A 71,511-nucleotide genomic window follows, 5' to 3' on the forward strand; every position below is an offset into this window, starting at 1 on the left:
AGAAGGATACAGCCAGGGCCGGCCCGGTGGCGCACTGGAGAGTGTGCCGCTTGGGAGTGCGGCGGCGCTCCCGCCGAGGGTTCGGAACCCATGTGGAGACCAGTTCCCACTCACTGGCTGAGCGCGGTGCGGGCGCAACACCGAGGGTTGCGATCCCGTTACCGGTCAGTAAAAAAGACAAAAAAGGAAAAAAAAAAAAAGGATACAGCCAGGCAAGTGGGGGCAGGGGACAGTGCTCCAGGCAGAGGGAACAGCACATGCAAAGGCTCTGAGCACCAGGGACATGCTCTTTATAGCTCTTGGAGTCCAAAACTTTATTGTCTACTGTTTGCCAGGCTCCTGGCATAGGCTGGCACAGGGTCGGATGGCTCCACTCTGATAACGTATGGCCTTGGTGTGAATCTCGCTTTGCCACTTATTAGCTATCAGATAATGTATAAGTTACTTGGCCCCCTTCCCTCAGTTTCCTCACTGTAAAATGGGAATATTCCTGGTGACCACTCATCTTGTGGTTAGGAAGGTTAAATGGGGCATTCATACAAAGTGCTCAGCACAAAACGAGCACGCTGCGAATGTTAGCAGCTCTCACTAATCCTGAATCCCACAGACTGAGCACCTACTGTGTGCCAGGCGCCCTGCTGCACACTCTGCGGTTAATCTTCACAAGGATCTGCCAGCTTGTGCTCACTGCCCCATTTCACAGATGAGAAGACTGAGGTCAGAGGACCAGCTCACTAAGGTAGCGATTGACTGAGGTCCTGGAGGAATCAGGGGTGGCTTCTTGGAGGAGGTGGTGGCTGAGATGAGTTTTGAGGACAGGCCTCCTCCCAGCCAGGCAGCCACAACCCCCAGCAGAACATTTCACCCCATGGGGCACGGTTGGCCCCGGGCTCCCCGGGTCTGGTGATGGCACAAAGGGATGGCTCCGGGCACTCCCAAGGCCTTCCAGGAGTGGCAGAGAGGGAAGGCCCCAATGGGCTAGGTTCTCAGGCCACAGAGCCTCAATTGAGCGTCAAACAACAAAAGGCTTTTCTCACTCTGGATGAGTCACCAGACTCGAGAGCGAGCAGACGCCCGGTCCCTGTGCTGAAGACGAAGAAACCACACATCTGAAGAAGTTTCCCACGGCCACCACTTGCTTTAAATAGCTGCAGAGAGAAGTACAGGAGGGAGGGAAGGAGAGAGGGGCAGGGAGACAGGGCTCTCCCCACCACGTCTCCACCCCTAGCCCCAGGACCCTGATGTGGAAGCCCCCTGTTTGTCAATGAACTCAGGCCTCATGGGCACCAGGGGAACCCAGTGGAGGTCCAGAGCCCATGGTGGGCTGGGGGACAGTGGACGGACAGACGGTTGGAAAGACATCAGCTGGGCAGCTGGGTGTAGGGTGCAGGCCCGGGAAGGGGGAAGTTGACCTCCTGGTGCACCCTCCAGGTCCCCAGCCAAGCTGCCTCACAGGTCACCTGACCCCCCTCAGCGCTCTGGCTGGCCCCCCTGCCCGCCTGGGTTCGTGACAGAGCCCTGGGCGGCATTTCCGGAGGCAGGCGGGAGCCTGGGCTCTGACGCACTTGCCGCCCCCCCAGCAGGGCCGGGTGAGAAGAGAGCCCCCCATCCCCTTTCCCGTAAATGAGCTCATCCTCCCCCCACCACGCCCTGGGCCTCTCAGGGATTCTAAGAAGCGGGAGGCTGAGCACCTGCTCCTCGCCCACAGCAGGCACGGGACGGGGAGGACTGGGGTCCTCACTTTCCTCCTGCTCAGCCCTCAGGCCCAGGTGACTCAGGGATTCTAAGAAGCGGGAGGCTGAGCACCTGCTCCTCGCCCACAGCAGGCACGGGACAGGGAGGACTGGGGTCCTCACTTTCCTCCTGCTCAGCCCTCAGGCCCAGGTGAGGTCCAGGGGCTGCCTCAGGATCTGGCAAATGTCCTTCCCCTTAGGTACGGATGAACACCCTCTATGTCGAAGCTGTGACCAGTGCAGGTCAGGGTGCCTTGATGGCCTGGGCCCATTTTTCAGAGGGCAAATTGAGGGAATGCCAGGAGTGCCCAGGGGACTAGTCTAGCTCCCTCCATGGCTGGGAGTAAGATCACCTCCTGGGTATTTGTGCAGCTCTTGGGGACTATCAGTGGCTCAGTATGTACCAGAGGTCAGGGTGCCTTGATGGCCTGGGCCCATTTTTCAGAGGGCAAATTGAGGGAATGCCAGGGGTGCCCAGGGGACTAGTCTAGCTCCCTCCATGGCTGGGAGTAAGATCACCTCCTGGGTATTTGTGCAGCCCTTGGGGACTATCAGTGGCTCAGTATGTACCAACCTTTAGAGACCATCTGAGCCAAGGCCCAGAGAGGGCATTGACTTGCCCAAGGTCACACAGCATGCCAGTTGAGATCCAGATGTACCTCTCCATGGGCCCGCACCTTGGCCAACCCACCAGCATCACCATCAAACACTCATTCAGCACCTACCGGATTCTTTAGGGGGACACAGGATGAAATAAGACAGCATCCCACGGGGGGAATCAGGAAAAGAGTAATTAGCAGTAACCAGGGCCCTAGGCCAGGGGCTGTCAGTGCTGCCTTCTCACCTAGGTCTCTAGGCTTTAAACGAATCAGATTCTAGGGCTCCAGCCCCAAGATTATGATTCAGCAGATTGGGAAGGGGCCCAGGAATCTGTGCTTTATAAGGCTCCTGAAGTTGATCTGATGGATCCAGAAGCTCCGGAACAGATTGTCAGCAACTTGAGGGCAGGGGCTGCCCCGCAGGAGGGAGGGAGGTTTCCAGCAGCTTCTAGTGGGAGGCTCACACCACAGCCTTCCCCTCAGCACCAACCTCTGCCTGCACGCAGGGCCCAGCCTGAAGAAGCCTCCAGAACGATGCTACTGAGGGAGGGGCTGAATGATGCCCCCCATATCTCTCTGATGTCCCTGTCCCAAAGTTCACATGCAGGACAGGAGAGCAGGTGTGACCACCCTCCAAGCAGCTGGTGAGGTGCCCAGCCCTGCTGTGGACAGCTCGCTCTGGTGTTCAGGTCACTGTGCCCATTGCCCACTGTCTTTGCACCACAACCCTCTGGCCCAGGCTGGCTGGCTTGGGGACTCTGCAGGTTGCAGGTTAGGAGGTGGGGGCAGGGGTGGGGGGTCTCTTGTCTGCCCAGACACTATGAGGCTGGGAAAAGCGGGTGCCAGTACCTGCAGCCCCAGATGCTTGCCAGCTCTTATCCTGGCACTTGAGGATTTGATTCTCATGGGCCTGGTGGCCATGGTGGCATCCCTCTAGGCAATTTAGAGAGCAACATGGAGCCCACAGGCTGTGCTGGCCCTGTGTGTCCAGTGCAGTGTTCAGCAGGGTCAGGGTCAGCGAAGATCCACTGACTGATTGACATGGGGGTGTGGGAGTCTGGAGCCCTGGGTGAGAGGACCAGCTCCCCTCCCCATCTCTGACACCTGAGCTGAAACGGCCTTGGTCCTGCCACAGTGCCCAGTTCTGCTGCCTCATGAGGCCACTGTCCTCTCAAAGGCTCCGTGTCATCCTCTATACTATGGGCAGCAGGCGCAGAGGCAGTGGAAAGAGAGTGGCTGGTCCAAGGTCACAGCTGGGCTTGTGGGAGCAGCTGGGCCCCTCTGCAGGCCCCAGTCCCCTCCCCAGGGGGCACAACCCAGAGCCTCTCCTGCCTGTGGAGGGTGGGGCAGACAGAGGTCACTGCAAGTAAGGCTGCCACTCACCAGCAGTGGGACCTCGGTAGAGCATGCACCTCTTTGACCCCTAATTTCTTCATCTCTATGGCAGAGATAGTCCTGACTCCAGAGGGATGTTGCAAGATCACGTGACTGTGTGAGGAGCAATCGTTATTTCAACGAGCATTATTGATATTTTTCTTACTAGAATGTGAGTCCCAGGGGTGGGGACTGGGCTTGACACGTGGTGGGTGCTCAATTTGTGTTTGTGGGATGAATAAATGGTGTGGAGACAGCTGTCCTCTTGGAGCCTGTGCTGTAGAAAGGCCTCCACAGCCCCTGTTCAGCACACCCGTGTGCATGCACGGGTGTGCATGTGTGTGTGCATGCGTGTGTGTATGCGTGTGTACATTCATGTGCATGCATGTGCATGTGTGTGCATGCGTGAGCACTGCCATGCCTGCACACTCCTGCCTGAGGGTCTGGCCCTGGTGTGGAAATGTGTTTCTATGTGAGGTCCTGTCTGGGTCTGTGTTTTGCATATGGGTCTGGCGTGTGTACATTTGCATGTACGTCTCAGTCTGTGTGCCCGGATGTGTGGACTTATGGCTACAAGGGTGCCCACCCCACAGGTGTCCAGACTTCATGTAGATGTAAGCCTGGGATGGGGGGCGTTTAATTCTTTCTGCATGGGGGGCATGGGAGGTTGCCCCCTGTTCTCCTGACCCCCTCCTCCCCAGGTGCTCCAAGTTGTGGACCCATCTTGGAGAGCAAGGCTATGCAAAAGAGAGGCCAGGCCTGGAGAGGCCCCCCGGAGAGCAGTCCCTGGGGACTTCCAGCACGCCCCCTCCCACCCACCACTCGGGTGCCCCTTCCACTCCAGGGCCTTCACACACGGTGGGTTAGGAGCTACACACTGTGCCCAGATTTCCCTGCCTGCCCTCTTGTCCCCCTTGTGCTCTCAGCCTCCTCTGTCTGCACTGTGCCTGGGCACCCCCCTTCCTCTTCAGGCCCCCTTCACTCCTGCACTGTCTGCACCAGCCCCGCCGTGCACCAGGTGCTTGGTGCTCCGCCTACTTTGCACAGGCCGTTCAGCTGCATCATTCTTACCACAGCCCCCGGAGAGGTTCTGGCAAGAGCCTCATTTTACTGATGAGGAAACTGAAGCTCAGAGAAGTTAACAAACTTGTTCAAATTCACACAGCAAGTGAGTGAGAATCAGACACAAGTAAGACTCCAAATCCGGGTCTCTTATTCACCAGCACCCTGCTGCCATGCTTCAAGTCATCTACATGGCCAAGCTTCGATGGGCTGTGTGAACCCCCTTCCCAGATGGGCCTCAGGGCCTGGGCACCTCCCATATCCCTGCAGCTTATAGGATAGACTCAGGCTTAGGAAAGGGGCTCTTGCCCTCCTAATGGAGGCACTTGGGCTCACCCCTTGCTCCCAGTCTGAGCTACATTTGGGCCTAGAAACCTCCAAGCCTACCCAGGTTGAGCCACCTCGAAGACTCTCAAGCATTTGTCTGACGGATCCCATGGAGGGATCAGAATCCCCTTCAACAGGGTCATTATTGTTTCCCCAGAACACGCTTCCATTTGGCAAGGGTGTGTATGTTGGGGGAACCATGTGGCTTTAATTTAAATCTCACCCTGGAAAAACAATGGTTTGGATTAAGGGAAGAAACAGTTGGTGAAATGTCATGAAAAGAAAGAAGGGAAGAAGGGGGGCCCTTGTAGCAAAAGCAGCCCAAAAACTTTCAAACCCACATTCCAGAAACCACACTGGAAACTGCATTCCAGAGGTTTCTCAAGGCCTGCCATCCACCGTAACCTCCTACCCCAGCACGCTCCTGTCCTCTTCAGTAGCAGTGAGGCTTCCTACAAGGGACGTCCCTCTAGGCCTGCTCCTTACTCTTACAGAAGGGGAAACTGAGGCTCAGAGAGGGGCAGTGACCTACCAGGTTTATGATGGATTCTGGTGGCATCTGTGCTGCTCAAAAGTGGGTGGGGGGAGGGGATGGGATTAAGAAGGGGGGGCAGGAGAACATGGAGCTCTGCTGCTCCCACTCTGTTGGCAAGGAGCTTGACCTCTCTAGGCCTCAGCTTCCCCACTGAAAATGGGAAAAAAGGGGTATTACAATATTTTAAATGATCATTGGAGCTGAGTAAAGCCCAGGAGTCCCATGGAAAGCTGATATTTGGCTCTGACTTCCTGAGCCTCCATTCATGCTGGGCTCTGCACCAAATGTCTGCCTGGAGTCCTCCAACACCCACAATCCCCATTTCACAGGTGAGCAGACTGAGGCTCTGAGAGGCTAAGAAACTCGCTGAGGTTCCCAGCCAGGTCCATGTGGTCCAGGGGCTGCTCCTAACCACTGGGCTGTGAGGCTGAGACCAGGAGAGCAGAGTGGAGGGGATTTAGACTAGGGCAGCAGGAGCTGGGAACATTCCGGAATCCCTACCCACAAGAGCACCTCATGCCTCCTGAACTACCAGCTCTCATAGCCAGGGAGGCCCTCAAGGTCATCCATCCATCCAGTGTGGGGCAGAAGAAGGCACTGAGGCTGAGGAGGGTGGGACGTCCTGGGGTCACACCATGGGGTGGTGCCCAGCCCATCTGCAGCCACATCTGCCAAGGGCCAGTCCAGGCTGTCCAGGAACCACACAGATGACTTTCACACCTGGGGATGACATAAGGCCCACCAGGCCAGCCTCAGGGAGTGCGTGGCCCTAGCTCTTCCATGACCCAGTAAGGGACCCACGTCTACCTCTCTGACATGGCTGCTTGGGGTCAGGACTGTGGCTGTGGTCATGGGTCCATCTGAGACCAGGATCAGGGATCAGCGTGTAGCTGGGGCTGTGTGTCAGGAATCAAGGCTTGGTCTGTGGCCAAGGTCAAGGCAGAGGAGTTGAATGCAATGATTTGGCTGTAGAAGACCAACTAGACTTCAAACCCCAAAGATCAAGGTTGTTAATGGCGGGGTTGCCGGCACTGTGATGGGCCAGGGCAGGGGTGGAAGCCGGGGCTCTGACGTCTACAGAGGCAGGAGGTGGGGCATCTCAACCCCGTGGACTTCCTCTGCCCACCAATCACTGCCTGGCTCCAGATGTGTGCAGATGCCCCCAGCACCTGACACAGCTCTCCCCCAACCCACCCCCAGCCCCGAGGACAACCCCACCTCTCTCCTCTGGGAAGAAGCTGCTGGCAGCCAGGCCCCTCCCCTGTCCCGACTTGGCTCCTAGGGGACCAGAAGACCACCTGCCCCCCAGTTCAGGATCCCACCTATGGTCAGAACCCAACCTCGCCCCATGTGAGAGGGAGGGGAACCATGTGGAGGCCAAGAGAAGGGCAGTTCTGTGGAGGTGGAGATGCTATGACAGACTGTCCAGGGCCAGGACTTGAACCCAGGCAGTTTGATTCTTCAGTCCATACTTTTAACCAACTGCCATGAACCTCAGGAGCATAGTGAGGCATGAAAGGCAGCTTTAGCATTATTTTAGCAAAGTTGGGCAGCGTGAGGCAAAGTGCAGAGACTCAGGAACCACACTGAGAGTCCTGCCACTGGGACTCTGAGCAATTCACACCACACCATGGGCCCTGGCACATAGTAGGTGGTCGACAAAGGGGAGCCACAGAAGGTCTGGACATATGGCAGACTTTCAGGCACCAGCACCCCCGGTCAGGGAGCTACCACAGCTGGGGGAAGAGAAGCCAGCCTCTGTGCCCCAAGGGAAGGTGCCCCCTCCACGCCCATCCTGAAAGGGAGGACCGGGGGCACTGCCTGGCTTGGCTGCACCAATGACATCAGCGTCAGACAACCAGGTGTTGCTCTTGACCCTGTCTGCCCCAACCTTGTGACCACCCCACTCTCCAAAGACAGAGACCCCTGGAATCACCCTCCCCTCATTTTGCAGAGGAGAAAACTGAGTGATAAGGATAGGAGGGGAGTTGGCCAGGGTCATACAGTGCCATGGGAAGAGTCTAGAACAGGGCCTTGAAAGAGCTATAGAAGCACATGCCAGCCTGAGGGCAGCACCTCATGATAATAGCAAGTATTTGCCATGCCTGTGGGAAGCCCCCACATGCCTCTTGCCTTCTAATCCTGCCATCTTGTCTGCTGAGGTGGGAGTTTAAGGCTGCATTCACCCAACGGGCAATGCAAGAGGTGAGATCTGAGCCCAGCTGCTGCTGGACACCAAGCCATGTGCCCACACTGTGCCATCGGCCTCACTCACACCAGCCCAGGCTAGGGGTCCCCAGGATGTGGCAGCCTCCACGCCCAGCCCCCTTCACCTCAGCATCTTTGCAGAAGTATGGCCCTTCCTCGTTCTACAGGGAACGCTGCTCTCTTTATCCTCCAGGCGATCTCATGAGAGGTAAGAGGAAGAAAAACCCACAGACACAGGCAAAGCAACCCCACACCTGCTACCATTTCCCCTGGTGGGTTTTCCCTCTGCCACTCAATGCAGAGGGGCCAGCCAATCTAGAGAAGCAATCAGGCTGAGGGGCAGGGGGCTGGCAGCTGTGGCCTGGGACGACTAGGGGCCAGGGGAGAGTGGGCAGCATGTGGACCAACCAAATACAATAGTTCATTCAGCATCAACCTTCGAAAGTGTCAGAGGGATCCCAAGATCCACGTCTAGTGCCATTGACTTGCCGCGTGACCTTGGACAAGTTGCTTGCCTTCTCTGGGCCTTTCTCACCCCATCTATAAATTGAGAGGCTTGGTTCCATCAGTGCTTCTCCATCCTGGCTACACTGGGGATCTTTTAAAACATATACTTAAATGGTTCTGGGATGGGCACCATTTAAGCCCAGCCCAGATGATTTGACTGAGCAGCCAGGGGTGAGAGTCCTTGGGCCAGACCCTGTGTCAGGGCCCCTCTGGCTCTGACACTTCACCAGAGTATGGTGTCCCACACATGGGAGGGAATGTCAGACAGACCAATACTGGTGTCCAGATCTGCCTCTTACTGCTGTGTGTGCTTGGGCACACCCTTCACTGCTCTGTGCCTCAGTTTCCCCATCAGGGGCAAGTCATAGCCTTCCCTGCCCAGGGTTGTTGGGAGAATTAGATGGCCTGGCTGTGTAAAGTTCTGGGACGTGCAGAGGAAGGACTTGATAAGCTGGTATGGAAACAGCAGGGGTGGGGGCTCTGGGGAGTGGGTCTCAGCTGATGGCAGGTCCCTGTGTAAAGGGGAGGCTGCTGTGGGCTTTTCCCCGGGGCTTTCCTGGAATGGATGCTTTTCCACCAGCCTGCCTGAGCCCCTGCTGCCTTGTCCTTGTGTGATCCTGTGAGCTAGTGCTGGCTGTGGTGGGAGGGGCTGAAGCTGAGTGTCTGTGGGGATCCCTGGGGTGAGGGGAGGGTGGGAGCTGGAGGTGGGGGCTGGGCCTGTCTCAGGGAGCTGAGGAGGCTGCTTGCTCCTTGCTCCAGTGGGGCTGGGGGTGGCCACCTCAGAAACAGCAGACCTGGGCTCCCGCCTGAGTTCATCAATGCCAGAAATATGACTTCGGACAGGTCACTGCCTTTGGTAAGACTCAGTTTCCTCACCTATGAACTGTGGCTAAGTCTTAACTTGTGAAGCCATGGCCAGGTGAAAACGAGATGGTGCTCACAGTTGATGTCTCATAGACACGTACTGCCAGGTGGGCACAGGGCCGAGCATCACGCCAGCCTTATCTCAGTCCTCTCCATTCCACGAGGCTAAGAAGCACCAGAGTTCATGCCATCCCCGTTTCACAGGTGAGAAACTGAGGCCTGTTTTGTTCACTGCGTGCCTGCTCTACCCTCAACCCTGAGGCCCAAGGTGCCACAGCAGCAAGCGCCAGAGTGCAGATTTGAACTCAGGACCGTCAGACATCGGGCTAAACCACGAGACCCCAGGTCAACCGTGATGAGCAGAAGGGCCCTGGTGGAGCTCCTGGCACAGGGAGGCTCGGTGCAAGCGCAGCTGCTGTGGTGCTGAGAGGTAACGTCTGTCAGAGTGCAGAGAGCCTGGGCTCAGCCCTGGGCCATCAGGAGAGAGAAGGAGGTGAGGCGTCGCTCCCGGCGCTGGACCGAGGCATGCTGCAGGACAGAGGGAAGTGCGGGTCCTCACGTCTAGAGAACACCTCAGGCCCAGTGGGGGTAGCAGCTGTGACTGTGACACTCCCGAGCACTTGCTGCCTGCCAGGCTCTGTCCCAAGCACTCTCCATCCACTAACTCACATCACCCCCAAAGCAGAACTACTGTGGAGGCCGAGGTACGGGGGGGTCTAGTAGGTTGCCAGAGGTCATAGAACTAGGAAGGAGCAGTGTCAAGGTTCAGACTTCACACTGAACAGCTGTGCCATCGACCTCCAGTGTAGACATCTGTGTAAAACCAAGAGGATCAAGCATCAGGACTCTCGAGCCTGCTGCCAGGGTTCGGGTCCCAGTTCTGCCACTTGCTGGCTGTGTGACTGTGAGCAACTTACTCAACCTCTCTGTGTGTTTCAGTTTTCTCACTCATGAAATGGGTATAAAAATTAAGTGCTACCTTATGGGGCTATTGTGATGCTTAATACGTAAAGTAGCTTGGCCCTGAATAAGCCCCATAAATGCTGGCTGTGATAATTATGATCTCACGCATGTAGATGGTGTGCACGGAATTGTACACAGAATTGTCAGCAGTGGTTGCTTCCGGGAGTGGGACAGCAGGAGGACTTCCACCCTGAGCTCACCGCACTTCAGTGGTGTTTTCCATTTCGTACCTCTATTGTGATATACATTTTGTTAACTGAGGAAAACCCTCTGACTGAGCTGGGGTGTGAGTGGGCGTCAAGAGGTCTCTTGTGGCTAGGAAGTTGCTCTCTAGAGAAAAAAAGAGGGAGCAATTGACTGGGCTTCACATAACCTGAGTCACAGTTCATGGGTATGCAGAGAGGCCAAGGCACCTCCATGCAGGGTAACAAGAAACAGCTCGGCCCCCGCCACACACTCGTGCACAGGGCTGCGTGGGGGGCACCGGACCTCGAGCCCAGAGACTTAGGTGTCAGCCTCCCATTCTGTCCCCACTTGCCATGAGACCCTCATTGATTTGCTCAGCAAACTCCTCCTGATGCTTCCTCAGGGCCAGGCCCCGGTCCCCATGGTCTCTAAGTGTCTACTCCTCACTATGCCCAGTGTGGGTCCCAGGGGACAAAATGTAGGACAAGGCAAAGTGGTCCCTGTCCTTGTGACCAGCAGTCCAGCACTATCAAATCATTCCACAAGCAAAGGGCAAACTGCCTAATGAGTGTGGTTGTGGGGTGCGGGAGGGGCAGAGCACGGGTGCTCTGAGAGCCTCTTTTGGGGGCAGAGAATGTTCCAGGCAAGGAGGAAGTGCTCTTAGAGATGGAGGATGCATCGCAGGGAGTAAGAATAGCGCGAGCAGAGGCCAGGTGGTGCAGAGGAGCAGAGTGAGCCTAAGGGAGTGACAGTGTACTTGGAATGAAAGGGCCACGGGGGAGCTTGGTGTGAGGCAAGGGGGACGGGGGGCAGGGCCCAGCCATAAAGGGGATTGTGGTTGGGATTTGGCCTTCATCCCAAGAGCCAGAAGGCCATGAAAAGAAACCAGGGGAGGGAGATGAAGGTTTTACCCAGTGAGATCCCTCTGGAGCCCAGGGAGAAGGGATCGAGTAGAGGGTCAGAGTAGACCCCTGTTAATCTCCAGTTCCTCTAGCTACACAAGCCCGGGAGAGAGCAGCATCAAAAAATGCATCTTTCCCAAATACATTCTTCAACTTGCAGAAGTAAAACGTAGATCACAATCTTTTTTTATTATTATTTAATAACTTATTTTCTGAGTATAAAATCTGCAGTGCAGAGTAATGGGAAATTACCAAATTTGAAGGGCTGCTATGGGAATTAAAGGTTTGGCTTACTTCCTGAGGCTCTCCTCAGATGGAGACCCAGGGTTAGAGGGTGCCAGCGACAAGGACAAGGAAGAAATCCTAAGCCTGTTCTAGGAGCTGTCCTAAGATTCCTGAGTTCCTTGATAGGTAGTGAGTTCCCCATCCCTGGCGGGTATGTAAACTGTCAAAGTGAGATGACGAAGTTGATTCAAAAGAGAACTAAAGGAACAGAGTTACAGAATATTGGAGAAAGAATGTTGGAATGAAATAACTTGACGAGATATAAAACTGGTTAATGTCCTAAAGGGTCCCAAATCTATAACTGTTGGGGGTTTTCTACCGGACAGAAATCTATACATTAACATATAAATTCTAAAGTCTTGTCTTTTAATAGCACATGCTAAGTCACAGGTACATTCCTTTAGATAATTAAATACTGTCTTAGTCCATTTGGGCTGTTATAACAAAATCCCTTAAACTGAGTAGCTTATATAAAAGCTGAGTAGCTGTTATAACAAAATCCCATAAACTGAGTAGCTTATTTCTCAAGGTTATGGTGGCTGGGAAGTTCAAGATCAAGGCTCCAATAGATTCGATGTCTGATGAGGGCCTGCTTGGCACTGTGTCCTTGCATGGCAGAAGGGGAGAGGTGGCTCTCTCAGGGCACTGCTATAAGGGCACTAATCGCCTCCCAAAGGCCCCTCCTCCCAACATCATCACTTGGAGATTAGGTTTCAAAAAATGAAGGCGGGGGGGGGACACAAACACTCAGACCATCACAATTACTCTTAGTGGACCTGTTAAACAATGCCCCAATGTGACATTGAAAAGACCTCTTTATCTATTTCCAAGTTTTGGGTAATTTTTAACAAAGCTGGGACAAATGGCTGCAGAAAGAAGCTACAGGAGGGGTCTATTGTAGAGGGGTGGCCTGGTATATTATTTTTTGCTGTGTAAAAGATTACCCCAAAATTCAGTGTCTTAAAACAGTAAACATTTATGATGTTGCAATTTCTGTGGGCCAGGAGCAGCTCAGCGGGACACTTCTGGCTCAGGGTCTCTCATGGGGTCCGCTCACACATCAGCTTAGACTCCACTCATCTGAAGGCTTGATTGAGGCTGGAGGACCCACTCCCAAGGCAGTGTACTCACATGCCTGGCAAGTTGGTGCAGGCTGTTGGCAAGCCTTGCCATGTGGGCCTCTCCATGGGTTGCTTGAGTCCTTACAACATGGTGACCAGCTTCTCTTGCAGCAAGCAATTGATCCCAGAAAGAATATGTCTTTAATGACCTAACCCCAGAAGTAATACCTCATCATTTCTACAGTAGCCTGTTGACTACATGTCATCCCTGCCCTGTGTGGGTGGGGACTTCACAAGAGGGTGAATAACAGAATGCAAGGGTCCCTGGGGCCATCTTGGAGACTGGCTCCCACAGCTGGGCACTTCTAAGGTCGCTGGAGCCAGAGGCTGGGGTTGGTGCAGATAGCAAGGGGATGATTTCAGCAGCCCCACCACCCAGGGTCTTTCCTATTCATCTGCTTGAAGCTGCTCCACAGGAAAGGGCCTTGGGCAGAGGACTTTGCTGCAAAATCTCTCGGCGTAGCACTTGGTTATGACTTCACAGTAGCTTTATGACCCCAGACTCTCAGCCCAGAACCAAGTCTCTCTCTGGGAGAGCCACACTGGTTAGTCAGTCACACCTTGGTATGAATTAGTTCATCAGCTGTCACCTCCTGGCAGTGGAAAAAGAATGGGATTGGGGATGGGAGCTGGTGGAGAGCAGGGTCAAGATTGCAGGGAGGATATAGGTTGTGCAGAGCACCTGGTGGAAGTCTCCAGCAGGGAGCAGCTGGGAGAAGCCTTTCTGGGGAATAGCAGAGAAGACTGTCTGGAGGGAGCTTTGAAGGGGGGACACCTCGGGCAGTCTGTAGTGGGAGTCCCTGAAGGTGAGAGTAAGGGGAGGACTTGGGAGGCTGCCTGCTGCTGAGGGCCCCAGGGATCACTAAGTGCCCAGGTAAGGGCATCAGGAGAGGGCCGACAGCATGAAAGAGGAAGGCAGGAAGCTTCTGGCCTGGTGGTTTGACCCTGGCTGTCAGTTAGGACGTGTCTGGCTGTCAGACCGAGGGATGGTCTGCAAGCCGACCGGTGACCAGCAGAGCCAGACACAGCAGCTGGGCCACCCCAGGCCCCTGGGGAACTGAGGAAGGAAGGAGGATCCTCCATTCCCCATGGAATGGAGGGTGACCAGCAGAGAGGCCATATTCCCAGAGGCCTCCTGAGGCTTTAGGCCTGAGGCTGACCCTAAGCTTCCAGGTGAGGGAGCTGGAATGAAGAATCTGGGGTCCAGGGTTCAATCCTGGCTCTGCCCTCCACTGCGTAGTGCTGGGACCTCAGACAGACTCCTTCCCCTCTCTGCTCCTCAGCTCCCATCTGTGGGAGCAGCTGGGCACCATGATGGCAGAGCACAGAGTCAGCTCAAGGACCTTTGCTGGGGGTTTGGCCCCTGCCTCAGCTGGGCCTGGGGAACAGCCAGGACCGTCTGCCCTCCTCTCCTCCTGGCTAGTCCTCACAGAAAGAGGAGATGGGCAACCAGGAGGAAGGATGAAGACTCCCATGGGCCCCATGCCCAGGGGATGCCTGGGATCTGGTCTGGGGTGGGCAGCCTCAGACGGAGGCCAGGGGCACATACAGCTGGGATTTAAAGTCTGTGAAAATATCCCAGAGACATTCATTTGAGGAAAAAGGGGGAGGGAGTCTGCCAGTTTGGGGGTAATTATTTTGCAAAATTTTATGAAGTTTCGGAAAATCTTGTTTCCCCCTTCATTGAAACCATTGTTTTTCAAGGGAAATTGAATTAGAAGGTGGTGGCGGCTGGAGGGGGCAGGAGAGGGAAGAGTAAGCCACATGTTTTTCTAACTAACTGGGCATCTATCCTGTGCCAACACTTTCAGGAGCTCCTTGCGCTCTGTGTCTGGGACCACCAGGGCTGTGGCTAGGGCAGGGACAGAGCCCCTAGCAGCCCTGGGGACAGTGGCAAGGCTGGAAGTGTCCCCCCCCCCACATCCCCCACCATCAGCCTCCTTCATCTGGGCTGGGAGGACAGTTGGGATTTAGCTGAGAAGCAGGATCAGGCCCTTGGTGCTGGGACGTAAGCCTGGAGAGGCTTTTGCAGAAAGCTGGGTGGCCTCGGGTAAGCCTCTCAATCTCTCTGTGCCTCGGTTTTCCTCCTTGGAAGCCTGCAGCCAGTAATGGGAGTGCTGAGTGGGGAGTTGATCAGAAGGCAGGGTGCACAAAAGCTCTTCTGTAAGGCGAGAGGTGCTGCTGTCCTCACTGCCATCATCATCTGGTTGACAGTCAGCCAATAGGTACCATCCTTCAGGCCAGTCCCACGTGATTGGTAGAGACTGGCTGGGACACTGCGGAGCTGAAACTGAGCTCGAGGAGAGGAAGTGCAAGGATCGACTTGTGATGCCTGTTATGGACGCAGGTCGGGAAGTAATGGCACGTGTGTCGGGTGTTTGCCATCTCTAGTCCAGTTCCCTCGATCTACTGATAAGAAAACTGAACCCTAAAGAAGTAAAGGGGCAGGAAATTTTCCAAAGGTGACTTTTGCTTCATCTGCTTATTGACATGTCTTCATTCAGAAACCTTCAATGGCTCCTCCTGCCTGCAGAATAAAGTCCAAAATCTTTAGCTGGTCATTCAAGACCCCCTCTGATTGGGAACCAAGCACTTTGCAAAGGTTTCCCTCCCAGCCTGTGTTGCAGCTGGGTAGGACCATGCACCTACCCCGTGTTCCCTGCCTCCAGGCTTTGCTCCTCCTGTGCCCATGCGTGGAATGCCCTTCCCACCTCTCGCCTGATAGCTTCCTCTCCCCAGCCCACCCCCACCCCAGCTCCTCACAGCCCTCCCTCCCTAGTTTCCCTCGTGGTCCTGATCAAACTTTCTATCTTAACAATATTCCCAAGTGATCTCCCCACTGCCGAAAGTGAGCTCCCGTGAGCGACCAGGTCAGCTTTGTTTTTTCCCTCTCCTCTTTTCCTGGCGCAGGGCCAGGCATGTAGATCCTTAGCCAATATTCCCTGAGTAAATGTAATGAATGTCTAAGCTCACAGAGAAAGGCTGTGGCCTCCTCCCCTGGACTCTGGGCCTCTGACTCCCTGTCCTGTTCTCCTCCCAGAGCCCCAGATGTCCCTCTGAAAGTCTGACCCTCATCCGTGTCAGCTCTCTCATGGCTTCCCAGGGCCAGCTAAGCCTCCCTTTTCTCTCCCCTGTCCCCTCTCCCCTGCCCCTCAGAGGCACCGGGAGGATCTGTTTCATGGCGGGCCTGAACTGGGTGCTGCCTAGCTGTGACCCACGAATGGAGAAAGCCTTCAAGGAAGGCCATGACTGAAACCCCACTGCTATGATCTCCTCGACCCTTTGGCTCAGGACATTTATCTCTGCTCACATGTCAGTCCTTCCAGTGGGGTGGAGGGTGGACATGGGGACACTCTGGAACTCTGATTAACCTTTTAGCTGTCGATGTGAATGAGCCCAGTGCAGGGGGAAGAGCCCTGGATTGGGGTCTAAGTCGCACTCTCTGACTGCATGACCTTGGACAAGTCCCTTGCCTGCCTGGGCCTCGCCTGCACAGGAAATCAAAGGACCCCTCCAGCACTAACAGAGAAGGCTCATTCCTGCCTCCTGGGAGAGCAGCAGGCCTGGGACTGTCTGTTGGGTGAAGAGGCCCTACCATGTCCTGCTCTGAGGGCCTGGCCTCTCAGCTTCAGTGCTCCAGGCCCTTCCTCCCAGGTCATGTGTCTTGGGCTGCCACGGAGGCTGCTTCTCATGAAACCCAACCATTACAAAGGCCGTCCTGGGCCAAAGCAACTCCTGAGCTGAACAGCAGAAGACAGCTCTGGTTTCTCCATACATTTTGCAAACTGAAATACCTTTGAGGAGGACACACTCTCACTGAAGATATCTACCTTGTTAAAATATATGTATATGTACACAACACACACACACAAACCAGGGGTCTTCAAAAAGTTCATGGAAAGATTAGTCTTATCTTTTAATTCCATTTTTCCACGAACTTTATGAAGCACACCCTCATATTTTGTACATATATACACACTCACATGTATATGATATAGTTCAAATATGTTGTCCCCCCAAAGCTCATGCTGAAATCTGATCCCCAATGTGGCAGTGTTAGTAGTGTTTGGGTCATGGGGGTGCAGCTCTCATGAATAGATTAATGCCCTGGGGCTGGGGTAGGGGCAGGTAGTGAGTGAGTTCTTGCTCTATTATTTCCTGCGAGAGCAAGTTGTTAAAAGGAGCCTGGCACTGCCTTCCACTTTTGCTTCCTCTCACCATGCGAGCTCCTTGTACCTGCCGACTGTCTGCCATGAGCAGAAGCAGCCTGAGGCCCACACCAGATGCAGCTGCCCAGAACCATGAGACAAACAAACCTCTTTTCCTTGTGAATTACCCAGTCTCAAGTATTCTGTTATAGCAGCACAAAATTGCATACAGTATAAAAAATACATTAAAAATATAAAAGAAATACAGTATACACACACACACATATTTCAGCTCAGTTATATTGTAAAAAGATAAAACTGTCCTGCAAAGAAAAGGAGGCAGGGAAACAGAGAGAAAGAGAGAGGTAGGAGAACTGGACTTTGATGATTTGGGCATCTCCATAAACATCACACTAACACCCTGACAAGGCATCAACCCTGCTCTACCTTCCGTTCCTCCTCCTCACCTTCCCATGCTCTGGGAAGCAGATTCCAGCGTCTGAGCCATTGCTTCCACAGCTTCCCTCCCTTGGGGTGTTCTTTCTGCCAGCTCAGTGCTGCTGTTCCTTGGGGAAGCAGGAGAAGCCTGGGTTCCAGCTCCCCCCTGCCACCTTCCTGCAACTTACTTCACCTCTTTGAGCCTCAATTCCCTGCTGAAAAGAGACAGCAGGACTATCACCCATCGGCTTTGAAAAGATATAAATGCTCAAAAATGCTTTGAAGGGTGGTATATATTAAGTGCATAATTTTAAGATGTTAGCTATTAAATAATCATAAGGTCCATAAATACTCCACTGACGGCATGCCTTGGCTGACTGCTCAGCCCACAAGGCTCCTGCGTCCTCCTTGCCTCACTCAGCATTTCATACAACACAGGAATGCAGGTGCCACTGGGGCAGGAACCATCTCTCCTACTCCCAGGACACACTGTGCCCACCAGTGCTCCATTGGTGTTTGTGAATCAACTCAGCATGTCTGCCTTGGGGTCCAGTTCATTGCAAGGAACGTTGATTGAGCAGCTGCAGTGTCCCCTGGCTGGGATTCATGAGCTTCATGTATGTGTCCTCCCTCTCATTAGGCTGTGAGCTGCCCCCCTCCCCCACCTCCATGATGCCTCTTTTAGGTACACCTACCCACAAGACATGGTATACAGTAGGTGCTCAGCTAATGTTTGTTGCTGGTGAGGCTATGGGTGGAGAGGAGGGGTGGGGAGGCTGCAGCATCTCATCAAAGCCCCACCCCTGGGCAGGCCTCATCTGCAGCTGACCCCAGACAGTCTCACACTTCTTGACTTTTGAACCACATGAATGTGTCACTAATGATTCCAGTTGCTGTTGCTGCATAACAAATTTCCCTAAAACATAACAGCTTAAAATAACCATTTTATTTGCTCGTTATGTTGTGATCAGGAATTCAAGAAAGATGAGGCAGGGCACTTCATGCTTGGGTCTCTTGTGCAGGTAGAGTCGGATGCTGGCTGGGGCTGCATTCATCTGAAGGCTTGGCTGGGCTGGATGTCAACTTGGCTCCCCCCACAGCGGGCAGTGGATGCTGGCTGTGGGCTCAGAGCTCCGCTGGCTGGTGGCCTAGCACCTGCACATTCCCCCTCCATGTGGTCTCAGACCTAATCAGACATCTTACGTGGAAGCTGGCTTCGCAAGCAAGAGTGTCCCAAGAAGGGCAGGTGGAAGCTGCATGGCCTTTTATGACCTGACCATGGAAGTCACTTCCCATTGTCTTCATTGTATTCTTGGTGGAAGCAGACCCAAGCCCACCCGGATTCATGGGGAGGGGACATAAAGCCCACCTCTTGATGAGATGAGTGTCAAAGAATTTGGGCCATTTTTAACCCTTTTACACTGATTTTAAAAATTGAATTAATTTAATTTTTAAAAATTTTAAGGAAATCTTTTATCTCCACTCTAAATAGAAAACTATTATCAAGTAACTGCAAAAATTAATATAAGGAAAACAAATTTCTTATTGTTGTGTAAATAACTTAATAAACACAGATAACTATTATCAAGTAACTGCAAAAATTAATATAAGGAAAACAAATTTCTTATTGTTGTGTAACAAATTTATCCACTTAAATAAACACAGAGGTATTACCTCACAGTTTGCCTAGGTCAAGAGTCCAGGCACGGGTTAGCAGGGTCCTCTGCTCAGGGTCTCACCAGGCTGAAATCAAGGTGTTGGCAAAGCTGGAATCTCATCTGTGCTCAAGGTCCTCTTCCAGGCTCACTGGCTGGTGACGGAATTCACTTGGTTGTAGCTGTGTAACTGTCTGTCTTTTCTAGCTTGTTGTCATCCAGGGACCACCCCAGGCTCCTGAAAGCCTCCCACAGTTCCCTGCCAAATGGCCCTCCATAGGCTGCTCACTACAGGGCTGCTTGCCATCTTCCAGGCCAGCAGGATGATGTTTTTTGATACTTTGCCTTTTTTTTAAAGGTTCCTCTGATGAGTTCAGGCCAGCCCAGCAGGAGAAACTCCTTCTTGATTAACTCAAAGTCATGTTCACAGGTTCCGCCCATACTCAAGAGGTTGGGATTGTATGTGGCATGTACATGGGGGTGGATCTTGGGAGCTACCTTGGAATCCTGACTGCCACAGACATTATGAAACTCCACTGGGACACTGTCATCTGCTGAGGGCTCTGATGCCAAGCCTCTGATTAGGTGGGAGGTGCTGAAGACCCCCAGGCCCTAACTGGAACTTCTGCTCTGATGAGAATCAGAGGCATGAGCAAGAATGGAAAGTAGCACTGTTTTCCATTCTTGCCCTGTGAGTGCCTTACCAACGGCTGCCCCAAATCATCTCACAGACCAGCCTCTGGGAAGCACAAGACCCGACAACCTCTAGCCTTTGCAGCGATAATGTTCTGAGGCTTCGACTACCAGTCTCAGCTCCATTCTTTTGGTCACATGGCCTTAGGTGAGAATGAGCTCTGCAAACTGTAAAATGCTGTGCTAAAAGGTGGGGTTATTATTGTTAATCCTGCCTCCTGAGCTAAGCCAGGCTGGACTGGGTATCCCCTCTGGGTACTCACTATAGCTGGGCAGAGTGGAGTCTGGATCCCCATTGACTTTCATGACGTTAAGTGGCTTTCGGTGTTTCTGGAGCACGTGTGGCTCAGATGGTGCCTGGCAGTACCATCTCAGAGGGCAGAGACGGCATCTCAGAAGGGCTCAGGGGTCCTCCATATGGATAACCCTCTGAATTGCTCTCCCAAAACAGCATTGTACGAGGTTACTTCAAAAAGTTCATGAAAAGATTTACACTATCATTAATTCTACTTTTCCACGAATTTTTTGAAGTACCCCTGTAGATGGTGCACTGACCAGCATTTGCTATTTTCATGGTTATCTAACATGCTTTAAGAGAAAAATTCTCTGGTGAATCAAGTTTGTGATTTTATGAATAAGATTTCTTAGGATGGAGGTTACTTCAAAAAGTTCATGAAAAGATTTACACTATCATTAATTCTACTTTTCCACGAACTTTTTGAAGTACCCCTGTAGATGGTGCACTGACCAGCATTTGCTGTTTTCATGGTTATCTAACATGCTTTAAGAGAAAAATTCTCTGGTGAATCAAGTTTGTGATTTTATGAATAAGATTTCTTAGGATAAGGCTACATTTATTTAAGTAAAAAGAATCCACTTAAAAAATATATATTAAGTGAGGAAAATTATGTGTAGTGCAAATTTAGGGTAAGAAAAGTTGTGCCGTTGTTACTGGAATGACTGAAATTTGGAAAAAAAACATCTTTGGGAGGACAGTTCACCACAGAGTGGCCCCAGTGCCCAAGATTGTGGGGTGTGGCTCTGTTTCTTCCTGAGTCATCAAGCCAAAGGGCAGGGAGTTTAAGATGGGTCACTGCCTCCTGACTAAGTCCAGGATGCTCATCTCTACAATGGGCAGAGATAACTCAAGCAGAAAGCTTCTCTTTGTAGATCTAGCTGCTGCAGGATAGTGGCTCTGCCATGTCCTGGGAGGGCTGACCAGTCTGCGGCCTTCCCAATTGGGCTAAAAAACGATCTGGCCTCAGCCAGCTGCCCATGGGTGCCAACTTCCTGCTAAGGAAGAACCTAAGGGGCCCTGGAGGCTTCTGAGTCTGATTTCCAGTAGCCAGGAAGGGTATGTGGAGGGAGAGCTTGTGGCAAGGGTGGAGGGGCCTTGGGTGGGGCACCTGGAGACCTGGCAACCCAGTACCAGGCAGGCAAAACCCAGGCAGGAAACATGGGCAACCAGCAGGCCTTCACCTCAGCAGCAGAAAACCAGCCTCGACAAACAGTAAATAAATCCAACCGGGCCCAGCCCTAGCCTGTCTCCTGGGGGGCGTGGCAACCAGTGGCCAGAGTAGGGGCGTGTGGGAAGGGCGACTTGGGGGAAGCAGAGCAGATGCTGTGGAGATCATGGTGTGGCCTCTCCAAGGTACCTGAGGACGAGCCCATGGCCCCGTCCTGTTCCAGGAACCACGAGTGTTTGGAGCCTCTCTGTTGTGACGAGGGTGCTAGAGGGAGGGATGAGCGGCATGATGGAAAGAAGAGGGAGAGGAATCCACGTGGCCTGAGCACCTACTCGGACTTTCAATAATCAGAGTGGCTGACACACTGTGAGCCCTGAACAGGCGCAAGGCCCATTGCAGTTTATTTCACTGGACCCTCCCAATGGCCCTGGGAGGGAGGTACCAGTGCAATCCCCAGTTTACATATACGGAAACTGAGGCCCAGAGAAGTTGAAAAACTTGCCCAACATTAGTTACACAGCAGGGAGGTGGTGAAGGACAATATCCAGCTGTCACCTCTGCCCTCGGGAACCAAAGTGCCTTTCAAGTCAAGAATACCCATTCGTATGAATATAATTTACCAAGATGTGCTCACACTCACATGCTGTTTGGTAATCAGCTTTTTCACTCCATGTATGCAAACCTCTTGCTGCATTATCGATCTCAATTCTGATGTGAACTCAGCTCCCGGAGCTCCGTCAGGCCTCAGCAGTATACCAGCCTCATGCCAGGCATGAAGGGGCAGAGTGGTGACAGGCAGGGAAGACAATGTCTGCAGGACTTGCAAAGAGTAGAAGATGGCACCTATTGAGGACTCAGGATGTTTGCCCAGTGGACATTTGCTCTTGTCTCCTCTATACCAGGCTCTAGGCTGGGCATCTGGGCATGGATGTGCACCTGCCACAGCCCCTGTCCTCAGGCAGCTCTCACTCCAGCTGGGGTATGAGTGGAGAATCAGATAATTCCAAGAGAGTGGGTTGCACTACCCAGGAAGAAGACCCTTACCCCTCAGAACACCCGACAGCCACCTGATAGAACACCTGACAGGCCAGTGCTCCTCTGTCCTGGAGGAGCTCAGTCTCGGAGCCTTAGGAAGGTGGGCCGGCCACGGAGGAGGGAAAAGCAGTGTCCACTGGGAAAAAGCTGGAGCAAAGACCTGCAGGAGGAAGAAGTCTGCTTGGCAGCAGCATCACAAGAATGACACCCACTCAGCTGAGTACTGACCCGGGCCCGGCACTGTGCTAAGCCCTTACGTGAGCTCATGACAGTGCTGAAGGGGAGGGAATGATGGTCATATTTTACAGAGGAAGAAGCTATCGTGACCGACCATCCTGGTTGCCCTGCACTGTCCCAGTTTTAGCAGTGAAAGTCCCATGTCCCAGGCAACTTCTCAGTCCCAGGCAGACTGGGACAACTGGTCACTATAGAACAGTTTCTCAGTCTCAGCACTATTGACATTTGGGGCCAGATAATTCTTTGTGGTGGGGGCTGTCCTGTGCACTACGGGATGTTTAACAGCTCCCCTGGCTGCTACCCACTAGATGCTATTGCACTCCCCCTCTGCCCAGTTGTGACGATCAAAAATGTCTCTACATAGTGCCAAGTGTTTCCCCAGGGGCAAAATCACCCAGGGTTGAGAACCATTGCCCTAGAGGAGACTGAGGCTGAAAGACGAAGACGCTTACCCAAGGCGGCACAGATGTAAATAAGAGACCTGGGAGTGTTTGGATCACAGACCCTTGGACCTTTCACTGAAGTATGTGGCTGCTCCTGGCTGGGCAATCAGGACATCTGGACTGGAGCCTGAGCTCTGTCTCCAATGCACCATGTGTCCCAGGCAAGCCACGCCCCAACTCTGGGCCCCCATTTCCTCATCTCTATAGTATGGGTTTAGATTTGACAACCTCGGAAGCCTCGTGGGTTTCAATGCTCTGCCTTCCCAGGGACCAGGGGAAGGTCAGCCCAGCTGGTATGGGAGGTGAGGTGGAGTGTGGACAGGCCAGAAGGCAGGGAAGTTGGAGGGGGGTGTGGTACAGAGGGGGCACTGGCCACGAGTTCCTGGCTCTGCTGTCTGGGCTTGGCCACTGTCGCGCCTCTGCCCACAAGGCACACCTCATCTGGACATAGCTCTGAGCTGCCCACAGTGGGTCCCTTCAAAGGAGTGACAGAAGGAGTGAGAAAACAGGGGGTGGCGTGGTCATACCGCCCTTCAGGAAGCCTAGGCCTGTCTCTGTGGCCATCACCATCTCTCCTTCCTTTGACCCCTGTCTGCCACGTCTTTGCACTTAGTGAGTGCTCAAGAGATAGTTTTTTGAATGAACGAATGAACGAATGAATGTCCAGCCCAGCTTCCACCTCAGCTGTGCAGTAACCAAACTCCGAGACGCCCTTGAACACTCCCAGGCCTGCAGTTTAACCATCACCCCCACCTCTGCTCCTCCTCCCCACAGTCCTTCCTGGTCTTCCCCACCCCCCACCAGGCCTGGCACATCGGCCATGGCAGGGCTGCTGCAGGAAAGGAGATGCTCCCCCCACCGAAGGTCAACCTCTCTCTCCTTGGCAGAAAGTACCTGGTGCCTAAGCTGGGGGATGCTTGGCAAGGCCTGCCTGCTCCTGTAGAGGAGAGACTCGGAGCCCCCATGCTCCCCACCTCTCCCGCCCCCCACCTTGTGGTTTGCTCACAGAGGAAGCAGCAGCTGGGCCCAAACACAAGGCCTACACAAGGCCTAGCGACGTGCTCGTTGGGGCCGTGTGGAAAGTTACAGCCGCCACCACTGAGGTCTTTGAAGACCAGACTGTTTGTGTTCCCCACAGCTATTTGTGGCCAAGGAACCCACCACCCACCACCCGCCCTGGCTCAGAACTGGAGACTGAGCAGCACTCAGAGTACTTGACTATCCCTGAGCCAGCCTGGAACCGAGGCCAGGCAGCCCATAATCCAGCCCACCAAGCCAGTCTGTCCCAAGCCTGACAAGCCAACCCAATGCGACCTGTCTAAGCTAGCCCAGTTCTAGAAGCCCAAGTGACCTATTCCATCCTACAGCTCTACCCAACTAACTCTGCCTAAGCCAACCCAAATCAATCATCAAACCAACTAACCCAACCCAAGTAATGAACTCAACCCATCTAACCAAACCTAACTCAGCCAACCAGCCCAACCCAAATAGCCCAGCCTCACAACCTAATCCAGCCTACTCAACTAATATTAGCCCAGCTCAACTGACCCAGCCTAAGTCAGCCAACCCTTCTCAACAGTGTAACAAAACTATGCTAGCTGAATGAACTAACCAGCCAATTCCAACTAAGTCAGCCCAAAGCAAGCCAACTCACCCAACCCAACTGGACTAACCCAAACAAAGTCAACCCAATAACCTAGGTCAACTAGCCCAAACCAACTCAATTTACCCAGCCGCTGAATGAACTAACCAGCCAATTCCAACTAAGTCAGCCCAAAGCAAGCCAACTCACCCAACTCAACTGGACTAACCCAAACAAAGTCAACCCAATAACCTAGGTCAACTAGCCCAAACCAACTCAATTTACCCAGCTCAAACCAACCCAGTTCTCCCAATGCAAATAATCCAACCCAATTCAACTATACAGACCATTTCACCCAACCAGGATAACACAACTAATCCAACTCTCCTCTACTAACAAGCCCAATCCAACTAACTCTAACCCAATTAAGTCCAGATAACCCCACTTAACCCAATCTGCGTGTCTGGGCACATCTAACTCAAGTGAAATCCACCTGGCTTAGGATAAATCCTCCCAATCCAGCTCGTTTCTTCTTATCCCAACTCAGTTCCAAACAAACCACCATGCTCTGCCTTCAAAGCATATCCAGCCTTGTTCCATTCAGCACATTATTATTTAGCAGCGACTCCTTTTTTGGTATTTCACTGAGGAAAGAGACAAGGAAGACCTATCTCCTGTCCTTTGGGACCTCACGATCTCCCAGAGTTTGGGAGATGACACCACCTTCCATAGAGCAATCCTCCTATTGTGGGGTCTGGGGGTACCTTGAATCTGACCCAGGCCAGCAGAGTGGGAGAGCCTGCAGCTAGTGCTGTTGGGGGGCCTGAAGGGGACACATCCACTACCAGGGCTGACATGACATACAAGTGGATCTTGAAGAATGGGTAGGGTTTGACAGGGAAAAGTGTGGGAAAGCATTATCGGCAGACGGAAGGGAAAGAGCAAAGGCCTAGAGGCGGGGAAGCCCTAGGCCCTTGTCCTGTGGGAACGGCGCGCTATGGCTGGAGGGCTGGAGGCACGGTGTGGCAGGAGGGGTGGCAGGAATGAGAAGGAAGGGCTGGCTGGGAGGAAAATGAAGAGGGCCTTGAATATTACCTGGAGGACTAGATCTCTGTGTCTTGGGCACCAGAGAGCCAGGGAGGCTGAGCAGGGTAGGGTCTATCAGACACGTACTTCTGATGGCTAATCTTAAAGGACAGACTGGAAGAGGGGAGAGAAGGGCTAGTCTGGGTCACGAGTAGAGCCAGGGAGGCTGAGCAGGGTAGGGTCTATCAGACACGTACTTCTGATGGCTAATCTTACAGGACAGACTGGAAGAGGGGAGAGAAGGGCTAGTCTGGGTCACGAGTCCGTGAGGATGCAGCAGGTGGGACGTAGGAGGAGATGCCAAGAGGAGAGCAGCAGTGAGGAGGGGAGGAAGCCAGGGGCGGGGACAGTCGAGAAAATGTGGAGAGCAGAAGAGAGACAGAGCACGTGAGAACACCAGCCTGGAAGGGCCCTCAAAGCTCTTCCAGCTCAGGGCACCCCTTTTGCTGATGGGGCACAGAGGGCCAGAGATCAGGGTGTGTCCAGGGCTCAGGACCCATCCCAGCCCATCATTCCAGTGTTTCTTGCACGAGCAGATATTGGAGCCAGCTCTGGGGGCCATTAGGAGGCTATTGTCTGCTGGCCCAGCTCCAAGAGAACTTGCCAGCAGGGAGTAGGAGTGTGTGGGAAGGGGGAGTAATTAACACTCTGGGATGGCAGGAGCCAGAGTGTGACATGTGCCCCCACAAGAGCCATGCCTACCCAATGAGCCATGCCTGGGGAGTGCAACATGCCCAGACAAGAGGAAATATTGTCACCACCATTCCTCAGGGCAGAGCTGGACTGTCCCTAATGAGCATTGGTCTGGCCTCCCCCTTTGACCACGAGGGAAACTGAGGCCCAGAGAAGGAAAAAGATTTGCCTAAGTCTATACAGCAGGTCGATGTCAGAGCAGGGGCTAGAATCATATTCAAGACCCAGCCCAAGCCTGTCTGACTTGCACTACCAGGCCACTCATCAGCTAAGGGTCCAGGGCTGGAGGGAGATGGCAATGAGTTGAAGCACATTTCCAAAGTGTCTGGGTTGGCCCTGAGCTGGAAGGTGACCCCTGGCCCAGGTCTCTTCCTAGCATGCTCTGCAGCTCTGCCTGGCCCAGTCTGATCTGCCCTGGCCTGGGTTTCTGAAACTCAAGAGGAACTGTTTCCTGGCTCCAAACCCTCAGGCCCCATCTGCCAGGCCAGGTACCATCGATTTTGGATTGGGAGGAAAACAGCTGCTTTCTCCATGCTGAGAGCACAGATCAATAGAAACAGTCCTGCCCCTTGCCAGGCCAGACAGACTTGTGTGGTTTACGGATGGTGGATCTATACCAATCCAGGACCTTTGGATCCCACCTGCCCTGGCTGTCTGCCATCCCCCATTAGAGGAGGGAGGCAAGAGCTATACAGCCCACAGGTTCTAAAAGCAAGTCATCAGAAGAGGGGTCAAGCTTTGGGGAGGGGAGAAATGGATATCATGGGGGCAGGGGTGGTGTGTGGAGGGGTGCTAAGAGCCCAGGTGCTCCCAGAAGGTGGCATGAGCTGCAAGCATCAGAACCCATCCATTCATAAGCAGGAAAACTGAGGTTCAGAGAAGAGCCACGACCTGCCCAGGGTCACACGTGCATGAGGTCAGAGCTGGGATTCCCAGCTCTGGAACACAGCCCATTAGGCCTCCAGAACTGACCAGGAAACCAGAGAGCGGGGCCAGGAGCCACCACCTTTACCACCCTTGCTCTGAGGACAGGGATGCAGTCCCTTGCTTATCAGAGGTGGTACCATTAGTAGTTCAAGGGCATGGATGATAAATCAGACACCTGGGTTCAGATTGCAGCACTTAGCAGTGTGAACTTTTGGTGCCTCAGTTTTCCTACCTGTAAGGTGGGAATAACAGCATCACTCTCAGATGTAATTAGAGCAGCAACGAGCGCCTAGTGAGGCTGAAATGTTAGCAGTTTTAATGATTCCCCCGAACTTGGCACTTAATTGCATGTAGAATGAATGAGAGGGCTTCCCCAAGATCACAGAGCAAGTCAGTGGCAGAACCAGGACCGTAATTAGAGCAGCAACGAGCGCCTAGTGAGGCTGAAATGTTAGCAGTTTTAATGATTCCCCCCAACTTGGCACTTAATTGCATGTAGAATGAATGAGAGGGCTTCCCCAAGATCACAGAGCGAGTCAGTGGCAGAACCAGGACCTAAATCAGGCTTCTTGACTCCTGTTTCCTCATTTGTAGAATGGGGAGAATGATGTCGTGGAGGGTCAATGAAACCATGCACAAGCTTGCTTGGAGCAGTCCAAGGCATGCGGCTCAACTAACGCCATGGGCAAAGGTCAGGCTCTCATTGGCCCAGCTTGGGTCACGTGCCCAGCCGACAACCAATCACCATGGCCAGGGGTGGGCAGCCCTAAGTGGCCAGGCCTGGGTCAGGTGTCTCCTGGAGATGGGTGTGTGGCCTGGACATGGGGGTGTGGCCAGGTCCACCTGAGCCCTGGGGACTGGACCTCAGGGCAGGTGATTTCCACAGAGAGGCAAAGCCTGCGCATCCCCAGCTCGTGGACCCTGAGCCATCACCAGGAAGAGAAAGTAAATACTCACCACCATCCTTGCTAAGCACTGTCCAGGGATGCTCACACCCACCCTATCAAGGGGGGACCATTCTAGCCCCAAGTCGCACATGAGGATTCCAGGGCAGAGCAGGGAGGTTAAAACCTCTTAGTGATGATGTCTCAGAAGGAAATGTATGGCAGTTGTCCCCATCAGAGGCCTCTTTAATTTTAACTGAGAAATATCACGCCTTCTCCTGTTAAATGGCTGTTGGGGCCATTCGAACTAATGATAAAAATAGCTGACATTGATTAAGCATTTATTATATGCTAGGCATTGTTCTAAGCACTTTGCATGTATTAACTCATCTAATCGATGCAGTACTCCTATATGGGAGGTCCTATAATAAACTCTAATTTACCAGTTAGGAAACTGAGGCACAAATATATTAAGTAACTTGCCTAAGGCCCCACAGCTAACTATTGGACATTTTCATCAAGAGAGGTTTAATTAATCATGATTTTGCCATATAACGGGGGAGACTTCAGTAAGCATTTATATGGAACACATACCTTCCCCTGCCTCTCCATCCCCTCCCCGCTGGACAGATAACTGATGTTATCTCAGCACCACCTACTTGCCAGGCATTCTGCTAGGTGTGTTACCCACATATGATACCACTGGCAAGGCCCCAAAGTCCGCCTCGTCATCCCCATTTCCCAGATGAGGAAACTGAGGCTCACAGAAACAGAATGACTTGCCCCAGGTCACACCCACAGCCAGAAGTGGAGCAGGTCTTGGACCGGTGGGGGAGGGAGGGTGGCTCTTGTCCTATGGCGAGGGCCTGAATAAATGGGGCACGACTGCGGTGTGTGGTGGAACGTTCCGTGCCTGTCCCAGCTGTCTCTGCAGCACAAGTCCAGAAAACCTGTCCTGGGAAGGGCAGGAGTGGCCTGGGCATCCCATGGGCTGCACTGCCTGAGACTTGATTCCAGCTGACCGTGGCACTGGCTCCTTCAGGACCACAGCCTGACCCTTGTTTTGTTCAGAAAGCCCACACATCATTTCACACAGGAAATTCAACCTGGCCTTCTCACGTCCTGTTCTCAAGAAGAGGGGAAAAAAACTTGTAAAGTCAGTCGCTGTGTTGTTTTTAAAACAGACTTTGAAATGTTTCCTGAGAGGGAGGGACAGTTCAAGAAAAGGAGAGATAGAGAAACCTGCAGAGAGAAATGGGAGGGAAAACGTGTCACAAAAACAAAGAATCAGAAGGAAAGAAACAGACCGAGCAGAAAGGACATCGGGCAGGAAGACCCAGTGTGGTGGACAGTGTGGGGGAGGCAGAGTGGGTGAGGGTGCGGGCAAGACAGAGAGAAGCACAGGAAGGTTTGAGGCTGGTGGAGTCTCCACCCCACCTCTGCCCCCAGGGCTTCCCTGGCCTGACATCGGCCTGTCCTCCTCATCTCCACCTAGTCCAGGGCAGTGGGAAGAGGCCTCACTTTGGGTCAGACAGACTTTCAGGGGTGTGTTGAGCCAGCTGGTGCTGGCTGCTACTAATTTGCAAGAGGCAATTATGTACTGTTTGGGAATTTTGCAAAGTTGTTTTTGATTTCTTGAAAATGGCCTTGGTGGGAGTATTTACACCATAGGAATGGGCAAACACTACAAATCAGGGCTTTCTTTTCTTCTTCTTTCTTTCTTTCTTTTTTTTTTTTTCTGAGAGCCAGTTTACCAGCAGCATACCGATGGTGGTCCAATTCCAACCATGCCTCTTAACAACTGTGTGACCTTGGTCTTGCCAATCCACCTTGCTGAGCCTGTTTCCTCACTGTGCAACTAGAAGGCTAATACCCATCTCACAAGGCTGTGCAGTAAACTCAGAGTGTGTATGAGGGAAGCATCTGCACACAGCAGGCCCCAACGAATGTCCCCTTCCTCCCTGGAGAACTCAGAAATCTGTCCTTCACCCTGCTCATGTCCCCTTTATGGTGGAGGTTCCCCCACTGGAGAAAAATGGGTTTGATCCTTCAATCAGTAGAAAAATACTGATTTTCTGGATAGGAGAGGACATTGTTATGTTTATAAAGCCTTTGGTCATTTTAAGTCAACAATTATTAAGCCCTTTGTATGCACAACAGGCCAGGCAGGGCATGGGAAGGGGATGGAGAGGCAGGAGGAAACGATGGAGATAATCAAGACATATTTCCCAGAATCACAGGAAGGAGAGATGAGTTGGCACATCCAGAAATGACTGGTGCTAAGAAACAAATCACCTTGGGCTCTGAAACATGTGATTCAGGGGAGACTCCCAAGGAAGGTGCCGTTTGAACTGGGCTGTCCTTTCTCCTTCCCTCCTTTCCTTCTGTTGATCTAAGGAAGAAACTGAGGCAAAAATACATAAAACAATTAGTTTATTAGGGCCAAGGTTTAGGACCACAGCCCAGGAAAACACAAATCCAAGTTGCCTTGGATATGAACTCTGGGGGATAAAAGAGAGGTCAGTAATATTTAAAGGAAAAAGAAGAATCTTAGCATGGTGGAATGCTGCAGAGGGAGAATTAGATAATTTGGGTCCTAATGATGTGGTTTGAACTTCTAGATTCAGCCAAAGTGGTTAGAGCTTCTAGATTCAGCCATGCCTGAAGCCGTCAGTTACATGAGCCAATAGTTAAACCGGTTTGAGAGGGATTTCCACAATATGGAACTCTAAGAATCCTGAGCATTACAATTCAGTCCTGGGCATCCCGCTTTCAGAAGCTTTGATCTACTGGACCACAGCCAGAAGAAAACTTCAAGGATAGCAAAGAGTTCTCAAAACATGTCATTTGAGGGACAGTTGAAGGCAGGACAGCCTACATGTGCGTTGGAGTCAGAGCAGGCCTCCTGCTCAGCCCTGTATTAGTCAGGTGATCTTAAGCAAGCCCCCATATTCTAATCTCTTTCTGTTGCTTATAACAGAATACCTGAAACTGGATAATCTATAAAGAAATACATTTATTTCTTACAGTTTTGGAGGCTGGTGAGTTGAAAGTCCAGGGAACACATCTGGTGAGGGCTTTTGGGATGGTGACTCTCTACAGCAACTTAGGGTATCACATTGGGAGAGAAAATGGCCTGAGCAAGAGAGCTCACCTTCTCACTCACACTCCATATAAAGCCATCAGAATCATGCCCATGATAACTCATTACATCATAAGCACATGAATCCATTCACGAGGGCACATTCCTCACAATCTAATCACCTCCAAAGTCCCTTTCAAATACCATGATCGGATTTCCCACCCTCTTAACACTGTTACCATGGAGATCAAATTTCCAATATAAGAACTTTTAGGGGACACATTTGACCCATACCACCGTCCACGTCTCTGAAGCTCAGTTTCCTCTTCTGTAAAATGGGCACGATGTTAGTACCCACTCCAGAGAAGAGGGCATGAAATGACATGAGCTGTGTGCTCAGCTCAGTACCCAGAGCAAACTGACAGGAGAGCTGCCTTAGAGGCCTCGAGGGCATGGTGCGGATGAGGGTTCGCACAGGGCCTGGGCTGGGGCAGGAAGGGAGGGGTGAGGGACGGGGATAGAGGGTAGAATTGGGACTGATGAGTGGAGATACAGAGGCAGGCTTCAGCTCTACCTGAGGGAGATCTCCCAGTCAGAGCCAGCCAAAAGCTTGTTGTCAAGGCAACAGGGAATGAGCTCCACCTCCAGTGGGGGGGCCACTAGGACCCCTATAGAGGGGTTCAGCATTGGGCAGAGGTGGGGGGAGTGACGAGCCCATGAGCCAGCTCCCTGGAGGTTTCAGCCAAACTTCTCTCTGAAGTCGAATATTTAGAGCTTGGCTCTGTCCCAGCTCCATTCAGAGGAATCCCTGGGATCCATCGCGCCAGTGTGCTTTCTCTTCAATTTGAAGTTCCCCTTTCAGGCTGACTCAAGTCCCAGGATCTGCGTCAAGGCAAGTATGTAGGAATCGTCATCAGACCACAGAAAGGAGGGTTACCTGGCCTCCTGGCCCCATGGCCAGGCAGGAAGAGTCACATGAAGTGAGCCAGGCCCATGAGTGTCAGCCCCAGAACTTTGGCTGGAATTATTAAAAAAGAGGACTCCCTTCCTATGGTCTGCTAAGCGTAGGCAGGAAGCTAGAACTCGGGCAGACTTCTTGCACTCCATGAGGAGAGCCTGCTTGAGAATGAGGCCAGTGCAGAGGGAAGCTGATAAAAGGGGGGGTGTTCATTTGAAGGAATTGGTTCATGCTGTGGTGGAGGCTGGGAAGGCCACGCTCGCAGGGTGGGCTGGCAGGCTGGAGGCACAGGGAAGGGACGGTGCTGCAGCTCCAGTCTGAAGGCAGACTGCAGAGGAAGTCCCTCTTCCTCGGGGAGTCAGTCTCTTTTCTCTAAAGGTCTTTAACTGATTAGATGCGGCCCACCCACATGATGGAAGGTGATTTAGTCAAGTCTACTGATTTAAATGTTGATCTCATCTAAAAAATACCTTCCCAGCAATGTCTAGACTAGTGTTTGACCATATGTCTGGGCACTGTGGCCTAACCAAGTTGACACAAAAATTACCAGTCACAGTTGGGTTTTTGTCACTTGCAATAACCAAGTGTCCTAAGAGATATACCTGGTTGCCTGGAAGGAGGGGGATGGCCGGTCACCTTCCCAGCCTTCTCTGGCTTAGGGATGCCACTTGGAACAGAGACAATGGAATGTCTTGGATTTAAGAGTCAGACCTGAACACAAATTTCTTTTGTTATAAGAAAAAAAAATTAAAGAAGAAAGAGTAGGTTGAAATCAAAGCCAGTGGGGACACAGGAGGCCAGCCACAGGGTGTTCCAGCAGGAAGGAGAAAGCACAGAGTGGAAAGACCTGGATTCTGAGCTCAGAAAGGCCTCCGTGTAATCCCACCTCTGATACTTCTTGGTTATGTGGCTCTGGGGTGTCCCTTAGCCTCTCTGAGCCTCGGTTTCCTGACATGAGAAGGGAGGCAGTTATACCAACATCACTGCATCATTCCAAAAATTAAGGAGGCTTGCATGTAGTAGGTGCTTAATATATGTGAGTTAAATATGAACACGGTAGAGAATTCAATGAAAGCATTTACTGATGCCCATGCCACATACCACACTGTGCCAGGCACCAAGGTGGCAGATTCATAGAAGCTGTTATCTTGGTTTCTAAAGGCATGGAAAAATAGACGAATGAGACTGGCAGCTGGGAACTTCCTGGGGTGGGGGGCATGGCAGCTGGTCATGAAGGATGAGCAGGATTTAGACAATGGCAGAGGAAGGGAGAGAATTTCAGGAGGAGAAATCCCTATGGGCAAAAGATGTAGAGTATATTCCATCCTGGCCAGTGTAAGGTGCGTGGGGAGAAGCAGCAAGAGGGTTGCCTGGAAGGCCCCAAACACCAGGCTGAAAAGTGTGAGGTGGTGCTGTGGGTCCTAGGGAGCCATGGGAGATTGTACACCAGGAGAGGGCCAGGCATTTTGCATCCTCCTGGGGCTGCAATGGGGCTGAGGATTCCACTCCAGCCAGGCTTTGTGAGTGAGCGGCCTCTGCCCATATTCTCCCCAGGCTTCCTGGAGGCCCCACTAAGCAGTGAGAACCATGGAGGGAAGCCGGCAGCAGCCAGCCTGTCTGACACCTTCACCACATACAAGAAGAGAAGCTTATCTGATGTGCCTTAATGTGCACGGTCTGTAGAGCAGCCAGGGACCACTAAGCAGTGAGAACCATGGAGGGAAGCCGGCAGCAGCCAGCCCGTCTGACACCTTCACCACATACAAGAAGAGAAGCTTATCTGATGTGCCTTAATGTGCACGGTCTGTAGAGCAGCCAGGGAAGTATCTTGATTTCTCTTTTGCTTCTAGCTGCTCTGCTTAGGGGGCTGGCAGGGGAGGGGGTTCTCTACTGTCCTTATTGGGCCACCAGGAGCAGCAGGGCTCCAGAATGACATGCAGGCCAGGCCCCCAATGCCGCTGAAGTAGCAGGCTCTGCAAATCTGGGAGGATCTCTCCCTCCCCTCTGCTCCCCACTGCATGAAATCCACCATTACAGCTACCTCTGCCTCCGCCTCAGCCTCAAGACTGCTTTGTCCACAACCAGGATGCAGGTGGGGGCCTGGGCAGGTGGCTCTGTGATGCATCAGGCCTCAGAGGGAAGGCATTTCTATTGTTATCTGGGAGTGGACTCTGGCAGGGAGAAGATGGAAAAGTATAGGGATTCTGGGGGATGGAGGCAGGAGGGAGAGGCAGGGAAAGGAATAGATTGGGGTCCCAAGACTTCTGAAGCCAATCTCTGCTCCTTTTGATTCAGAGGTCCCTTGCAGGTCACTGGAGCTTCCAGTGCCTCTACCCCCTGTCTCCCCATCACACCAGACCTTGCCACAGAGTCCCTTGGGTCCCCAGACCATGGTTTATAAGCTCACCAAAGATTCATGGTCTTCAGGAAATTTCTTTTCACATCCCACCTGCCTGAACCTGGCTCTCCCCCAAGAACGCCACCTCCCTGCAGCCCCCAGGAGCTCTGCCCCTCCATGCACCCCCACTGTCAAGGTTGCTTCCAGATGCTGCCCCAGGCAATTCCTCCTCTCCTCTCCCATTCAACGCTCTGTTTCTCTGGGCCATCCCATCCCCATCCCTACTCCTCAGCCCCCTGGTCATACCCCCTCAGCCCTTCCAGCCCTTTGTGCCTGGAGGGCCATTTTCCTCTCTGCCCTGAGCCTGAAAGAATGAATGAATGGCTGAGTGAATGAATGAATGTCATCTGTCTTCTGCCACCTTCTCCTGCACCCTCCACCTGAAATTGCACCTAATTAGTCACCAACAAATCCTGGTCTCCAAATCCACTGATGCAGCATCCACCCCCACTGATGATACCTTCCCTCCAAACCCTCCCCTGCAATCCCCTCATCCCCCTATGCAGGCACCTTTCTGAGCTCACTGTCCCTCAAAGGCTGGTGCATCCCAGCACCTGCCCTCTGACCTTGTCTCCTTCCACTCTGCGTTTCCACACCATGTCTGGGCAAGTGATGGATGCCCAAATTCCTCAGTCTTGCCCTTGGGCTCCAGAGCTGTACACCTTCCTGCTGCTGGACACCTCCTCCAGGAGGCCTCCTCAAACCTGGCAGAGCCAGCCTGGACCCCTGACAACTCTGGCCTAATGGGCTCTGTCCCTGTGTTTCTCACCACCATCCACCAGTCTCCAGGCCACAGATTCAGGCTCATCCTTGATTCTTTCAACCCAGCGTCCTAAATGCCTCTTGAATCCATCTCACCCTTCCCACGAAGCCACTGTCCCATCTCAGGCACCCACTGTGGACATCACCAAAGCCTGGAAATCTCCCTGCCTCCAGTCCCCTCTCCTGTCCCCCTCCCACCCAAGTCCCTCCTCCCACCCAGGGTTAAGTGCAAATGCTGTTGCAAGGCACACCGGCTGTCTGAGCCAACCTCTGCACCTTGAGTCCAGGTACAGGTGGGGTTGCCAGATAAAATTCAGGATGTCCAGTTAAATCTGAATTTCAGATAAAACAATGAATAATTTTTTAGTATATCGCATGTAGTATTTGGCATCCTATATTTTCATTTGTCAAATCAGGCAACCCAAGGTCCAGAGTCATCTCAAGCTGTGCCCCCCCACCCCCCAATACACACACACACAACCACCAACATGACCTCAGCTGGGGGCTGGCAAGATTAACCCTTGCATGCCAGAGCACACCTACTGCAGTGGGAAAATGGGAAAGCAGGGAAACAGAGAGCCTCCTTTCTGTCCCTCTTCCCAGCCTTGTGCTTGCTGTTCCCCCAGCCTAGGATGCACTCCCCTTACCCAAATGTATGTGGCTCACCCCCTCGGTTCCCCTGGGTCTCTGCTCACACGTCACCTGCTGAGAGAAGTCTCCCTGTCCACCTACCTAAAATAGGCCCTCCCTTGCTCACTACCCCTTTTCTTACTTTACTTTCCCCAGAGCACTGATGCCACCTGATACACTTGTTTGCTCATCTTTATTGTCACTAAATAGGACCCAGTTCCAGAAGCACAGATACCTTATTTTGTTCACTGCGAATCTTAGAACCGAGATTTGTGCCTGGCACATAGTAGGCGTGAGATAAATATCTGTGAGTAGAAGGAAGTGATCCATCCTTCCATTTCGGCTCATTGCCCCGGGAGCCACACAGGAAGTGGCTCTACAAAGCAAAGGGGCACCTTGGAAACCAGAGGGCACTTTTCAAATATGTTTGAAGCCCAGGAGGGCAGAGCCAGAGGGGTGTCGCACTAGCACGGGCAGAAGCTGGGCTCACGTCTGGGAACCTATATTTGCACGAACTCCAGATGTGGCTGGGCCACAGACCTCTCCCCAAAACACATTCATGTCATCGAGGTCATATTCCGCATCCACGATCATGCTTGAGTGGCTGTCGTTCCCCAGAGCGAGCAGGCCCAAGTGGTGAACCCTTCCACTGTCACAGCTCCTGCCTGTGACCTGGGCCAGCAGAGGCCGGGCCTGAAAAATCTGGGCAGAGGAGGGGTTCCTAATTTTTATTTGGGCTCCAGCTCCTTTGGGAACTTTATGGAAGCCAGGAACTCTCTCAATGGCAGCTACACATTTTACACAATTTTGTGTGGGGTTTTCGGGGGTCTGCAGAGCCCCTGAAGCTTGTGTACTCAGGGTAAGAACACCAGTTGTAGAAGAGAATCTACCCATGTGGGTAAAGGTGCATGAAAATCTAGGCAAGGTGAGGACATTTGGGGAAAGAAAGAAGGAAAGATCGAAAGACAGACCCTGACTCAAAAGAAAGATACACCCTCAAAAACTGACAGTGTTTAATTCTGGGTAAGAGGACTGAAGTGATGTTTTGCATTTTCCTTTAGTCTTCTTAACTGTTCAGCATTGAACCTGAGTCACTTGCATAATCAGGGAGGAGAGATAGACAAAACCATGGGTGGGGGGAGAAAAGCTGGTGGAGTGGAGGGGGCGGGGGTCCAGGCCTGGAGAGTGGCCACTGTGCTCAGGCCTGTAGAGAAGCCCTGGTCCTCAGGGTCACTGATGCGCCTGGCCTGAGCCTCCGTTTTCCCACTGTTAAATGGGGACAGACAGCGACGCCTTGTTCAGCGGTGAGGCTGAGGTCGAGGGGTAATGCGTGGCACACGCAGCAGAGCTCAGCCTCAACCTGCCAGCTCCCCCCACCCCAGGCCCCCAGGGAGGCAACTTCAGGTTCTCTGATCTGTTTCCTCGAAAGGGGGAAATCAAACATCTATGCGTGAGGGGCAGGGGTGGGTGGCAGCTGGGGGGACTTCCCCTTAGCCCATCCAGGAAGCCTGGAGGGTGGCTCCCACCCCAGTGACAGGACCACTTTCTGAGGGTCCCTGGCCTCTAGGCCCTGCAAGGGGCCAGGGGTCAAGGAAGGAGCCTCCTGGGGTGGGCTGAGGGGCAAGTCTGAGCCTGTGGGCTGATCCCTGGGGTCTGGAGACACTGCTGAAACCACTTGCCAGTTAGTTGCCCCCAATCCAACTGATGGCCTTCCTGACTTTAAAATGGTAATAAAAGTTCAGAGGGCTTATGGCACGCACAGCTGGCACCTGGCAGAGATGCAGTTCAACCCCCTATTGTCTGATGGGAGGATCTGGTCCCAGCAGCAAGTGTCACCTCCTCAGGGCCTGAGGCCTCTCCACCCACTGCCTCGTTTGAATCCACAGCTTCTGGAGGAGACGGGTGTTGTCGTTATGCCCATTTTACAGATGCAGGAGTTGTGACACATGATATGGGTCACACACTTGGGTAAGAGGCAGAACAAGGGTTTGAACCCAGGTGGGCCTGGTTGACAAGCCCATGCCTTTTCCTCTTGATTCAGTTCAGTAAATGTGTATTGAGCTGCTATAGTGCGGTGAGCCCCATGCTGGACATTCTGGAAACCAGCCCAGTCGCACCTCACGACAGCAAGGTATGTGTCTTTTGACAGAAAACCAAGTAGTGGGTCCTGGATTCCAGCCAGCAAGTGGGCTGCATATTAGTTTTCCAGGACTGCCACAGCAAATTACCACAAACCAGGTGGCTAGAAACAGGACACGTCCTCTCACAGTTCTGGAGGCCAGAAGCCTGAAACCATGGTGTCGCAGGTCCGGCTCCTTCTGTGGTTCTAGGGGAGAGTCCTTCCTCGCCTCTTCCTTGACATGAGGCCACATCTCTCCAGTCTGTCTCCCCTTAACTCAATTACAGCTGCTACCATATAAGGCAATATTTTTGCCATGTAAGGTAATAGTTACAGGTTCTGAGGATTCACATGTGAACATACCATTTTGAGGGTCACCGTTCAACCCATTCCAGGAAGGCAGGCCTGGGGTGGGCAGCTGGGAAAGGCTGCCCCTGTCTCCAAGGCTGTGGGGTTCCAGGGAGGTGCTCATGAAGGGTGTATGGGAGGGGAGTTCAGAGGAGATAGGTTTACCTCAGGGGTGGTTGGGACAAGAGCCCAGGGCTACATTAAAAGGAAACCACCTGCAAGGGATGCGGGGGGAGAGGGGGTGGTTTGGGGTTGTGGAGGTGGGAGTCACCTGCCCTTCTGTCCTCAGTGACAAGGGCTGCAGGGGGCTGCAGCCTGTGCGTGTGTGTAGGTGTGGATACCAGACCCCACCCCCAGGCCCCCTTCAACTAGTTTTCCAGAGGAAATCCTTAAAAATGCAAATCTCATCATGTCACACCAACCCCCAAGACCTGAAACCCATTAGGGACTTATCAAGACTCTTCTCCCCTCTGGCCACCGGCTCCCTGTGCGGCCCTCTCCTCTCCCCACCCCACTGTCAGTTCCTAAACCAGGCCGGACTGGCCCTCCTCTGAGCCTTTGCCCTTGCTGTTTCTTCCACCAGGCCTCTCTTCCCAGACCTCGCCCCCACACTTGGGTCCCCTCCACTCTGACTCTGTGTAAGTGTCACTCCATGCAAGAAGCCTTCGTGACTAAAATTAAATAATTATTATTTTTTTTTTTTGTCTTTTTCCGTGTCCGGCAACGGATCGCAACCCTCAGTGTTGCCCCTGTACCGGACCGGGACCAGCAACAGGATCGCAACCCTTGGCATTGCTCCCGCACCTCGCTCAGCCAGTGAGCGGGAACTGGTCTATATGTGGGATACGAACCCTCGGCGGGAGCGCCGCCGCGCTTCCCAAGTGGCACACTACAGCAGTGCGCCACCGGGCCGGCCCAAAAATTAAATAATTATTTTGAAGCTACTTGTGAATGCGTTTCCCCCATTAGACTCTAAGTGCCAGGAGGAGAGAGATGAAGCCTGCTGTGCTAACTGCTCTGTGCTTAGCAGCAAGCGTAGGGTCTGACACACGGTAAGCGCACGACACATGGCTATGAAGACATACAATGAGTGTTGAGCCCAACCACCCAAGCTCTCTCTTCTTCAGTGTTTCAGAAAAGCAGGGATGTTCATTCGATCCCTATTTGGTCCTTCCATCACATATTCATTCAGCAAACATTCATGGATGCCTGCTTTGGACAATCCTGTGCTGGGAGCTGGAGAGGCACTTCCTGTCCTCCAAAAACTCACCAACTGGTGGAGGGGCCCAGATATGGGAACAAAAGCAGCCGAAAATATGGAGGAGTGAGGTGTTTGAATGAGGAGAGGTTTCAGAGAGACGTGGCCCCTCCATGGACAGGAAGCAGGGCAGGGAGGAGACAGGCCAAAGCCCAGAGGTGTGAGGCAGCCTGGAGTGCTGGAGACACCTCATGTGGTCGGGAAGGCTGCAGCTGGGAGGGGTGCAGAGGTGAGAGGCAGCCTGGAGTGCTGGAGACACCTCATGTGGTCGGGAAGGCTGCAGCTGGGAGGGGTGGGTGGAAGGCAGCCCAGGCTCTTCCTGCAGGAAGTGGGGAAGCGGCTCATATCACCAGACAAGGGTGCTGTGAGAATCCTTCTGCAGGTAAGTGAGCAGGGCATGGGGGCAGCCGGTGAGCCAGGGCCTGGCTTGCTGGTGGGGTGGGTGGCAGCACGGTTCACAGGTGAAGGGCAGCAGGGAGTCAGATCCCATGTTGGAAGCTATGGCGTTGGCACTGTCTGCAGGACCTCTGGCTGGATCTGGAATTTCCATACACATTGGTTATCTGTATTCACCTCTGCAGGTCTGCTCCTCACCTTTCTCCACCCTGCTCTGTGCACCTGGAGGCTGGTGTCTCGTGGTCTCCCTGCCCTCTAGCCAGGCTCGGCCAGTGGGAGGCGCTGGCCAGCCTTGGTTTGGGCAGCGTTTGCATTCCTCCTCTGAGTCATCCCTCCCCTGGAACTGCTGGGTTCCTGTGACACCTCCCTTCCCTTGCCCTTCAGCCTGGTGGTAATGGCTTCCCATTGCTGCTGTACTCTGGGTTCGGCGTCATCTCTCCCTGGCTTCTTAACCCTGCCTGCACCTTCATAAAGAGCTGCCTCATTAAACTCTCCTTAGTTAACCCTTTGATGATGCTATCTGTTCCCTGCAGGATCCTGACTGATGCACCCTATAGAGAGGCATCTGATTCTGGGTACCTTATTCCATTTCATTGGCCTAATATGTAGTCTTGTCCCAGTATCTCTCTGACTTCATTACTATTACATATTCTAGATCCTGGTATTTGGTAGAGTGACCTTTCTCCCTCCCTGCTCCTCTTTTACAGAATTGTCTTGGCTTTTTTTATTCATCTAGATGAATTTTAGAAACAGTTAGACAAGTTCCACAAAAAACCCTGTTGGGGTTTTAATTAGAATTGCTAATACAATTTATAAATTAATTGGGGGAGAATTAACATCTTTTAGACATTGAGTCTTCCCAAACATAAGCAAGATCTATCTGGAATCCGTATCTCAAATGAAATCCTCCCCACAGTCTAGAAAACAGGCAGGTGTGGGTCGAATACATGCTTCCCCTCTGCTTACTGTCTGTAAAGCATTGCCGTTGAGTTGGTTGGCTATTGGTGGTGTGTTTTCTCTTTGTTTTGTTTTAAGCATAAACCTACAAGGTCAAAGAGAACAGTGGAAAAGACAACAGCAAGGAAGTGCGGGAATCTAGAAAGCAACCGCATGAGAAGCAACTGTCTTGGCAGACCTGAGAGACCTGAGTCCCTACAGACACGGCGGTGGGGAAGGCCAGGAAGCAACTCAGCTTCTGACTCTGCAAAACCCCAAAGACTCAGGGATTGGCAGAGCAAGAGATATAACTGGAATTAGGGGTGAAGAAGAGTCTGAGGACAAGAAGAACATTTGAAAGTCTGTTTAGGACACAGACCCCCAGGTCTTCTCCCATACCCAAGTAGAATATTTACAGTTTCTTTTCTGGAGAGAGAAAAACAGAGGGACTCTGGGCAGGAGGGGGCCAGCCACATAAAAGGTCAGAGGCCACTGCACTGTAAAGAAAGGACCAAGGGAAGGTGATACATGTACATATACAATCCTCTTGCCCCAGAACTCTGGCCGCCAGTCCGATGCCTTCCAAGCAGACTAGAAGAATGTATCCTGGGGAATTTGAGCAGACTAAGATGAAAGATCTAAAGTTACTGACCAAAGACATGACTGAGTCAGACACCTCTGTGAAGACCAGAGTTAGGAAGTCCTATACGGTTTCAAGAGCTGTCAATCAGAGTTTAGTATCCCACTATTAAATAAGGGCAGACAGCCATATGAAGAAAGCCACTACCAGAAAAGACAAGACAAAACAACAAAAAAGTAATTTAAAGGAAACAGATTGTGCAGGGAGATGAAATCTTTTTTACAAATTCCATTAATAATATCCTCAGCAAGATAAGAGAAAGTACTTCAGCTATGCAACAGGCACAGGCAATCATGAAAATAATGATTAGGAAACAAAAAAGTGAAAATTCAAATTATTATAACAGAAGTGAGAAACTCAATAGAGACATTAATAGAAAAAAATTAAGACATCACCCCCACCCAGAAAAGACTAAAAACACAAAGAGATAGAAAATAAAATGGATAAGAATTTTAGAATTCTTTAGAATCTTAAGAAGAGAGAACAGTGAAACAGGAAGGGAGAAAATGATCAAAGAAATAATTCATGAAAATGACACAGGATTGATCACTACAAATGTCTAGATCAAAAAGACTAATTGAATGTCTAGAACAATAAAGAAAATACAACCACACAAGGACATCTCACTGTGGAATTTCAGCCCACTTGAGACAAAGAGAATTTCTTAAAAGCCTTCAGAGAGAAAAAAATGGGCTATTTTCAGATATCAAGAATCAGAATGTCTTCGGATTCATCAACAGCAACACAAGAAGCAATAAGACAATGGAGACCTGTAAAGTCTGAAGGAAAATTTTTCAACCATGATTTCTATACCCAGCCAAACTACCAATGAAGTATAACTAAAGACATCAAATGCAACAAGCCCACAAATAAATCTACCTCCCATGCAGCCTTTCTCAGGAAACTACTGGAGGACATGCTCCATCAAAACAAGGGGGTAAACCAAGAAAGAGAAAGGATCCAGAAAACAGAGGTTCCAATGCACGAGGGGACAAAGAGAATCCCAGGATGACAATGAAGGGATATCACAGGTTGACAGCTGAGCAGCAGACCAAGACAGCAACCTGTCCAGACTGGATCAAGTTAGGGAATTCCGGGAGAGAGGGCTCCAAAAAGATAATTGAATAAAATGCTCAATATTATGGAATTTCTCATTAGGAGATTTAGACAACTGACAGAGAGTTTGGGAATGAATTAGTGGTAAGTACACAAAAAATTTTGCAGATGAAAAGCTAAACAGATAGCAACTCTAGGGAAAATAAAGCTGTGCAAGGAAAGAAATGTAATCAGAACACACTCTGTGACTGAGCTGTGAAAACCATTTACCCAGTTGTAAAAAAGGGATAACCTAACAGTTAATCTAACCAAAATTAAAAGTATCCTGGGAGGATAGAAAGTGTGCATGTTAAGGAGGGGGCCAGGTAAAAGAGAACCAAATCCTTTTCCACGGTGGAAGGTCATTAGATAACTCCTAAATCTAAAAAATCACAGTGAGCTTGGTAAGTATGGTGTTTAGAGAAAGAGGAAATACTAAAAGAAACAGTTAAAGGAATCAAAAGTGAGTTTTTAAACCATGAGCATGTTTAACTTGGAGAAAAGAATAAGATAAAGTAAAAATGAAAAAGATAGAGCAGGTTTCTCTGGTCAAAGTGCTGGACCATTCAGCTTAATCCTCAGCACTTCCCTCCTTGGGGACCACCTGAGGCACTTCCTCCCAGGGGTTCCAGTGGACACTATTTAAAAACCAACAGGTGACATGCTGAAGAATGGATAGGGGGATCTCAGGCCCTGGGCCAAGTGGTGAGGGAATGATTTTGTTGTACTGTGCCAGCACATCACCTCCGTGGTGGCATGGGGGCTCAGAAAGGCTTTGTGAGGATGTTGGTGAAGATGCATGTGAAATGGTGAATCCTTACCTGTCAGAGCGGGGAGATGCCTTAGAAATCATATGTCCTGAATTGACAGTTCCCTAAAAGGACAGGGTGGCCTGTGGATGTTCTCCAGCCTTGAGTGAGCTTTGCCCAGGGGGAGCAGCAAGAATTGCTGGAGAGTTACCATTCCTAAAACAACCCTAAACTGATGAAAGATGATCTGGTGTATACACACCCCAGCTCCCTCACCCCTGGGAGCAGTTCTGCATCGTGTTTCACACAGTCCCTTGGAGGGTCCCCAGTGGAGCTGAGCTCCAGGTGCTCACCCTGTATAGGCCGTCTTCCCTTCCCTTGTCACTTGCCCCCATTTCCTCACCCCTGCTTTCTAGGATCACCTCCCAAATAAACTCCTTAGACTCAGGGTCTGCTTTTGGGGGAACCCAAACCAAGACAATGGTCTCTTCCTTTCACAGATGAGAAAAATGATGCTGAGAGGGAAAACAACCTGTCTGATTGCACACAGCAAGTTACTCCCAGAGCCTGGCATCACGGAAAGAGCACTGGGCCATGAGTCAGGTGACATCAATCATGGCCTTAGCTGTGTGGCCTAGAGCAAGTTTCTGTCTCTCTCTGAGCCTGGTTCCCCCAAGTGTCAGCCTCAGCCTGTAACCTCTCTGGCCAGGTCTCTCTCCTTGCCCCAGGCAGCCCCTCTTCCAACAATGCTGCCTCTTATGTGCTGATGCTCAAAGCATCCTAGTTTAATGTCAGGAAAATGCACACACACAGAGATGGGGAAGCCACAGTCCTGGATGGTGGCTAATTCCCTCATTTCTTTGAGGGCTGTTGAAATTCCTGGGATGCTCGATCAGTGGCATACGAAATGCCCCACCATTTCCCAACCACATAATGACACCCCCCTTCCTTTTGCCTGGGTCAGCAAATTTGCAGGCCGGCACACCCCTGCAAATGGGGTCATTATCATTGAAATAGAGGGGGAGAGAGAGGGAGAGAGAGAGGGAGGGAGAAAATAAAGACTAAATCATTTTTTAAAAATTACAACCCAATCCTGGCTTCTCCTGGGGCCCAGCCTCCTCAAGGAAAGCAGAAGGAGCTGGGAGAGGGATAGGAGGTGGGGGGCTGAGACGGCAGCTCCTAGCAAAAAGGATTTGGGAATTCCGGCAGATGTGATTCCAGTATCAACTCCACCACTTCCCAGCTATGCAACCTCAAGCGAGTCCCTGCTCCTCTTCGAGCCTCAGCTTTCTCCTCAGTAAAATGGGGGAGGGGAGGATAACAGTACCCCCCACCCCGACCCCATCCCCATAGCATTATTAGGAGAATTAGCTAAGGTTGTAGGTATCACACCCTAGAAGCCCAGAGGTAGGTTGGAGTGAGGGTTCAAGCCGAGGGCTCTGGGTCATGAATCCCGAGTCACCATCTGTTATCTAGGTTATTTAAGCAAATTTATCAGCTTCTCTGGGCCTCAGCTGTGAAATGGGACTACATAATGGTGATAGAGATTGTCTGGCTCTGTCTCTTCTAAGCTGAACTTGGGCAAGTGATGTGACCTCTGAGTCTCAGTCTCCTCATCTGTTAAGTGGTTATTGTGAGAATTCAGTGAGCTCGTTCATGCAAGTTTCTTAGAAGGGCACCTGGCACATGGTCAGTGCTGTGCAAGTGCTGGCTGACGATGACTGTTAGTTATTAGTACTAGGTTTGTGGTGAGAATGTACTAAGAGGAAATGGGGGCTGGGGGGGACAAGGCCTGGCCTCAAACAAATGCTCACTGGATGGGACCGGGAAGGAGCCCTGGGCCACGTGTCTGGAGGGTGGGGCCCTTGGCCCCTCTGCCAGACTTGCAGGGGGGGGCACCCTTCCTTGTGCCTGCCTGCCCATCCCAGCCAAGGAGTGCCTGCCTCTGAGCTGAGTTGTGGCCACACAAAGCCTGTCCCTCAGCAGGTTTAAGCCCCTGGCAGAATGCTTTGATGCTAAAAATAGATTATTCCACCCAAAGACCCAGAGAAAGATCATTTTGTGAGTCAAAAGGGGCTGTCGTTTGGGGTTTTCTTTCTTCCTCTGAGGGGCCTGGGACTCTAAGGGAGGGGGCTTAGAGGAACACAGGTCTCAGAGGAACACAAGAAGGCCTCCGGGCTGACCAGCGTCTCTGCGAGGACACATCGCACCGAACAGCCTCTCCAGTGTCCAGTCCTGCAGCTCAGGAAGCCCTTGGCTGGGGTCAGCCTCCAGAAGCTGGGGGAGCTCAGTGCCTCTCACAGCAAGGCCTTGGGGTGACTGGGTGGGGGCCAGGAATCTGCTGGGGGGCACCAAGGACCCTGGCAAAGCAGTGAGCCAGCTCCACGCACCCTCCCACCGCCCACCTCTGCCTTGCCCTCCCCCAGCACACATGCAAACACACACACACACATGCACAGACATGCACACATGTGCACACACGCACGCACGCATGCACACGTGCACACACATGCTCACATGAACACGCACACATGCACACACACACACACACACACACACACACACACACACACACTTCGCACACTGCCGCCCGAGGCTCTCAGGTGATTAAGAACGGAACAGTCGCAGAGCAAGAGCTCACCTGGCCGAGTGCCTACCTACCATGTGCTCTTCCCGAGAGCTCCATCTTCACCCTCACACCCTGGGAGAAGACAGGGCTTTTTATTTTCCCATTTCACAGACGCGGGCACTGAGGTTCTGATAGCTCCAACCAACAGCACATGCCTCCGACAGTGTCAGTGCAGGGATCTGAACCCAGCTCACCCGACTCCAAGGTCCCAGGACCTCGACCTCTCTGGGAGAGACTTTAGGGAGAGAAGGGGAGTTGAGGGGTATCTTGGGGACACGGCTGGATGTAGAGGCAGCAGCTGAATCCCTCATACTCACGGGTGACTGTGTGTGAGGCCCTTCCCTTCTGTGAGCCTCGGTTTCCTTGGCTGCCCTGTCTGCCTCCTGATGGTTTGCCCCGAAAACTCCTACCTGAAGCCTTTGTGAGTAGGTGGGATGGGGTGGGGGCTGCATTGATTATTTTAGGCAGGGAGGATACTCTGGGAGAGTTGGATGGAACCCAACCTGTGCTCTTCCCCCCAATTGGCTACTGCCCTCACGGGCTACGGCATTCCTCCAATGGGTTCCCTCTGCCTTTCAAACAGAGGACTTATCGCTGAAATGTATTCAGACCCAAACGTGCGCTAACGGTGGGATTTCAGGCAGGAGGAAAGACAGTGAGTATAGCTAGCAGGGCCCCTGGTGAGGCAGATGCTGCAGGTAAAGATGGTCATAAGATTGTCCTCGATGCCACTAAACCTATGGGGTAAGAGATGACAGGGAAGTGGCACTGGGATGGCAGTGACGGGTCCAGCAAAGGAGCCCTGGAAATGGGGCTGAGGCAGGAAGGTGGAGTAGAGAGGGGAGGAGTTTTGTTCTCAGGGGGGCACCATGAGCAGTTTTGCAGAACAAACAACAGGAAAGAGAGAGGCTGAAGGTGGGAGGGGAGAAGGGGCCCGGAAAGCAGGCGAGGCCAGGCTGGGACTGAATCCTGCCTCCTCCACCTGCAGATGGGGTGGCCCTGGGCAGGTCTCTTTACCTCTTGACTCTCCCCTGGTGACTGGCAGTAAGACCCTTTAGCACACACCACGCCCTGTCCTGAGAGCCATCAGTAGAGATACTCTGCATAGAGCTCTCAGCATGTGCGCCACACATGGTAGGGCCTCAGCTTAGGATCCCTTGGCTTGACCTGTGTATTCTGACCCCTGGATGGGCTGTGCAGCCCTACAGACCTCATCCTCCACCCCACAGGAGGGGACAGGCCTGGCTGGTGTAGAGGCAGCTTGGTGTCCCTGCTGGCCTCTGAAATTTAAGCATTCGGCCAACCTGCAGAAGATGTCAAATACTGCCCCAGCACCCTCCTTGGGCCATGCTGGTGGAAGGCCAGAATTTGAACTCCAAGACCAGTAACCACCTCAATGCTGCTGCCTGTCCAGTACAAGTTGGCTGCACTAACTCCTGGAGGCTGAAACTTGGGGTTCACCCCTGGGATTGATCTTTTCCTCATCTGAAAAGTAAGCAGAAACACAGGCTGTCAGGATGATCTGGTGGGTTCAGGGCTGTGCTGTCTTTGTAAACTGTGAAGTTCACAGACAGGGCCCTGCAGGCAGTGCTCATGACTGGTGACCTAATGCTCCAATCCCAGTAACCTGAGATTATGGTGGAAAAATCAGCTCTGCACACAGGTTAAGGAAATGGATTTCATTACCATTTACCGAACTGCTTTCCTAACTGACCCCTGGTCATTTAGGGCTCATGGGCTTGTGGGACTCACCTACACTTCTCATAGAATGTGCCAGTCAATGCTCTGTGCTAGCAGACCTCTCTTGGGGATGCCGTACCTTCTGCTTCCAACAGCCACTGAGATGTCGACTCGCCAAACGTGAGTAGGGTTTGTTTCCAAACTGTTTATGCCAGTTGGGTCTTCGTGGGATATTACGCAATCCTGGGCCAGTTTGCCTTCAAATCCATTCCACCCCTTCCCCCGTCTGGATCTGTGATGCAGGGGTCTGATTCCACAGATTGCATTTCTCAAGCCCCTCAGTCAGCTGGTTCCAGCTACATTCAACCAATGGGAGGCACCAGAGGAGACTGAAAAATGGGAGAAGCCAGGGTATTTCTCCCCTTTATTCTCTGTCCCAGGAGGCGACTCCTCTGTGGCTCCAGCAAATGCTAGACTGATCCACCATGTCCTGCTTCCGCTGGGGAGCCCTGGTAGCACGCCCCTCTCCCTGAGTCCTTCTTTCCCAGGGGGAGGTGGTGGCTTCCTGCTGTGGCCAATCTTGGGGCTTCTTACTTTGTTTGACTTCTCGGCTTTTCCATCACCTGTTTTGCCCATAATCCCTGAATTAACCTCCCTGGTTTCCAATACTCAAAGTGGTTCCTGTTTTCCTGGCTGGACTCCGACTAATGGTGAAGCTGGGATACCGATAATAAGATGCCCAACGGGAGTCTCTGTTTTTAGGAAAACTAGGTGGAATACTCTAGAAAGACCTGGTGGAAGCAAGCTGCTAAAAATAAAGTGAGTTAGGTATGGGTGAGACATTGTGAAAGATTGGGGGAAATAGTAACATAGGCGATGTGACATGCTGATTGCTCTGCAAGCCTCTCTACATTCCTGTTCCACTCTAAAGAAACCAAAACTGGGAACTGTACGAGAGGTCTTCTGGGTTGGCTAAGCCAGAAGAACAAGAGGAAGACCTTTTAATGCACATTTATGAGTCTAAAATTAAAATAAAGGGTTTAAGAATACCATTTTTTATGATTCCCTTCTTCAGTTGAAATTTTGTATTAACCTGATTTAATTTTCTTCCATGGGAGAACAGAAGGAAACCTGGCTGCCTGCTCAGTGCCACGAGAACGCTCAGTCAACAAAGGAAAGGGAGTCCCTGGGAATCTGGCACCTACCATGTGCCAGGCACACTCATAATTGTTTTCTCACTTAATCCTCTGTATAGTTTGGGAAGTGAGCACTATAGGTGGCCCTATTTCACAGGCAAGGAAACTGAGGCTCAGAGGAGCAAAACCTCTTTCTTATGATCTCGTGGCTCATAAGAACCAAAGTTAGACTTCAGGTATAGCTGCTTCCAGCCTCCATGTTCTTTCTGCTTCCCCAGGCAGCTTCCAAAGGGTTGTTCAAAGTCTAGCACATTCTTATGAGGGGGCATGGGAAGATTATAAGTCCCTCAAGGGCAAGAACCACGCCCGGAACTCAGTAAGCATTTGCTACAGTGCCCCGCGAACGCATTGGACCGCCCGCTGCTCAGGGGCACCAGCAGGCCCAACACAGCCTCTTGGGCTCCCTCCTATTCCTGGGGCTGGACTCAGCTTCCCAGGGAGAGGGAGCTGCTCTGGCTGACCAAGTTATAGGAGTTTCGGGGGGCCTCCTGTTAGATGTGGAAAGAAACAGCAAAGCATGTGGGGTGGTATGTTAGAAACTGGAGGTGGTGTCAGTAGAGGGGAAACACCTGTGCTGGAAGCAGGGGTCTGGGTTCCACTGAGTCACTGGATGAGTCTCTACCCCTCTGGGGGCCTCAGTTTCCACTTCTATAAAAGGAGGGTCTTCCCAACTGTGTTATTCTCTGATCTGTTTCACAACATGGCAGACTCCAAAACGCACCAAATTTAACCAGGAGGCCAAGGCGCATTGGCAGGCTCCGGCTGTGCCACTGACCCCCAAAGGCCGGGTCAGCTGATGAGTTCACACCACGGGGTGGGAGGGTTGGGGGCAGTCTGTCCTTCCCAAATGACTGTGATGGTTCCTTACCTAGTCTTACTCATAACAGAGCCCGAATTGCGTCATGGAGACTTAGCCATGGAAACCAGCGTTTACAGTGCCCTCAACCAGTGCCTGTCTCTCCGAGAAAGGTGTTATCCCCATTTTACAGGGAAGGAAGCTGAGGCCCAGAGAAGGGAAGTGACTTCCCCTGAAGTCTCACAGATCAGAATCAGCAGAGCTGGGACTGGAACCCAAATCTGACTCCAGAGCCCTGTAGCTTTCACCATAAACCTGCTTCCTGCCTGGCCAAATCAGAACTCCCGCCCCCGCACCCAGCACCAGCACCAGACAACACACTACACAGGGACAGAAGACCGAACCTCCATGAGGCTCCAGATGAGGCACAGGCAGTACATTTCCAAGGGCATCTTGCCCACAGGTGATCCAGTGTGGCCGTGAGACAGAAACAAGTTTCTCTGTGACTCTGGACAAGCCCACCCTCCTCCCAGATGCCCCGCAGCTCTGTGTTGGCCTTCAGAGGCCACTGTGAATCTCAGGCTGGTGCTGGGGCCTGGACCCAAGACTGGGCTCCCTGGGAGAGGCCAGGGGGTGTGCCCAGGCTGCAAAGGGACTTTCTGAAGTCTTGGGACTTAGCCTAAAGGGCACTGAAGGTCCCTATGGTGTCATGGCTGAGGCCTGGGCTGATGAGTCAGGGCTGAAGTTCTAATCCCATTCCAGAAGACTGTGTGAATTTAGATAAGCTGGCTTCATCACCCTGGGCCTCAGTGGACTGGCCTATGAAATGGGAGAGTAGAGCTTGCAAGGGAAATGGTAAAAGCTTCCACCATCTCCCACCCCCACCCCAAGCCTGACCCGACTTCTGGGTTGAATCTCCCATGTCTTTTCTACCTTTGAGACCCTCTGAGCCTTGAATCCTCCATGAAATAAAAAATCCGAAAGGGAGCTGACAAGGGGCATTCCAGGCAGGGGGGACAGAATGAGTGAAGGTCCAGAGGCAGGAAGGCTCAGGAGCATCAGGTTGGAGCAGATAGCCCTCAGGGGATACGCAAGTGGGCAGGGCGAGCGGAGGGTCTCAGGGACAAGCTCTGCAGAGGGCCTCCTGGCACAGCCACACCACCAGCTTTCACGAGGAAGGCCTTTCTCGGTGGGCAGGCCGATGTGATGCCGCTTCATGTGTTTCCCATTTGTACTCCATCCCAGCTCCCATAAAATCCCCTGAAGTGCCACCCAGCCACACATGCAGACGCCTCGCCCTAGCAACACGGGCGGTGGACAACGGCAGGGTGTCGGCCGCAGCCCAGGGGCAAGGCGGGCACAGAGGACCCAGGCTCCTGGCACCCAGCGAGGGGCCTGCAGGGCTCCCAGCCCGCCCAGGCCAACGCTGGCCTTAATTAAGAAGGAGTCTCCCACACAGGATCCAAACCACCGCCCCCGCTCCAACTGCTTTCAGTTCTGCTTGTTGGGCCGCGTGCTAGGGCCAGCCTCACAAATAAAAGCCATCACTTTTCTCTCTCTCTCTTTCTTTCCTTTTTTATTTTATTTTTTTCATTTTCTTTTTTTTTTTTTCCAAATAAGAGAGAGAGGCAGCCGCAAGATCTTCTAAGAGACTGTGACATCACGGCCCAGGTGACTAGGGCCCAGCCAATAGGCCAAGGCCGCAAGCTGGCTTCTCGCATCCTGTGAGCTGAGGTTGGGTTGACACTGTGAAGGCCTGGTCCCTCAACCACAGAACCACAAGGCCGGGCCCTCGGCCGCCTCCAGGGCCCTGCGCTGGAGCTGGTTGGCTCCCAGCCCTCCCCACCCCCCGGCCGCCCTCGCACCCACGGGGGCCTGGGCGCTGTGGCGGGGAAGCCTCATTCATTCATTCCCCGGGGCGCTGCTGCGGGCCCAGCTCTGCTCCGGCGGCCGCGAGCGCCTCCACCCTGGCTGCCGAAAGCCCCTTCCCGCCATCTAATGATACACTCTGCATACGCTTCTGTTGAAAATTTGTGGCTAGACATTCCTGTGGGACCGGGAATCCAAATTCTTGGGTACAAACAGAAACTTACTTTCCTTGGGGATTTTTTTTTTTTTCTCTCTCTCTCTCTCTCACTCACACACACTCTCGCGTTCTTTCCTTTTTTCTTTTTCGTAGCAGCAGGGGGAAAAAAGAGACCAAACAAAAAAACAAACAAAAAGCAACAGCCCGCCCCCCACCCCCTTTATTTTCAAAAGTAGTTAGACAAAAATAAAACGACAGCCAACCCAGTCCATCCCAACCCAACCCCCTGAAGGGCTGAATCCTCGCCTTCCTCAGAGCCGGTCATGGCATCGAACAGCATCTTTGATTCCTTCCCGACCTACTCGCCCACCTTCATCCGTGGTGAGTAACGATCGCCCGGGGCCCTGGGCTGGCCCTTGCGGGTGGGGAGCCGTGACCAGGCCCCGGACCACGTCCCTCCACCGACCACCCCGGCTGCCCTCAAGCGCACGGCCTGTCTACCGACATCCGCTGGCCTCCGAGAGCCTGAGGTGGGAACAGGGCTTGGTGGCCTCCGTGGTCTCCTGGCGTAGAATGCCACCATGGGACTTTTATCCTCAGCGGGTGGGGACAGTTAGCAGCAGGGCAAAGGATACCACAAGACCTCAAGACCTCAAAGGCCAGACCTCAGAGGGTCCCAGGGTGGAGAGGACAAGGGGAAGTCGCTGTGACCCTCGGCTCCCTGCCTCACTCGTGGGGCTCCCAGGCCCCACAGCCCCGGCCCCTGCCCGCCAGAGCTCGGACCCTCCACCTGGGCTCAGGCAGACGCGGGCCGGCCAGCTTCTGAGGAGAGCCGTGGGAGGCAGGCAGGGGACAAGGCTGTGCCTTAGGATCTAGAGATGTCCCTGAGGACCGTCCCCCACGTTTTGAACGTAATCCTTGGGCTAATGAAGTGGAGGGAAGAGAAAGGAGCTAAGGCTTTTGTGGAGAACTTGACAGCACTGGGCCGGCTTCTGAGGAGAGCCGTGGGAGGCAGGCAGGGGACAAGGCTGTGCCTTAGGATCTAGAGATCTCCCTGAGGACCGTCCCCCACGTTTTGCATGTAATCCTTGGGCTAATGAAGTGGAGGGAAGAGAAAGGAGCTAAGGCTTTTGTGGAGAACTTGACAGCACTGGGCCGTACTGAAGCTGGACCTGTGTGGGGGCGACAGGCCTCGGGAAGGTTTTGAGCTCAGTCACAGGGGAGAAGAAAGTGTTTCTGGGTGGCTGTTGCCTCGTTCATAGCCTGGAGGAGTCCCGAGTTTTGGATTGCGTTCCTCAGCAAGGATGGGGGTCCAGGATCCCCCACTTGGAGGCCCTGATTGAGGCTGGGACTCATGGAGAGACTTCCTTCGGGCCGATGTGCCCTGGCCTCAGGCCACCCCTGCTGCCTTCCTCTTCCCCAGCAGAAGCTTAGACAGGGCTGTGGCACCTGAGATTGGGGGTCGAGAGTCCCTGAGCTTGCATCCTACAGCTCAGTGGCTACCTTGCTGAGCGAACTTAGACGAGTTACTTAACATCTCTGTGCCCCAAAACGGAGTCCCCTCTGGCTGTGACGTTCTGATTGTCTGAGGCTATGTATGAGGGCAGTGGTGGCTCTGGGTTGGTCACAGGAGCCAGTTTTCCTCCAGAATAGAGGGGCTGCGTGGGATCTAGAGCTCCAGGATTTGGGGGCTGGTGCTCTTTCTTCAGCCAAGGTGGTCAGCAGAGACACAGAAGTTGGTCTGACTGTCTGTCTGTCCCACTGCCCATCTACCTGTGCTGCTGCTGGCTAACAGAGGGACTCCGAGCCAGTCCTTGGTCAGCCGGCTCTGGGCAGGGACCGAGACACGGTTGGGTGTGTGTTGTCCAGAGGTTTCTGCAAAGGCTTGTCGGACAGTGGGGCCTGTTCTCCTTCCCTGGTGAGGCCAGGGTGGGCTGTGTGGCTGCAGATGAGGAGGAGGGGGCTGCCATCCCCCACACTGCCACCAAACCTGGCTGTGCCTGGTGGCAAGCAGCAGCCCCAGGTCTGGGAGAGCTGTGGGTTCCTTCCTTCAAGCTGCTGCTATTATAACCTTGTTCCCTTTGTAGTCCTCAGAGCTAATTAAAGGCAGTTCTGTGGCAAGAAAATAAGAGTTTATAAAAACCATTTGCCGGGTCTTTGTAATCTGTATTTCTCCCTCCATGAGCAAGATGGAGAAATGCAGGGTTTCAAACAAAGGAACCTTGGGAGACAGGGCTGAAGTGCCAGCCTGCCTGGGATGGGCCCCTGATGCCGCGGAGCCCGGGAGATGGCAGATGGCAGCACGAAGGCAGAGGGAGGGGAGAGTCAGCAGCTTTTGGCCCAATATGTGCCCGAAGACAGGAGACTGCTGGGCAGAGTGGGCTGACCACTGGTTGACAGGGGTGCAGAAGGTGCCATGTAGCTGGGGTCCCTGGGGAGGCGTTGGGGTCTGGGGTCTGGGGCCTGGTGTGCCAGCGCTTTCCCCGTGCTTCCATGGAGAAGTTCTGTCCACGCTGTTTGTCCCTCTCTCTCCTGCCCAGTTCTGCTGACAACATGCTCGCCTCCAGGGACTGTCTCCCAAATTCTGCCCCCAGAGGCTCACAGGGCTCCAGCTGTCAATTCTGTCCCCAGAGAGATCCAACCTCAGGGTTCCATCTGCAGGGCTCTGACTCCACATTGCCCCACGTAGGGTCCTTAACCTGTTCTGAGCCACTGACCCTTCTGGAGTCTCAGGAAGTCTCATGGACTCCCCTTCAGAATCACATTTTTAAATGCATAAAACAAGATTCAAAGGATTATGAAGGAAACCAGATCTATGGCAATACAGTTACCAAATGAAAAGAGTAAGCTTGTGAGGTGGTGACCAGGACCCCTTTATGTACACACTGAGTTGTTACTACTTAGACCTCACAGTGGATCCAGCGACCGCTGTCTGTGGGGCAGGAGCTGGCTCAGTGATGGTGCAAATCCAGGCACTGAGATGGAGGCATGAGAAGCACAGGGCCCCCTGGGGGCCTCCCGGGCAGGACCAGGGGTGTTTATTCTTCCCTTCCTCTCTCTGGTCCTCGGTTTCCACATATGACAATTGGGGACCTTGAGGGTCCCCAAGGGCCCATCCACAGCTCTGCTGGCAGACAGCACCTCCATCCTGAATCTGCCCCATGAGGCCCTTCTCTGCACCCCTTGGGGCCCCCCCTCACAGCAGGTCCCCTTTGCAGTTCCCCTAAACTGCACCCCCATGGGCAAAACTTTCTCCCAAGGACACTGAGGGTGGGTGCCCCTCCAAGAAGGGAACTGGAAGAAATGGGCTGAAAGTAACACATTCAGGATCTAAAGAGCACTGGGGAGGCAAAGGTTTTCATTTATTAATTCAGGGATTCCACAAAAGCTTATCAAGGAGCAGAGAATCAAGATTCAAGCCTGGTCTCTGGAGTGAGACTCTCCAGGTCCAAGTCCTGACTCTGCCCTTCAACAACTGTAACCTGAGGCAAGTTACTTCACCCCTCTGTGCCTCAGTTTCCTCCTCTGTGAGGGAAGATGATTGCACCTACCTTGTAGGGCTACTGAGAGAATTAAATGAGCAGAGTGCCTGGCACGGAGTAATTGCTTAAGAAATGTCTTTATTCCTCTAATACTGTGAGCCTGGCCTTGTGCTGGGAGTTCACATCCAAGGGAGACTGGGTCAGGATCTCCATCTAAGAGCACCCTGTCTGGTGGGAAAGACATCAACAGAAAATTGCACTGGGGTGGGATGAATGTTACAATGGGGGAAATGGGAGACTGGGAACTCAAAGAGGGGCACGGGCCCAGCCTGGGGCAAGAGGGAACAATACCCCTGGAGGAGCAACATAGAAGCTGGGTCTTAAAAAGTGAGGAGATGACAGAGAAGGGGAAAGGGTGTCCCAGGCAGAAGGAGTGGCCTAGGCAGGGGGGTGGGGCAGGCAAGGATGAGATGGTTCTGGGAGCCTGGGGATGGCTGGAGGGCATGGGGCAGGTAAGGAGTGCTGAAGACCTTGGAAGTGGAGCCAGCCTGTGGTGGCCTCGACTGTCGCACCAAGGTTCTCTTAACAGTGGTTGGAGCTGGCCAGCCACTCCTCCTCTGAAGACACCTGGGAGAAATGGAAAATGGACTCTCAGGCATAAGGCGGCCTGTGTGGAGGCAGGGGGTGGACAAAATGGCCCTGGGCAGGTGTCACACTAGGATGGTGTGATTCAGAGGTCACTGGACAGGGAGGAAGCTGCCCTGACCAGAGCGGTCAGTCACTGTGTCCTTTCCCAAGCTCCTGGCAGCGGCCAATGACAGGGACACTCCAGGTTCTAGCACTGAAAGCCCCAAGTCCCAGGAAACCTCTCAATCCCAGGCAACCCAGGACAGTTGGTCACCCTGAGCACTGTACTCCTGGAGGCCTGGCCTTCCCCCACCACTGCTGGGAGATGAACAGCCTGTCCGCCAGCCATTCCGTACCCGCTCTGGTGGTTGCCTGGCGCCACGTCAAGCCGGGCCCCTTTGACAGTGGCTTCTGAGGCCGCCCTGCACACACCCATCTCCCCAGACCACCCTGCCTGTCCAAAGTGCCCCCCAAGCTGGAAGGGCATTCCTGGGAGCCCCCCACTGCCCACAGGGTCTGGGCGGGCAAAAGCCGGCCCTACAAGTGGGACTGTGTGTCCAGGCCTCACCCGCGCCCACGTCGGCAGCTGGCGGCCCCCAGCGGCCCCACTGGTCATATAGAAGGCCCATTGACGCCTGGCCTTGAGGTGGCCGCATCAAAGCAGAGGCTTGCTTGGTTACCTGAAGGGGTGGGGGGGGCAGGAGACGGGTGCCCCTGAGCTGCGGGGCCTAAAAACCTGACCTTCCAGAAGACTGTGAGAGACAGGAGGAGAGCAGTGTCTTCTGACCCCAGCCTTGCCCTGAACCAGGCCAGACTCCTCTATAAGTGGGGAAACTGAGGCCTGGACTCAGATTTAAGCTGCTTAGTAGCTGGGGCACCCACATGTGAATTAACCTCTTTGAGTCTCAGTCTCCTCCTCCGTAAAATGGGGCTAATAACGTTGACTTCAAAGGATGGTTGCAGAGAGTGAATGTGATCCTGCCCCAAAGCCCTGTACATGGCACCTGGTATGTAGTGAGTGCTCACTCAGTGCACCGGCCTCCTAATGGGGTTGGGCCCCTTGGCCACCTCCACTCTGGTCACTTGCCACTTGGCAGATGTTTCCATGTGTCACTCCCTTGCTCTTTCTCCAGTGCTGGCCTCTTGTTTTTCTCAGTGCTGGAGAGCACTGAGCTGGGGGGAGACTGCAGAGGGACTGTCAGGCCCCTTGTCCATGGCTCCCAGAGGTGAGGGTGGAGAAGAGGGCACCCTTTGGTGAGGAGGCAACATAAAATGCAGCTGTGAGCCCAAGCTGCAGCCAGGCCCCACCACTCCCTTGCTGTGTGGCCCTGGGAGAAGCCCTTCACCTCTCTGTGCTTGGTTTTCTCATCTGTAAAATGGGAAGAACTAACAGTACCCACCTCAAGTCTTGTTGGTGAATTTAATACAATGAATTTAATACAATTCACTTTGACATCTAATAAATTCATACCTATATAATTATCTAATTCTTTTTGCTTTCAACTAATATTTTTGAATATTTACCTTTTAGACTCTAGTAATAAATAGGATAGAATTTCTGCATGTACTTATTACTATGTATAATGTATGTATAATATACACAATATACATACTTATCATACATAATAAAGAGTATATATATAATGTGCTTAATACAGGGCCTGGTGCAGAGTCAAACCCTCCATAAATGCCAGAAATTTTTACCATTTAATATTCTTCCTCCTCCTCCTCCTCTCCTCCTCCTCTGCAAGAAATGTCTCCCTGACTTTGAGCAGGATGGGGAAGGTGAGGAACGCTGCCCTGTCCTCTCAAGGCCCAGCTTGGCAACTGCCCCCTCTGGGGAGCCCCTTCCTGGCCTTTCCCCTTCTCCCCTTTAGGACTTGGGGTGACCTGCCACCGCCATCCCTCATCCCTCACCCGGTAGTGTTCAAAGGGTGCTCCTGGGAGGTAGCCGCAGGTCACAGGCGATGCTTGGCGTTTCTTGCTAGATGGATAGAGGAAAGAATAAAGGGATGAAGAATGAATGAACGAATGAATGAATGAATGAATGGCTAACAACCGGTCAGCCCAAGAGGCTTTCCGCTTCTCCCCTCACTTCCCCCTTCGCTGTCTGGCTTTTTCTTTCAAACGCTCGCAGGCGCGAGCCTCAGCGCTCCCATCCAATCACTGTGGGCAGCCTGCAGGTTTAGGTTCCTCTTTGGGGTTTTCTTTCGAGTCTGGGAAAAGTGTCTCTGGTGAAAGGTTCAGACTTACATGTGGGCGGAAAGAGCAGACGTGTATAACTTATGATTTGTAGGGTGACCGAAGTTAGCCCCCTGGAAATGTCCTTCATTGTGTGACGTGATGACTGAGATTCAGCCATTAGCTCTCAGTTCCTGTGGGGTGATGTGCTGCTATTGGGGTTTTTGTGAATGCGGGTCCCTTCCTGTCACGCACACCTGAGTGTCAACGAGTCCACCTGACCTGCTCACCTTTGAGAGCAGGGGATCCAGGGAAAGGCAGGCTTGGGGAGCTCAGAAGGAAAAGGGCGTGAAATGAAAGAGGATGGGAAGGAGAGGAAAGGTCCATCTGGGTCATGCCCCTGTCCCCCAACCCAACTCACCCGGGTGCCAGTGGCTGAGGACCAACACCCCCAGCCCCAAGAACCATCTCCACCCCCAGATTTCCCTCCAGTTCTCCCTCAGTGAGCCTGGGTTCTGCCCACCCGCATGGAGGAAGTGCGGGCAGGAGGCCACTGAAGCGCTTCCCACAGCTCTGAGCACCCCCGTGGCTTAGAAAGAGACTCCAGGTCCAGGATGGTTGGACTGAGGAGTTGCAGGTCAGGGGTGAAGGGAGCCCATGGGGAGAGCCTGGTCCCCTACGTCCCCCACGGAGCAACCGTATTCCTTCCCAAGGGAGAAAGAAAGCACCTCTGAGAACAAGGCCACCTTAGAAAAAGACTGGAAGGAGACACTAAAATGTCAGCAAGAGCTAATGCTATGGGGTGCACTTACAGCAAGGAAACTTTATTTTAAGTTCTTTTAGTGATTGTGTGTTTTTCCAAACTTTTAAATACTAAACATGCATTACTTATAGATTTAGGGGGAAGAACTCCCCCCCACCCAGAGAAAGAGGAAGAGGCAGCCTCACCCCCCAGAAGTGGGAGAGCTGGGGATCCCGGCAGCCTGGACTCCAGCCTGGGATCAGCCTGCTGCTGCCCAGCTAAGGCCCCACCGGCCACCTTTCTCTCTGTTCTGCCTCTCAAGTTGCTAGGTCTGTTGCCCGCCTCCCTGGCCCTGTCCTGTTGGGCTGTGGAGCAAGGGTCTGCCTGCCTCGGCTGGGCAGAGCTGTGCATACGGCAGGTGCTAGGAAAGTACTCGTGGCCTGAGGTGTGGTCCCAACCTGGAGACAGTTTCCCTGGAGAGATAAGGATGGTTCCGTGATTCTCACAGTCCCAGTGAACTTGAGATGTGATGTGGGCAAGCTGGTGCTGCTGATTCATTCGATGGAATGTACTGAGCATCTACCGCATGCCAGCACTGTTTGGGGCACTGTGGATTCAGGAGTGAACAAAACAGACAAAGATGCCCGCCCTCCTCCAGTCGACATTCTAGTGATGCATAGAAAGAGGTCGCCTCAGGAGCCCCCCAGTGTTCTCCAGCATCGCAACTTTCAGTTTACAGATGGGGAAACTGAGGCCCAGAGAGGCGGCACCTTGCCAAGTCCCACAGCCAGGGAGTTGCAGAACCTGCTTTAATCTCCAGGGCCCCTGAGACTCAGCCCAGACCTTAGCCCGTCCCCACTCCACTGAGGTTGGCCTTCTCCTCTGGCCACCAACACCTCTCTGGCTTATATCCTTCCTACCTTTGTGGACTTTCCGCCTTCTGGGACTTGTATAAATGCTCCTAATACCCCATTAAATCCTAATCACAGCTTGGTGTGCTGGGCATCACTACTCTCATTGTGGAGATGGAAAAACAAACAGACTCAGAGAGACGGTGTGAGCTGCTGTAACTAATATTCAGAAAGAGGAAAGGGAATGCGGAAGAGAGAAGGGAACCACGTCTGTTGATGACTTTCTGTGTGCCAGGCACTGCGGTCCTTCCTCTGCAAGCAGATCTTGTTTCATTTAGCTCTACGGTAATCCACGTAGTAGGTGTCATTGTTATTATCATCACCATTTTACAGATAGGGAAACTGAGGCTCAGCAAAGGGAAGTGATTTGCACTCAAGGTCATGTGGCTAGTAACTGGCAAAACCTTGATTCATGCCAGGGTCTATGTCACATCAAAGCCAGCCCATCAAACTCTCCCTTCTACCTGGCAGACGTCTCCTCTTCCTTAAGGCCCAAACATACCACCCCCATGGAGACCTCCCTGATTCCTCCAGGCAAGGTGATTTATATCCTTCTCTGCACAACCAGAACCCCTGCAGGCCCTTCTCAAAAATTTCCAGAAGGCCTCCTAGAAAGGGTAGAATCTGAGATGGTCTAGAATAGGCAGACCTGGGAAGGAAAGAACACGGGTGGTACAGGCAGGGTGAATGGCTTGGAAGGAGGACCATGCAGAGAGGATTTCATAGAGATGAAGGGCTTGAGAGTCCTGTGGAGGGGGTGAGGAAGGGGAGGCTGGGGAAAACGATGGGCCCAGCCCAGGGTGGGGCATGGCTTCAAGGCAGGATCTGAGCTGTGCAGCGATGTGGGACAAAGCATCCCATGAGACACAGTGCATCTCTCTGAAATACACCAGTGTGGACGTGGCCTTGAGTGCATGTGTGACTATGTGCACAGCAACCACAGGGGCCTCCCGCACCCGCTCGAGAGCCCTATTTTTATCACTCTCTACTAGACACACATCTGAGCAGCCAAAGTGCACTTGTTCTCAGGCACGTAGAGTGCTCCACGGATGGCCATGTCTGTAGTTGTCCTACGAGAGCAAGGGGGAAGGTTCAGAGCAGTCAAAACGAGGCCTGTCATGGGAAAAATCCCAGGACGAGCACAGACTACATAATTTTCAGGGCACACTGCAAAATGAAATGCAGACCCTTGATCAAAATTCATTAAGACTTTCAGGATGGTGACTGAAGAATATTAAACCAGGCACGGGGCCCTTCTAAGCAAGGGACCTGTGCAACCGCCCAGGTCACATGCCCACCCAGCCGGCCCTGCCTGGGGACAGCCGTAGGCTGGCCTGAAAATAAACCTCTGTCTGCCTTCCCTTCATTTGTGCTCCAGGCCTGTGACTTGTGCAAGCATCCATTCCTCATAAGTCCACCATTTAAAAAATAATAATAAATTAAAAGCCTTGAGTGAAATCCTACCTTGAAAATTTTAGAACCAGTAAGAACATGAGGGAAAACAAATCCAACCAATGTCCCCAGCCCATCTGCCTTGTATGTTGTAGAACATCTGAAGGATCTAAGAAATTTAAAAATAAACTCAGTAATCTCAACACCCAGAGAAAACCACCATCATTCGGTGAATTTTCTTACAGTCTATTTTTTCCCTGTGTCTTGTTTTTGCCTTTTGTGTATGAGGCCATAAAGAGATATATCGAGCGCCTCATCAAGAATATTAATAGTCATTATACATACATGTCAGGATACGTCTAGGAAGAATCTAGAACAGCGCTGTACAGCAGAACTTTCGGTGATGATGGAAATGCTCTTTGTCTGTGCTACTCGCCATAAAGAGATATATCGAGCGCCTCATCAAGAATATTAATAGTCATTATACATACATGTCACGATACGTCTAGGAAGAATCTAGAACAGCGCTGTACAGCAGAACTTTCGGTGATGATGGAAATGCTCTTTGTCTGTGCTACTCGATACAGTAGCCACTAGCTGGGAGTGAATATTGAGCACTTGATATGCGGCCAGTGCAATTTAATTTTTAATCTCATTTCATTTTAATTATTTTAATTTAAATAGCCACATGTGGCTAATGGATACCTGGACAGACCATGCAGATGTATAAGAATGTATGCCCAGCTATTAGCTGGGTTCTCTCTCAGGGTGAGATTATGAAGTTTTTCATTTTTCAACTAATGTTTGAGAAGTTTTATACACAACAAGCGTGTAGGGCTTTTGTAGTCATAAGAAAGCTACTAAAGATTTTAAGTCGTTTACATTTAGGACTTCAGGAAATAAAAAAAAACTTTAGATTTTTAAAAGCATATCATGGGGAAAGTTTGATCCTGGCAGAATGATATTTTTTTTATATTTCCTATCAATATAGAGGAGAAAGAATGTGGGGTTTAGAACCAGATGTTGTGGGTTCGTCTACCGGATCTGCCACGTACTGGCTGGGTGGCCACCTAACTTCCCTGAACCTCAGTTTCCTCATCTGTGTGATGGGGCTATTGATGCTACTGACCTCCCCAGGCTGCTGTGGGGACTAAATCGACAACGAAGGGGAGAAGGTGAGCACCGCTGAGCAGGGGTGCACAGAACTGGAGAAGGTTTCTGTAGAGGTGGAAGGACTCATCACGGTGAGGGGGTGTCACAGCTCTCTCCCCCATCTGCCATTTCCTAGAAACCAGGAAGTGAGGGTGGCATCTCCAATGTGTGTTCAGCAGATGTTATCGGGTGCTGAACAGAAATAATAGGGCTCTGTGCCAGACAAGATTTAGAGTGCTTATCAAACAATGTTCAACAGGGTTTTGCTGCAGGACTTTTCAGAGCCTTTGATCTGCTAAGGAACGTAGGCATCGGGAAGGGCTGGTGTGTTGTAAAACCTGATCTGGGAAAAGCTACTCTAGGAAAAGCTTGGTAACTCCAACAGGGGCTGCAGGCACTGTGGGGGCCGGAAAATTATTATCTTTTCAAGGACCTAGGACGTTGTACAAGACTTAAAAGAAAAATTTGTTGGCTCATAAATACAAAAAGGAAAAGTACAGAATTGAAATTAATAAGTGTGTAGTTGACTGTCTAGAAAATATAAATTATGATGACTCAACTCTCAAATAGTTATAATATTAGCAGCAAACACTTACATAGCTCTTACTATATGCCAGGCACTAAGTGCTTTACATATCTTTGCTCATTGAATTCTCACAACCCTGTAAGACAAATGCTATTAATATTAATATAGGCCATTTTATAGATGAGGAAACTGAAGCCCAGAGAGGGCAAGCCACCTGCCCAAGGTCACCCAGCTGGGGTTCAAGTCTGGAGCCTGTGTACCTCACCACAACACGGTAGCTGTAAGTTCATGGAGGTTTCCTCAGATCAAGGAACATTCTTTGTCCTCCATCGACCTCCTTCCTTGGAAAAGCTGATGGCCCTTCCACCAGCTTGGTTCCAGTGTCCTTCAGCCACATCCAGAAAGGCTGAAGGAACTCAAAGGACGAGGGGAAGCCCATCAGAATCAGCTCGGCCATTTTCTTGGTGGATGAGTCATCGTCTTCTCTGAGCTTCAGTCTCTCACCTGAGAAATGGGCCAGTAATCATTTGAGGACCAGGAGAGGGGAGGTTTGTAAAACTCAGTGCTTGGCCCATGGAGAAGGCACTTGAGGTGTGGCAGTCCTCTCTTCACCAGTGCATAGTTGGAGAAACTGAGGCACGGGGTAGGGCATGGCCAACGCTGAGCTCAGAGAGAATCCCATGGCCCACCCAGGTCCATGTCCAGCACACACAAACAAGGGGCTTCTTTTACTTTTGTCAGGTGCCCACATTATCCTTCTCAGGACAGCACTTTGAGCACTCTGATGGGGATGTCTGGGCTCCTCTCCCTACGCTCCTCAGCTCTCCCAGGGACCCCTAATACCTACTGCAGGTTCTGCCTGATCCAACGGAAGTCCCCTGGAATTCCCCTGTCAGGTCCCTTCTTCGGGGTGAGGGCCAGGCACACAGGCATGCCCCTGTTCACGGACCCCTGCGCTGGCCTGGTGCACATCCCTCCACCCCATCCCAGTCACCTATGAGATTGACCGTTCCAAGTACTGGCCTCAGCACTTTACATACATCACTGCTAATTCCCACAACCACATGGGGCTGGTATTTTTACCCGTATTTTGCAGAGAAGGAAAGTGAGGCCAGAGAGGTTAAGCCACATGCTTGAGCTCACATAGTTTATAAGCGGCAGAACTGGGATTTGAACCCAGGTCTACTAACCACTGCCACAGGGCTCCTCATCAGCATAGCTGAGGGCACAAAAGGCAGCTCCTGAGTGCACTTGCTCAGTCACTCACCCACACCCCCTACACCCCTCTGCACGGCAGGGGCTTTGTTGCTGGATGGGAGTAGGGCAGCTGACCCTCCCATCCGAGCTGGGAGTGCAACCAGCTCCAGGCTCAGAAGGGAGCCCTGCACTTGGGTTTAACACTCTGCAGTTGCCATCTTGAAATTCTCGATAATTTTATCTTTGAACTGGTATTTCATAAGTGAAGTCTGATGGGACAGTGGAGCACACCCGAGGACTTGGAGCCTGGGACAGTCCCCTGCACCAAGTGCTGCTTTGGCCACCACCCGCCCCCACTCCCCAGCCTCCCCAGGTGGGGCCTGGGTGCTGACAAGGACATGAGGCAGGCATTTGAGGCGGGCCTTGGTCTTCTGTGAGGGTATGCACTCCCTCCACAAGTATCCCCGTGTCCAAGGAAGTGCGCCATTAACTAGCAAATAAAAAACACCATGGTAGGTCAGGAGAGGTTGCAGAAGAAAAAAAGAAAGAAAGCTTTTCCCCTGCTTTTAGAGCAGGGGCCTTGTATTTTCATTTTGCACTGGGTCCTACGAATTAGGTAGCTGGCCCTGCCTGAGGATTGGGGGGGCGTGCAGGGTCCCTAAAGACGCAGCACAGGCAGGGAGAGAGCCCAGACCGGATCTGCCCTGAAGCTTTTTCCAAGTGAGAAGAGGGGGCAACAGCTCCTAGGTTTCCTGGGGGTCCAGGGCCTGTGAGGGCAGGAAGAGACCACAGTGTCAGGACCTGGGGACTTGGAAGCCCTCCAGTGGCTGCCCTGAGCTCAGCTACTCTGGCTCCTCCTGGGGTGGCCCATGCTCTGAGCTGAGTCCTGCTTGCTGCCAAGTGCAAGAGGAGAGCTGGGCTTCCCAGGCGGGATGGGTTTCCTTGGCCTGGCCACAGCCAAGGCCAACCCCCTGCCCTACAGAGGCTCAGCCCGAGTGTCAGTCCCGAGGTGGTGGCAGGCAGGCTCCTGATGGCCTCCCACCCCTGCCCATGCGGACAACGGGCCTGGCGAGGCTGGTGCCTGGCCCTGGCTGTTGGACACATCACGGCAAATGAAAGCTCGCAGAGGCCACTGCAGAGTAAGGGAGGCAGGTCACAGCTCAGTGAACAGGGCCAGGGCAGCAACAACCTAGACCGGGAATCAAGCTGTGGTCGAGGTTGGGACTCGGTCTGTGGCCATTAGGGGGCTCAGGTTGGGACCCGTGCGTCGTGCTCAGGGCCAAGACCTCAGTGCTGAGCTCGGTCTGACTCATAGGAGATGCTCAGTGAACACTGCGGGAGGAGGGAGGAAACGACCCGGGAAGAATCACACTTTCAAGCTAACCAGACCTGGATTTGAATCTTGCCTCTGCCACTTTCTCCCGGCAGGAGATAGTCGACTTCCTTTTTCCTCAGTCTCCTCATCTGTACAATGGGGAGAATATGGGTACCCCATGTGGAATGCTCAGTGTGTGGGAATTAACATGATTATATTGACACGCCCCACAGAACCTGTCCCCTCCAGACGCCCACACCATTCACTTTGGTTATAAGATTTCAGGCTTTAACTTTTTGTGTGTTTTTCTGTATTTTGCAAGGGTTTTCACCATGCTCATTTGTATCACAGGGGCAGGAGTCAGGGGTGGGGGATTCGATTCATGTTATTTACAAAGAGTATTGTTTCAATAGATAATAAATAAGAGCAGACCCTAACAGCATTTGGGCCCTGTGCCCTCCCGTCACGTACCCCTACCCTGCACGCACCCCTCCCACACAAACGCCTGCCTTCAGGTAATGTCCAGCACCAGTTGAGGGGTTCCTGGTAGGACCAGAAGGTGTGCTGGGGCCTCTGTCACAAGCTGCCCCAGCATAGCAACCACAGTCTGGCCCCGCCTCCACCTTAGGCCTCCTGCTCAGTGTGCCACACCCCCCCATGCCCGTGTGAGCACACACACCCCCTCACACAGGCATGCACACACTTCAGAGGCCACAACCACTGTGACAGATGCCTGACTTTTCAGGAACCCCTGCCTGAGGGACCAAGGGACACCTGGTGAAGTGGTCTGAGGGAGGCTGCATGGGGAAGCCACTTTACCCCTACCCAGGCTGGTCCCCACTTCTCTGGCCAGGAAATCCTTCTTCCTCCTGGGGGGTCCCCAGACACCTGCCATTAGCTCCTGTCCACTGGGGTGATGCTTCTGGAAAGATAAGGCTGAATAAGAATCCAGTACTGATGTGATACTCGGTGCCCCCACTCAGAATGAGGTTTCCCAGCTGGGAGAAGCCTCAGAGATGTCTGGAGGGACCCGTCATCTGACAGAGGGGGAAACTGAGGCTGCAAGAGGGAGGGGCCTGCCCCAGGTTACCCCAAGAAGGTAGAGGCGGAAGAGGCAGCTTAGCCCCGGGGAAGCACACAGCAGAGAGGAAGCCAGTCCTGGTCAAACCTCTCTGGGCTTCGGGTTCCTCACCTGTCAAATGGGGGCCATTCAGGGACCTTCCAGCTCCGACAGCCTGACCTAATAGGATCTCTGGAAGGCTCCAGGGAGTGCCAGGTGAAGTCCACACAGCTCCCTTGGTGGTGGGGAAAAGAGGATGCAAATAGCAAGGGTCCCCAGGGGCCTGGGTTAACCCCTGAACTCATTTCTGGCCTCTTCTTCCTGTGGGGTTGGTTAAAAAATAGCCTCCCATCTGCCAGGGCTGGGGTGGGCCAGCCTCCATCTGGGGCTGTCAGGTCCCTCCCAGCCCAACCTGAGGCTGAGATATGGCCACGCCAATGCCCCAAAGCTGCCAGACTTGGCTGCCTGTGGCAAGGTGGCCCATCTGACAGAATTCTTTCCCCCTTTGACTCAGCAGTGAATATCACTACACACTGTGCTCAGAACAGCCACAAGCCCAGGAGGCTGTCGTCTGAATCCCTGCTCTCCCAAGATGAGGTGCAGTGACCTCCCAAGGCACACATGGAACCAGGACAGAGGACAGGATGTGGCTACCCAGCTTTTAGGCCAAAACCTGTCCTTGCCTCCGGGTGATGCTGGGATTATGCCCCATCAGGTAGCAGGTGTAGTGAGGCCGCATATTTGTACCCTAGATTACAAGGCCCAGTGTTCTCATCTGTAAGATGGTAGACAGCCACCCTGACCTCTGCCGGCTGCTGTGACAACACACAGAGATGCACGGGGTCTGGTACTTGGCAAGCTCAGTCAGTGAATTATTAACAAGTGTGATGTCTACACAGGCCTGAGGTCACGAGCACTCTCAGATCATGTATGGGACCTCTGTGACAGTTTGGGATGTAACTGAGTGTCTGACATGGAAACAATAAGCCTTAGACCATAATGTGAACATACAGCTAAATAAATGAGTATTTTCAGTCTTAGATGGAACCAGTGAGGCCTTGGGTGTAGATGGGGTTCGTGGCTTCTTGCCAAGCCAGGAAGTTGAGGCTGCTGGCGGGAGTGGGGCTGGATTGCAGCAGCAGGGACGGTGGGCGGCACGGTCGAGAGCCTTACAGTGTCCATACCAAGCTTAGCAACCCCAGTCCCAGAATTTGTCCTAAAGGAGGAATCAGGGACATGCTAGGATGCCCATACAAGGATGTTCCCTGAAGTGTCTTTGTAATAACAGAAATTCAGAAACACCCTAAGCAGCCTAAATAGCCAACCACAAGAGAATACTACAGTGGTCCAGCCTGGAGGGCTCCCCACCCCCCACATGCCCACTCAGCCACCACGTGTCCCCTGCCCTCGGATGACGCAGGGGGACACACACAACATGTTAGTGAGTTTCAAAAGCAGGTTTACAACAATATATAGTATATGTTCCCAACATTCTAAAAGAAAAGAAGGGGCGCACAGCTGGGGGGTGCGGGCAGTGAAGAAGAAACAAAATCGATACATGCAGTAAGAACACCAGAAAGCTAAAAGCCGGAACGTTACCCATTGTTCTGGGTGGCAGAATTATGGGTGGTTTTAATTTTCTTCCTCCTAATTTTATTATTTTCTAATTTTTCTTTAATGAATGTGTATTATTTTTATAATCAGAAAAAAATGTGTTTTGTTTTAAGAGATTGCGGGGGGAGGGTTAGGGATTGTTCTTCCCCTTTCATAGACTCTAAAACTGAGGTCCAGAGTGGGCAAGACGTTCATTCATTCACTTGATCGTTCATTTGTTTGTTCACTCATTCATTCTCAAACACTTCTGGAAACCCCCTTAGAGCCAGACTCAGTTCTAAATTCCATAGCCAAAGAGCTGAAAGTGACCCATCTCTGTTCTCATGGAGGTCACAATCTGGGGGACACAACCGCCAGTCCTTACAATGCATTTGGTCAAGGGCCTTGTACTAGAGAGAGGTCCCAAGTCCTCCCGGGAGTGTCAGAGAAAGTCTCACAGAGGGGGAAAGTTAGAACAGGGCTTTGGTGTGCAAGTAGGAGCTCTGCAGTCAGGGAATGGGAGAGAGCACACCCTGCAGTTCACCACAGGCTACTGAGAGAGAGGATCCTCTGTGTTCAGGGGAGTGGGTGGGAGGTAAAGCTAGAACATTCCATGAGACTTCATGAGGGGCCTGGAGTTGCCTGGCTCTGCCACTCAGTGGTTGTATGACTTTGAGCAAGTGACTAAGCCTCCAGGGCCTCAGTTTTCTCATCTGGAAAATGGGCTAATGACCTCTTTGGGTTATTACAAGAATTGAGTGAGTGAATAATTGTAAAACACTCAGAACCATGTCTGGCATATAGGAAGAGCTATGAAACTGTTTGCTTTTATTATTTGCTATTATTTACACTTTATCCTGTAGGCATTCTGGAAGCCAGAGAAGGTTTTTAAGATAGAAATTAATGTTAATTAATTTATTTATCTATTTCACTCATTCAATAGATATTTATCAAAATCCTACTATGTACCCAGGAACTATTTTAGCTGCTGGGGGATGGAGTTGCCAGATAAAATACAGGGCCCCCAAATTATGTGAATTTCAGGTAAGCAATGAATAATTGTAATATTTGGGACTTCATACAAAAAAAAGTGCTCGTTGTTTATTTGAAATTCAATTTAACTGTATTTTTGTCTGCTAAATCTGACACTTTTATCTGGGAATGCCACACCTAACAAACAAAAAAATCCCTGCCTTTCTGGAGCTGATATTCTGTGGAGAAAACAGGCAATTCATAAGTAAAGGTATTCTTTATCAGGCAGAGATAAACGTGCTGAAGAACTATAAATCAGAGAAGGCACTATATTAGTTTCCTATTACTGCTATAACAAATCACCTCAAATTTAATGGCTTAAAACAACACACATTTATAATGTGGGTAAGAAATCCTCCATGAGTCTCCCATGGCTAAGATCAAGGTGTCTGCAGGGCTGTGTTCCTTTCTGGAGGCTAGGGGAGAATTCATTTCCTTTCCTTATCCAGCTTCTAAAGGCTGCCTGCTTTCCTTGGCTGATCGCCCCTTCCTCCGTCTTTGGAGCCAGCTACTTTGGGCTAAGTCTTTTTCATGCCACCATCTCTCTCGTTCTCTAATCAGTTTTCCATGTCACATCTCCCTGACTGTCCTCTTCTGCCTCCCCCTTCCACTTGTAAGGACCCGACTCAAAGTTAGCCTTCATTATATCTGCAAAGTATCTTTTGCCATATAAAGTGACATATTCACAAGTTTCGGGATTAGGATGTGCACATCTTTGGGGGCCATTATTCTGCCTACCATAGAGGCTCAAAGGAAGCCTCTTGGAGGAGGCAAGAGGGACCAAAATCAGGTGGGGAGTTGAGACATGCGGATAGAATGTGAAGGGCTTTCCAGGCAGAGGAAACCATATGTGCAAAGGCCCTGTGGTGGGGATATGATTGGCACGTTTGAGACTGGTGTAGTTTGAGTAGGGTGATGGATGGGCAGAGTGGAAGGAGATGAAGACAGAGAGAGGGAGGGGGGACAGGTCATGTAGAACCCCATAGAGGCTGATTGGAAGGGGGGAATATCCCCCCACCTCTCAATTGCCCCCAGCCCATGCCCCCCAGTACCATTCTGTTCTGCTAAGCTGATACCCACTCCGAGAGTACGAGGGGCCTTCGAAACATTCATGGAAGGATTCGTATTATCTTTTAATTCAATTTTTCCACGAACTTTTTGAAGTACTATTGCACTCACATTTTATAGGAAACTGTAAAGCCCGAGGACTAAGTCATTAATTTTCAGGCCCTGTGACTGGCAGTGAAGAAAATATTTCCAAGTGGGGAGGGGCACATTCTCCCCTCCCACAACACCAGGGAATTAGCAGTCTTCACCGCCATCAAAGGCCAAACTCTTCTCAGAAGGATCACAAGATCAGAAGGAAGAGGGTTTCCCTGCAACATGAGGGATTCAGGTTAGATGTTTAAAAGAGCTTCCTGCGTGCTAGCAGGAGGCTGTCAGTTAAGGCTGGTGACATCTGAGAGACTGGGTCCTGCCTGAGAGTCAAGGCCAGTACCCTTAGGGGCCTCACATTCAGGGACCAGCTGAGCTCTCAAGGTGACGTGGAGGAGTAGTGAGTCCTGACCTTGGTCTCTCCTTAGCCACAGACCATCCTGCGACCTTAGCACATCACATTTTCTCTCCAGACCTCTTTCTCCAACACAAGGTGGCTGGACTCAAGGGTTTTCAAGGGACCTCCTAGCATTGACCAGCTGTCATCCCCACACTCTATGTTTCTCTGATTCTAGGGATCTTATGTTCTGGGACAAAAGCCTCATAGCTGTGTGACTTAGGCAGGTTACTTAACCTTGCTGAGCCTCAGTTTCCCCATCTGTCAGGTGGAGGCATGCCATACAATCCACCTCCTAGAGTGGAGTGAGGATGAAAGGAGTTAAACCATATAAAATGCTCAGCGCTGTGCCTGGCACACAGGGAGCACGCAATAAATAGGCACGATGAGGAAGATTCTAACATTCTTGGAGTCTTGGAGCCTCCAGTCTGTGACCCTGTCTCCAGGAGCCTGACATTTGCTGGCTGTGGGATTTTGAGTCTCCAGCACTGCCCCCCCTCCCATGCCAGCGTGCCCCCAACGCCCTGGCCTCCCCCACGTGCTGGGTGGCATGCCTACCCCACAACCACATGAAAAGCCATTCCCCCAGGGTGTCCCCACACCTGGGAAAACCGGCAGTCTGCCCGGCGCTGGCCCCACCCGGTGGCTGGAACACCGGGCAAGATCAATGAAGCCCGGCTCAGCTCCCAATGCCGCCACCTTGTTCCAATCAGGGCTGGGCGCCTTCCGCTCCGGACCCCCGCCCAGCTCCTCCCCGCTGCCCACGTTTCCAGCCCTGTGACCTCTGGGGAGCGGTGCCCACTGCCTGACTCCACAGTGACTGCAGCCTGCCTGGACGATGGGCAGGCATTGAGGGGCCCAGGCTGGGTGTCATCCAAGCATTCGAGTGCCAAGTACTACTGTACCAGGCCCTCCCCTCACCAGCCTCAGTTTCCTCAACTGCATCAGGCTACTTAAATTCACCCCATCTGGTTCTCTGGGCTGTTGTGGGAGAAGCAAAGGATAAAAGGCAGAAAAGAGTTTGGGGAACATCAGGACGTTGGCGGTGCCGAGGAGGGGGGAGAAAGCAGGGAGCGAAGCCGGTGCCCACCGTGCAGG

This window comes from Galeopterus variegatus, unplaced genomic scaffold, assembly GCF_000696425.1.
Source record: "Galeopterus variegatus unplaced genomic scaffold, G_variegatus-3.0.2 Scaffold2055, whole genome shotgun sequence".
NCBI classification, from domain to species: Eukaryota; Metazoa; Chordata; class Mammalia; order Dermoptera; family Cynocephalidae; genus Galeopterus; species Galeopterus variegatus.